This window comes from Castanea sativa, chromosome 1 (genome assembly GCF_040712315.1).
Source record: "Castanea sativa cultivar Marrone di Chiusa Pesio chromosome 1, ASM4071231v1".
Classification (NCBI taxonomy): Eukaryota; Viridiplantae; Streptophyta; class Magnoliopsida; order Fagales; family Fagaceae; genus Castanea; species Castanea sativa.
In genome coordinates, this window is record NC_134013.1 from 47,575,920 (window position 1) to 47,638,372 (window position 62,453).

Consider the following 62,453-nt stretch of genomic DNA (forward strand, 5'->3'; position numbering starts at 1 on the left):
TTTTATGATCCTGTTACTCTTTTGCATTTATTTTTGATTTCATGATTTAAAAAATAATAATAATAATCTTACCTTGAGAAGACTACAAATGTGCAATGATGTTACTAAACTAATTTTTAATATATCAAAATGTATATGTTTCTTTACTCTAATTTAGTTTACTTTTAATTTATAATATATGTATAACATTTTTTAAAACTATCTTAAATAGAATATCACAAAATTATTTGTGCATCGCACGGATAACTTACTAACGGATAACTTACTAGTTACCCAAAAGGTAGGGCTACAAACGAGCCGAGCTTTGTCGAGTAGTGAATGTTCAAGCTCGGCTCAACAGCAAAAATAGAATGTTCAAGCTTGGCTTGAGTTTGATACGAGTTTACAAATAATGTTCAAGCTTGAGTTTGTTATAAAGTATAAAAGTTTAAGCTCGGCTTGGCTTGACTTGGCTTGATTTATTGGTCAAGCCAAGCTCGAGCTCAATATCAAGCCCAAACTCAAGCTCAATATCATGTTTTTGAGTTTGAGATCCAACACAAGTATATTATCAAGCCTATATCAAGTTTATTATCTAGCCTATTTGGTTTGGATGAGTGGTCTTAACTTATAATTAATTAAAGTTTTAGAAATATATGAGTTTATTTGTCAAGCTCATATCAATTTTATTACCAAACTCATAAATAAGCCTAGGCTCAATTTGCTTTGTTACTTTTTTATCGAGCCTTAGTATTCACAAGCTTGTTCATGAACAATATTTTTTACTCGGGTTCGGCTCGTTTATTAAACAAGCCTAAAACTAAAGCTTAAGCTTGGCTTGTTTATAAACAAACAAACATGAACGAGCTTTTTATCGAACCAAACCCGAGCTGTTTATGAATGACTTGGTTCATTTACAGCCCTACCAAAATGAGTGTACTATAGAATAGTGATTTTGTTGTATATTTATACCCCATAACATTGTTGCCCTTTTACTACACCACCAGGATGCTGATCAGTTGTATTTTCGCAATAATGCAAATGTGTGACTTTTTTTTTTTTTCTCCACAAGAATTCTAGAATAATGTCCCCTCCTCCTAATTAAATTAATTTCACTACTTCAACCATGAGAGACTTTAGGTAACTAACTTCACCTCACTAAGTTTTTCAATATTACATTCTATGGTGCGTTGAAGTGAAAACATTAGCATTTTTGTTACTATTCACAAAATTGCGCAAGCCAATGGCAAACATAAGGAAGCATTACGTGTGACATGAAGTACACATCAACCAGCAAAGTGAATAGGGAGTGAGTGGATTGAAAATCTGCGAACTAAAACAGAGCAAACTTCCCTGTTTTGTGTGTTTTATGTTTGAAGAGCGCAGGTGCGACTCAACCCTTTAGGTTTAGGTAATGGTTTAAAGCCATCAAATAAAAGTCAGATGATGGTCCCTTATATAATAAACTATATTATATCTAACTTTTTTATTGTGTAAAAAAAATGTAATAATAAAATATTAAGGCCCATCGCCTAGTACCAAAAAAAGACTTCAAAGTTCACTCTATAGGCCTATATGATAGAATGCATTGTCTATTTATCTTGTAGTGTAATAAATTTAATAAATACAAATTAGTTTTTTTTTTTAAATTATATTTTTGAATGTTGTGTACTTTGTTAATACGTTTTACTCTATTTGTTGCTATTCAAGAGTGTCAAAAATTTTATATCTCAAACACATTAAAGGTGAATACTCTTTTTTACTCTATCAAAATTGTTAGGGTCATATTTTCTATCAAGTACAGAAACAGGACCTAGAACTCATATTATCAGTGTGAAACTACTGCGTTTTTACGCCTTAGGGTTTTGTAATCAAGTGCCTCTTAATCCTTATCGTTTATGAAGTAAAGAACTTTACAGCCAACAACAATCAATCAAGTTGCTGGAGTTAGTTACGTACTGAGATTTGTGCAAATGAGTTAGTCACGGATTGGAGATTTGTGCAACAAAGAAAAGAAGACTACTACAATATCAAGTCCAATTGGGCGTATTGGAGCGAAAGTTCAATTGTAGTTAGTATTTTGGGATAGGCCAGGGTAATGGTAAAATTTCTCGTACTTGTATTCGCTTGATTATTGATTAGTGGATTCTTAGGAGTGGTGACCTTAAATTCACACGGTGAGGTTTTTGCCTTACGAGAGATTTTCTCCATTTGTCAACAAATTATCGTGTCAATTTAATTTACACTGCATTTAGTTTATTTGGTGACTTGTTGGTGCCTCTATGATTTGCATGTAATTTGACCTTATTAATCAACTTGGATAATTGAATTAGTTAATCGGGGTCATGACATTTGTTCTAATATTCATGGTTTAAATTTATATTTAGAATTGAAATTTTTAAAAGAATCTTTACAAATAGATAAAAATACCCCAATTCTTATACTTAATTATATAAAAATGCTAGATTATTTTCCTAATGCCTGTTTCAATTATAGATTATTACTAACAATATATGTTACAATTGTGCTAGCAAAAATGAGTTTTCCAAATTTGAAATTGATATAATCCTATTAAAGATCAACTATGAAAAAAAAAAAAGATTAAGTGGATTAGTCATATTACCAATTGAACATGAAATTTTAGCAGAACTTGAACACATAAATATAATTATTTGTTATTTCGCATGTTAAAAAGCAGAATAGGTAGATTTTTAAATGGAATATATATATATATATATATATATATATATATATGTGTGTGTGTGTGTGTGTGTGTGTGTGTGTGTGTGTGTGTGTATTCAATTAACACTTATATATAAAAAATAAAATATCCAAAAGTTGCCTATTTAGACCCCAAAATGCATTGGGGCAAACTTGAGACATTGTCTAATTCAACATACTATATGTGTGCATTTGGCAAAAATTATTTTTGTCAATTTTTTTTATTATTCAACTTATTTTTGCTACTATTTATAGGTCCCATTTATGAATCTCACTATACTATTTTAGTTAACTTTTACCTTTATTTATAGTAAAAAAAAAAAATTCCAGCAAAATAAACGAATCCCACCGTACTTGTTAGTGTTTTTATTTTACTTCATTTCACTATATATGGTAAAGTGTAACATTAGAAAAGTCATCAACATAAAGTGATATGTTGGAATATTTTAATATTAAATAATTAAAATGAATAAATTCTATAACATAAATGTAAAGATGTGGGAGTGAATGTGAAAGATGAGGAGTTAGTGAAAATGTTTAATTTCATATTGAAAATGAGAGAGACTATTTTGTTCTTTTTAATTGTGGTAGTTAATGGGCTAACATGAATTGTCTCAAATATTGGGCCAGATACGTGCGCAAGGAGGAGGTGAAGAGTGGAGGTGTCAAATTTGGAAATGAATCAGCACCTTGGATCCTTCTACTTGACAGCCCATTCAGAGTAATTACTATCCGTTTGGACCTTTTCATTATTCAGAGATCCTCCTACTTGACAGCCCATTCAGAGTAATTACTATCCGTTTGGGCCTTTTCATTATTCAGAAAACTCCTTATCTCACCATTAATTGTGTAACTCCAGCCCATTAGAATAATATCCAACAATTAATCTTGTAACACCCACTATATCAGAATAATGAACCTAATTAATCATATTAATTTGGGTAGTAATTTCGTGAGGCCCATTGAGCCTATAAATAGACCCATTCAGACACAATCCAAGTGACTGCCATATACACACAAAAAAAATAGAGAGATTCTTGGCAAGGAAGGGTGTTCTTTCTGGTGGAGCTTTGGGCTTGAACACTTTGTGCAAAAGTTGTTCTAGTCATACGACACTTGTTGGGCTGTTGTATCCTGGGGGAGACAAGTCAGAGACAGTTTGCACCGGTTACAAAGTTTAGCCAACCAAGGGCTTGAATCTCCTTAAAGTGAGCGAGTGCCGCGCCTCAATTCAAATAGTGTTGTGTAATCTCTTTCTTTAAACTAATAAAAATTCAGAAGTATTATTCAGTTTCTCTTCGTATTATTTCCATTATCATTGTGTTTGCACCAACATGATATTACCCTTGAGTACAGAAAATAAATTGTATTTTCTCCTAATATTAATAACACACTGTTAGTCTGTGACTACTCATTTCTATGAATCAGATTCACAGATTATACGATGCTATGTCATAATCCTTACATATCCACTTAAAAGAGGTTGGTGACAGGAATTTTTAAGCCTTTGATATATGCCCCACTCGACAATTGAACACTAACAAGTAACAAGCTTATTGTATGGGTTGGTCTGGACTAGCTATACCAGCCCCTGTACTTTTTTTTAATAAAAAAAATAAAAAGAAAAGCTCATATTTATTACTTGGAATTAGTTCAAGTCATAAATGAGTGTTTCTCTCTTTTTTCCATCTAATTTTGGGAATTAAAAATATTGGGTGCTTTTAGGTCAGTAACAAATTGTTTGCTTTTGACTTTCCATTTGACATTTTTTCTTCTTGTGTTCTTGACCTCTATTTTTCACTGGGGAGAATAAATCTTTACGAGAATTTAGATCAGGCTTGGGATTCCAAGGACATAGCTAGATAGACAAGCAGGTAGCAGTGTCCTACTTTCTAGCTCATATCCGACCCTGATCTAAATCACTTTCAAAGTAATCAAGATTGATATCAAATGGTCAACCAAGATATATAAACACTCTCTTATTCCCCCAACAGGTTTTGGCTACAGTTATTAGAAGTTAAACAATATTTACATTGATGTCAAGAACTTGCCCTTTTTAAGAATATGTTGTAAAATTATTATAAAAATATTGTGGACGTAAAATTTTTCAATTAATATACTTTCTTTTTTTTCCTAGACAAAAAGCATAAAGGAGAAATCAGTCTTGAAAGCCTAATTCAGATAGGATCATAGTCTTATTTAATCCTACATTTTTATTTTTATTTATAAAAGTAAATGCTCTAGTTTGCATTCAATGTATACTTATTTTAATTTTCACCTTTTTTTTTCATTTCTTTTTCAACTTTTTGAAGTCCAAGTATACTTTAGCAAAAAATTAAATAAGCTCATGTTAAACGAACACTTGTCATTGAGAGGATAATTTAAATTGTGATTGAAAGAATACAAGCTCGGCGGGCTATGTACTCATTGTATTTTTTACATACTTGTACAGTTCCTCATACAGTATTTTATACTGTTCAATACAACAAGACATTCGGTCATTGACGGAAAGATTGTAATCTAGGCCTTCTAGAATATATGAACGGTTTATTGATAGTGATGTTGAATGTGGGATTCGATATGCTGTCCTAATCCTAAGCAAATAGAGAGTAATCGTCCCTATATATATAAACCCCATGAAACTAGCTTTGTACTTGAGTTTAGGAAAAAGATGAAATCGATCGGTGATTTTTGTCAGACAGAATGGAGAAGTTTTCAACTTCCCTCAAAGGCTTCCAGTATTTCATGCTAAGATCAGTATTAAGCTTGAGAATGCTGGAGACTTTGGGGGAGTTTGAAGGCTTAGTACTCCTTTGACGTACGTCCTTTCTCATTGATGGTGACATGAAAGAACCATAATGTTTGAAGAGGATAAAATAGGAGACGGATCTCTCTTAGTGAAGCATGACGGTACGGTATCGACGTGTGGATGGTCGACGGGTCAATACTACTAAGACACGTAGTGGACGGTTATAACATTTGACCTCCGTCAGTATTGATTAGGCTTCATGGATTCCTAACCGGAATCAACTTGCATTTCGCGATAAGTCTGATATGGCTTTGCTTGATCTCCATACAAACGTGAATAAAGGGAGTTCTTGCGTTACACGTTTGACCATAATCAAAAGATTCCTATAAGGAAAAAGAACTCTATAAAGAATGCAGAATCGAAGAAGTGTTATCCTAAAAGGAAAAAGTTTCCTAACCAAGGCATGGATGATAACCCTACATCGATATAAATATCCCAAAACTCTCATAAATCAAGGTACGCCTTATTAACTCGACTCTGACACTTTAGGGTGGTGAAAAACTCTAACTTGACCTTCAGAGGGTTTTTGGCCGGCACCACACCAATGCTCTCTGTTAGATCTTCTCTTTTCGTTTTGTAAGCGTTGTTTCGATTTGGGAGTGCTTGTAGCTTATTGGTGATTTTTTCGGCATCATCAATGTTCATAACACTTGTTATTGCTAGAGAATGGTGTGGGGATCGATGAACCACTCCAGGTCCAGGCGAATTTTGATGATATCCTAACGTATAGCTCGCCATGCAAAGCATTCTAAAGGCTTCCGAGGTAAAAAGTATGTCTATGTCCGTGCCTCTCTTTCCTTGAAATGGTTTTGTATTTTCTAAAACTTTTCTTATAGCAAAAAAAATAAAATAAAAATGATATGCTGGAATAGTTTATAGTGCTGTACGGATAAGGATCCTCCCTATGTCAAATGAATCCATATCATGAGTAACCTTAAAGATTAATGGCGAGAGTGATGACTTGGGAAAGTGAGGCATGAAATTAATTAATAAGGGCATCAATAAACAAATTTGATTCCATGCATCATTTTTAAGGCAAGAAAAAATTGCATAAGTTTACATTTTTATCATATTTTAAATTTAATTATCATTTAATTTGGAATTAACTTTGTTAATTTAAAGTTCATTCGTTCATAACCAATATTTATTTATGCAGTTAGTTCTATTGACTTGAAGGTGAATGCTTGCCAAAAAGTTTAAAAAAATAATAATAAAAAATAAATAAATATAAATATATATATATATATATATAGAGAGAGAGAGAGAGAGAGAGAGAGAGAGGGCACGGCAGCCGCAACGCCATGTTGAAGGTAGGGTGTTCAAATGAACACCATAACTTGGAGAAATTTATTTTTTAATAATATAAAATTTTAAAAATATTTTTCTTTTAACTACCCTAAAAAAATGAACACCCTAAACATTGAAACACATGCTTATAAACCAAAATCTTTAAACCTGAAATGACTGCAACAATAACGTCATTAATTAGTATGGAAAACCCAGATCTGTCCTCCATTTCTTTCTATCCTTTGCTCGTCTTCTTCAAATGCGGCCGAGCTCTTTCTTATTGTATTGTTCGTGGATGAATATGAATCGAACAAGTTTGTGTCTTGCTCAAATGGCAGTATACCGAGAGAGTATTTGAGTATAGAAGAAGAAGGGAACAAGACCATCTAAAATGGCTGAAAGCCATTTTTCAATATATGGGGAAAAAGCATGCCATGATTTTAGACTGTTTAAGTGTTTTTTTTAATGGCTTCATTTTAGTTTGGTTAATTCTAAAAGTAATGCTAAGGACACAACAAAATGTCTAAAAAATTTCACAACATTCCTAAATTAGTATACCAAAAATTTTTAATTAGAGACTAAGGTAAGTCCATGTGTAAATTGATATGTGCTAATTTAGGAATATTGTGAAATTGTTGAAACATTTTATTGTATCTCTAGCATTATTCTAATACCAACCAACATCATTTGGCTTTATTTTTAGAACTATTTAAAAAAAATTGAACCATGTATTATTATTATAGATGATGCTGAAATCGTCAGTCTAAGTGATCGTCCAGCAAGAGAGCCGACCAAGATCTTCCAAAGCCCTACAAGAACGAATGAATAAAGGAAAAAGGGTGGAACACCGGTGTGGTGCTTGTCACAGAGCCTCTGATGGTAAAGTAAGATAATTGAGGGAGAAAAGAGAGGGCTTAATATCAAAGTATCAGAGTTTCTGGATTAGAATTTCGTACCCCCTTAGGTCCTGAGGTGCTTGTACATATACACCTGCTTCCTTCTCTTAGCCGTTGGAGGTGTTTTAATGGTGGCTTCAATGTGGTATCTGTAATGCCTCCATGAGGTGTTAATGAGAGGATCTTCGCCTTTCCGACGGTAAGGAGACTTATTGCCGCTGTATAACGCCTTGCCATTATTTGTGAATTAATGACTTTTCCTTCGTCCAATGGATATGGTTACGAACGGAGATTGATGTGATGGTTCCTTCATCCATTGGCCCCTCTTCTGGACGAGGAGGTTGCCTGAGGGAGTTATGCCGGGTCCATCAGTATTATGAGCTCGTGCCTTGGGATAGAAGGTCTTGGCTCATCGTCGACCTACCTTCGTCCTTCTGTTATTGGAAGTCTAGGTATTTCTTTGTGTTGGGAGACGGTTGGGAGACCTTTTCTGACGACTTCTGGAGGGATGTCCCTAGGCTACTACGTCAATGGGAGACCCCTCAACTTGGTGCGTTCGCCTCGCATATTTTCTTTAATTTATTACTTACTTTGATCATCCCTTCTAACCTTATGTATTTTTCTGATTTGCAATTAGAGAGCGTCATGAGTTGGAGAGCAGGTTTGAAGAGCGTGTTCGAGAAGCTATCAGGTACGCGAGCACCATTAACGATTTTGACGAGCTAGTTGACCCCCAGACCTTAGCTCGTCACTGTTTGGGATCGAAGCCTTCTCACTACGTCCTTCGTGCCATTCGTCGAGAAGAAAAAAGTGAGTCATATTAGGACGAAAGTGGATCGTCTTTTCTCCCTTTTTTTTTTTTTTGAATTTCCTGTTGTTTCTCTTCTTTTTTTGCAGAGATGACGACTAAATTCAATCAGGAGTTTTATGCTCAGATCAAGGCAAAGAAGAACGAGCCCCTCTCTTGCATTGGTCAACGGAGGTTGAGGGTCTTCGAGAAGGAGAAAGAAAAAGGGGTGACGGAGCAGAGTTCGTCCACTCCTGCCTTGGACGAAGGATGGGTTGCTTCCCTGGGCCTTTCCGTTGAAGAGATTACTCCTCGTGCAAAGAAGTGCAAAACGGGGGACAAAGGTAAGGAAAAGGTAGGAGGCAGTGTTTGGGCGGACGTTGGGACAGCCCTGGCTCGGGCTAATGAAGTTATGACGCTCGAGGAACTAAAGGAAATCTCGGGCATATGTTCCCATGAGATGGTGAGCCGCCACGTCCATAAGCTTATCCAGGTAATTTTCTTTCATTTCCTTTTTCCCTCGTCCATAAGCTTGAGTTATGTCAGTTGCTCACTGTGTGATTTTGGTTACCAAGTGTTGGGGGAGACGATGCATATTACCTCCCAGTACTTGGTGAATGAAGAGAAGGCCGTGATGGCCACTTCCAAGGTGGAGGCATTGGAGGTTGAAGCTTTGGGTTTGAGGAAAGATTTAATAGCAGCGATGGGCGTCAATAACTCATCCAAGGAGAAAATCCAAGCTTTATCTGAGGAGTTGAATGCCAAGAAGCTGTTGGTGAAGCAGAGGGACGAGCAACTAGCGACGGCGAACCAGAAGATGAAGAGCTTCGTGGCCAAGGCTGTCCATGCTTTTTAGTTCACAGAGGAGTACATCGCCATTTTGTTCAAGTAGTATTTCAAGGAATTCGAGTTGCTGAGAAGATATTTGGTGTAGCACGGTCTGAAGACAGACTTGGAGGATCTGGACTTTAAAGCAATTAACAAAGAGATAGAGGCAGACGAGGTGGCGCAGGCTGCTCAGGTTGCTGCATCTACTAGCGAGGATCCTCCAGTACTTGAAAAGGGAGGAACTGATGCTCCTGAGGCCTAGTTCCTTTGTTTTATCACTTTTTTTTCTTTTTTTGGGTGCCCTGCCTGTTTTGGGGCTTTTGAACAATCTACAACTCTTTTACATACATATGTGCTTATTTCCCTTTTATGTTGCTTGTGAATACTTCTTGTTTTGCCATGACTCATGCTTCGTTGTCTTTGCTTTATTAGGGCATGCCCATTTAGGGACTTAGAAAATTTTTTACCCACTTATGAATTTTGTCATTTTAACTTGGTGGACAATCTTCCTTCGTTTTTGAAACCTCGTCGTCTTAGTTCTTAGCTGGACGACTTACACCCCTTTGAGGAATCTCATCGTCTAGGCTTTTATTGGGGCGACTTACATCCTCCTAAGGAATCTTGTCGTCTTTACTTTTATTAGGACAATGTACATCCTTTTAAGGAATCTTATCGTCTTTGCTTTTATTGGGATGATGTACATCCTTTTAAGGAATCTTATCGTCTTTCTGGTTAAAATGATGTACATCCACTTGAGGAATCTTATCATTTCAACTTGGTTGGACAGTTCGCATCTAGTCAATAGTTTAGTTCAGATGTAAGGAAAAAGATAGGCAGAATATGCAAAACACTAAATGATACGTTTATTAATCTGCTTTAATAATCATATGACATCACTAATTGGTTACAAATGGGTTGTAGTTCCTACTTGTAATACCTCTTTAAATGTTCGACATTCCAAGGACACGACAATTTGTTCCCGTCCAAGTTTTCTAGGTCATAGCTTCCTCGTCTAGAGTAGTGGACGACTCTATATGGTCCTTCCCTTGTTGGCCCTAACTTGCCTTGTGTTGGATCCTTCGTCGCAAGCATCACTCTTCATAGGATGGGGTCTCCGATGTCGAATCTTTTGAGCTTCACTTTCTAGTTGTAGTACTCGGCCATATTCTATGGGTACTTGGCCATTCTTTGAAAATCTTGGTCTCTAACTTCGTCCAAACAATCTAGGTTCAGCTTCAATTGGTTGTCATTGTTGTGCTCATCGAAGAACTCCTTCCTGAGGCTAGTAAGCCCTATTTCAATGGGGATGACTGCTTCAGTGCCATATGCGAGGTTGAAAGGTGTCTCTCCTGTTGGGGTTCTTGCTGTGGTTCTATAAGCCCATAAGATGCTTGGTAACTCTTCAAGCCATGCTCCCTTTGCCCCCACTAATCGGGCCTTGATGATTTTCAGCAATGTTTGATTCGTTACCTCAGTTTGTCCATTGGCTTGGGGATGTCTTGGGGAGGAATATTTCTTTTTAATGCCAAGGCTTGAGCAGAATGACCAGAATCCCTAGCTGTCAAACTGACGACATTATCCGAGATGATCGTCTGGGGTATCCTAAACCTGCACACAATATTTTTCCACACAAAATTTCGTACCTTTGCTTTTGTGATTGTGGCTAGCGTTTCTACCTCTACCCATTTCGTGAAGTAGTCAATAGCGAAGAGTAAGAACTTCACTTGCTTCTTTCCTTGGGGCAGAGGTCCCATGATGTCAATTCCCCATTGTGCAAATGTCCGGGGCGAAGTGATGGCCGTCATTTTCTCCCCTAGGACTTGTTGGATGTTTCCATACCTTTTGCAGCTGTCACACTTCCTGACGAAATCTGCGACATCTTGTTGCATCGTTGGCTAGAAATAGCCTTTTCTCATAATCTTCCTTACAAGAGACTTAGCCCCCATGTGGTCACCATAGACACCTTCATAAACGTCTTCCAAAATGTACTTGGCTTCTTCTTCTTCAACGTGTCTCAGGTCGGGCTGCAAGAAACCCCTTTTGTAGAGTTTGTCATTGAGCACAGTGAACCTGGCTGCTTGTTTCTTGATCTTTTTGGCTTCGTCAGGATTAAGAGGTAACCATCCATCCTTGAGATAGGATAGGATGGGATTCATCCAGCTAGTATTGATGTGCACCGGAAATGTTTGGAATTTCTCGATGTTAGGAGATTTCTGTTCCTCCAATCTCCAATTAGTCATCTTCGCCTGATCATTTGATGACGCACTCCTGGCTACTTCGTCAGCTACAACATTTTGATCCCTTGGGATTTGAGCAAACTTTACCCGATCAAACTTGCCAATTAATTGATTCGTCAACTTCAGATATCTCTGCATCCTCGACTTCTTTGCTTTAAAATCTTTGTTGACTTGCCCTATGACGAGTTGTGAATCGCTCTTTAGCAAGGCAGTTTTAGCTCCAAGTGTCAGGGCAATCTTTAGCCCTGTTAGTATGGCCTCGTACTCTGCTTCATTGTTGGTTACAGAGAAGTTAAGTTGAACTTCATATTTCAAAGTGTCCCCCTAAGGGGAGGTGATGACGACGCCTACTCCCCCTCTCTTCTGAGTGGATTACCCATCCGTATGGATCGTCCAGAAAGCTAGCTCATCCTGGCTATCTTCATGTTTAGGGGAAAAACTCTACTATGAAGTCTACCAGTGCTTGGGCTTTTATGGCTGTCCTGGGTCGATACTCTATGTCAAATTGACTAAGCTCGATGGCCCACTATACCATTCGTCCAGCAGCCTCAAGTTTATTCATCACTTTCTTAACGGGCTGATCCTTCATTACTATGATCGAGTTAGCCTGAAAGTACGGACGAAGCATTCTGGAGGCCACTATCAAGGCGAAGGTGATCTTCTCTATTCGTGGGTACTGGGCTTTAGCTCCTTGGAAGGCCTGGCTGATGTAATACATTGGGAACTGCACCCTATCTTCTTCCCTGATCAAGGCCGCACTCACCTCGGTCGCGGATACTGCTAAGCGCAGGAATAGGTCTTCACCTTCTTTGGACGGATTCAGGAGTGAAGGATTGTTCATGTAACGCTTTAGCTCCTAGAATTTCGTTTCACACTTGTCTGTCCAGACAAAAGCCTACTTCAAGGCCTTGAAGAAAAGGAAGTACTTGTCTGTTGCTTTGGAGATGAACTTGTTGAGAACTGCCACCCTTCTCGTGAGGGACTGCACTTCTTTGATCGTCTTTGAGGAAGACATCTTGAGGATGGCTTTCATCTTCTCTGGATTTGCCTTTATTCCTCTCTGTGACACCATGAAGCCAAGGAATTTCCCAGAGGAGACCCCAAAGGCGCATAGCCGAGTTTAGCTTCATATTGTATTGCCTGAGCGTGTTGAACGTCTCCTTAAAATCTTCCAAATGATTCTCCTCTTCCTTGCTCTTGACGAGTATGTCGTTCGCATATACCTCTACGTTCCTCCCAATTTGCTTGCTGAACATCTAGTTCACTAGCATTTGGTACATGGCTCCTACATTCTTCAAACTGAAGGGCATGGCCCTGTAGCAACAGAGCCCCTGGCTGGTGATGAAGGCAGTCTTCTCTTGAACTTCCTCTACCATCTGTATTTGGTTGTACTCAGAAAAGGTGTCCATAAAGGTAATAAGCTTGTGCCCGGCTGTTGAATCCACAAGCTGGTCAATCCTGGGTAGAAGGAAGCTATCCTTTAGGCAAGCGCTATTCAAATCTGTGAAGTCGACTCACATTCTCCATTTCTCGTTTGCCTATTTGACCATGACGACGTTGGTCAGCCACTCAGAATAATAGACTTCCCTGATGAAGTTAGCAGCGAGCAACTTGTCCACCTCGTCCATGGCTGCTTGTTCGTTCAGGGGCGAAAACCCTTCTTCTTTGCTGGACGGGCTTTTTCTTAGGATCCATGTTTAGGCAATGTTGAATGATCTCAGCCGGTAAGCCAGGCATATCTTCATGACTCCATGCTACCACATCCAGGTTATCCTTCAAAAAGTTGATAATTTCCTTCTTCGTCTGGAGGTTCAGACTCGTCCCTACCTGGGTCATCTTTGCTGGATCTCCTTCCACCAATTCAATCATTTCCAGCTATTCCACGATTTCTTGCGTCTTCTCTTTAATTATCCATGTATGGTTTTCCTTTGATGCCAATACTACCTGGTAGCATTCTTTCGCCAGCACTTGGTCTTCCCTTATATCCCCGATCCCTCTTTCTGTTGGGAACTTTACTTTTAAACAATACATAGAAGTGGTTGCTTTCCAACGATTGAGGGTGGGTCTTCCTATGATTACATTGTAGGACGAAGGTGAGTCCACTACCAAGAAGTTGTGTCGACTAGTTACCTAGAGGGGGTATGAACCAGCCGTGACCATCAGTGTAAATATTCCCCTCGGGTACACCTTGTCTCCGCTAAAACTGACGAAGGGGGATTCGAACGGACGAAGTCTTTTCAGATCTATCTTTAACTGCTAGAAGACCGAAAGGTAAATAATATTCGCTGAGCTCCTATTGTCTACCAGAATCCTCCTGGTATTGAATCCTTCAATCATGAGCATAATGACCAATGGGTCGTCATGGGTTGTTTCACTCATTTGGCATCTTCTTCCAAGAACAGGATATCCCTTTCCATTTGTCTTTGCTTCAGGGGTGGTATCCCATGGACACTATTTACCTGTCTCTGATGTGACTTCGTGAGGGATCTGAATGATCCTCCTATGGACGGTTCTCTTGTGATCATCTTTATTTCCCCTATTGCGCTCTGTGGACAAAGGGGCATGTGGTCTTTATCCCTCTGAGAAGCTTCATGCTTGTCATTGTTGTCGTCCCTGGACCTGCTAGAATCTCCCTTTTTTTATCAATTTCTGCAACTTTCCTTTTCGTATGAGCTCCTCTATCTACTCCTTCAAGTCTCTGCAGTCCTCTATGTAATGACTGTGATCCTTGTGGAAACGATAATATTTCTTCTTGTCACGCATGTTGGGTGACAAGTGTAATGATTGGGGCCATTTGAGGTAGTGCTCATCTTTAATCTACACCAAAATTTGATCAACAGGCATAACTAAAGGAGTGAATTTTACCATCCGAGGGGTCTTTTCATCTTTCCATCTATTCCTGTCAATGTTTTGACGATCTTTCCATTCTCTTTTTCATCCTCTTCAATCATCCTTCTTTCTTTCCTTCTCCTTGGGCTTTTCTATTCCTTCTATTGCTACTAGGGCGTCCTCAGCATTCATGCACTTCTGAGCCTTTAGGAGCATTTTTGCCATTGTCCGAGGGGGATTCTTTGCAAGTGATACCATGAACTCCCTAGACTTTAATCTAGCTTTAAAGGTCGTCAGCTGTACTTTGTCATCTGCTTCGTCCATCTCTAAGGTTTCTCCAATGAAATGCTTCACGTACAACCTCAAGGTTTCTTTTTCTCCTTGTCTAATGGTAAGCAGATGGTCTGCTAGCCTCTTTGGGCATTGTCCACCGACAAAGTGGTGTAGGAAGGAATTGCCTAGCTACTCGAAGTAATCGATGGACGACGTCAGTAACTTAGTGAACCATTCCCTCGCTACTCCTTTGAGAGTGGCGACGAAAGAACGACATAAGATCTTGTTAGGGGCTGCTGAAGACCCAAAGTCGTCTTGAAGGTGTTGAGATGATCCAAAGGATCTTTCAGTCCGTCAAACGGCTCAAGCTGTGGTAGATGAAACTTTGAGGGCATTGGGCATTCTAGGACTGCCGTAGTGAAGGGTGAATCTGTCCTCCTGACCATTTGGTCTAGGCTTCGATCTATTTTCTCCTTGATTGCATTCCTCAGCTCGTCCATCTCTTTTCTCATTTCCCTGAGAAGGTCTAAGCTCGCCCCTTCTGAAGTAATTGGTTGTCGACGATCATCCCTCCTTTGGCTGTCTCCATCATCGTCCCGATTGGTCTTTGATCGATTGTCCTCATGTTGCAGTCACAACCTCATCTCTTGGTTCTATCTGGTAAGCACCCCCACACTGGCTGTAAGTGTCTGGATTTGCAAAGCTAGTGCTGCAGGATCTTGGGAAGTGTTGGACTCCATCTGGACTTGGGAGTTGAATGGAAATACGTTCTCGAACCTAGGTGCGAAAAAGTTGTCCCCATAGATGACGCCAAACTGATGATACTAAAATCATTAGTCTAAGTGATCGTCCAACAGGAGAGTCGACCAAGATCGTCCAAAGCCCTGCAAGAACGAATGAATAAAGGAAAAAGGATGGAACACTAGTGTGGTGCCTGCCACAAAGCCTCCGATGGTAAAGTCAAATAATTGAGAGAGAAAAGAGAGGGCTTAATGGATTAGAATTCCGTACCCCCTTAGGTCCTAAGGTGCTTGTATATATACACCTGCTTCCTCTCCTAGTCGTTGGAGGTGTTTTAATGGTGGCTACAATGTAGTAGATGTAACGCCTCCGAGAGGTGTTAATGAGAGGATCTTTGCCTCTCCAACAGTAAGGAGACTTATTGCTGTTGTATAACGCATTGCCATTATTTGTGAATTAATGACTTTTCCTTCGTCCAATGGATATGGCTACAGATAGAGATTGATGTGATGGTTCCTTCATCCACTGGCCCCTCTTCTGGATGAGGAGGTTGCTTGAGGGAGTTATGCCTCGTCCATCAATTATTATTATTATTATTCTTTTACTCATTTTTTTAATAAAATTAAATCTTACAATAAACTATTCAATTTTGCAATCCAATCCATAGAACTTAAGTTTTTTAATGACCACACTGAAAAATGTTCTTAGGGCCACCACTGAAATCGGTATAGTGCTTACCACTCCAATGCATAAGCCAAAGATTTTAGCATTTTTCTTGCAAAAGGCAAGAGGAATATATTTTTGGAGATTAGGTTATGTATACCTTGTTTTTCTAATCTTCTTCTTTGGTTCGTTTTTTACGGCTACAGATGAAGAACCTTTTCCTATAATTTTGTTGTCATTGTAAAATGGTATGGAATGGTTTGTTACCTTGGCACCCAGCTTGGAATATTATCGGTCCACATCTTTATTTTCTATTTATATGGAGATCACGGTTCCTAGCTAAGTTTTTAAATAATAATAATAATTAACAAATAAATAGAAGAAGAATACCGAAGGGTTAATAATCTAGTTGAGTAGATGGCTTGACTTGACTTAGTCGAGTAAGTGATTATTGTATTAATTCATAAGTTTTTATTGTATTAACAGTTTAAAAATACTATCATTGAATTATAATTTTTTGTTGCTCTTAATATGCATGTTAGATTTCGTGTTAATAAGATGCTAATTACTATCTAATACACAAATTCATGTCTTTATATATCTTTAAAGTTATTAAAAATTATCTTAAAAAATTGAAATTTTAATAGAAGATATGAGGAGATAATGCAATCTAACGAATTGATTCATACATATAATATGGACGACATCTTTTATGGATATAATTGGTGTGTGACTCATTTTGGTGGGTATTTACAATCACTGTGCAACATATGCTCGAATTCTTGCATATTTGAACATATAAAAAACAGTCAAAACAGAATATTACACAATCTATGTTACAGATAATATTTGGTGCAATTATCTCTTACGCCAAGAGCATTGAATTTTGAAATTATCAGAGTCTCGTTGAATTTTGAAATTATCAGAGTCTCGTTGGATTTCTTTTGTATTGTGTCTCAAATCAAAATCTCCTAAATTGTCTAAAATGCTTATAAGCCCAAAAAATAAATAAATAAAGAAAGGAATGTTGAATCATCGTATGACCACGTGGAGTAAGTGTTAAAATGGAAGGAAAACACTATGTAGATGTTCGCATAGCTCAAAGTCAAATCCTAGCCAAAACCTGCGCAGCAGAAGAAGATCAACCACGACCCTTTCAGCCACCCACACGACCACTCCAGTTGTGTTTGCTTGCCAATGTGTAGGAGCCACAAAAACGGGTCCTCTACATGTATCCATAACCCAAAACCCAACGTTAAATTATAGAACCTTAGAGCAAAGGAGAGCTTGATGAAAGAATTGTGTTTATGTTGTTTATCATTATGGCAGACCAAAAGGGCATAGTCAACTTACTCATCTTTTCTTTTTTTCTTTGTTTTTACACTTGTAACCTACATTTTTAATTCTTTAGTTATTATTATCATTTGATTTTATTTTATCAGAGTTCTCAATTTGAATAAGTAATCGAATAAAATATCATTTACTTACTTTTTCGTCCACATGTTGTTCTTAATTGGGTCTAAGTTTCAAATGTTTATGGTATCTTGTTATTAATTCAATTTTAAATTCAATCTTTGTGAGTTTTTTACCATACCATTTTTTTTTCCTTCTTTTGTTACAGATAAATTTGTTGGTGAACTAACCCCAAGGCCCCTTGTGTCGAACTTGTACTCTGCCCATTAGAAAGAGGCAAAGGTATCAGCAGAGTTAAGCTTTTAGTGCTCACTTCTTTCTAACTTAATTCTGACTTTTTGGGTTTTAATTTTTAATGATAAAGAAAAGGAGGAGAGGAAATAAAATACGATGATGACATAAATATAAAGAGTGCTACGTGCTAACGCTAATAACATGGAAAGAAATGTGAGCTAGGCGTAGTGACAAAGTGTCAATTTTCGCATTCAACTTTTTCGTAAAATTCTTCTTTTTCCAAATTTTCTTATGAGATTTTTCTAAGGCTTTTAAGGTATTAAAGATAACACTTTATCATGTTAAAAACCAAGTTTTCTAAATACCTAAGAGCTCTAAAAAAATTTGTATATAAATAGAGGAACCAAAAGGGATCAGTCATTTGCTATCGAAATTGTGTGCGCCCAAGATGTAGTTATGGGGCCTAAACTCTCTTTGGGCTCACAATCTATTTGTATTGTGGGTTTTTGGGTTTCCTACTTTGGGGGTTTCGTGTTCGATCACTCCAATACCCTCGCCTCCTTCACTCTGGCTGCTCCCTTTTCGTCCTCTAGAACTCGATCTTCAGCGAGAAAATCGATGATAGGGTCCATCCAGCACTGCCCGGTGATGGTGACCTGTGTAACTTGTGTCTTCGCATTAATACTCGGTTCAGCCACTAACTCCACCTTGATCAATCGGGGCACCTCGTTGGCAATCGATGATGCTAATGTGGCTAAGGAGTCGACGTGTCGATTCTGCCCCCTGGCCACTTGTTCCACCCTAACACTTGAAAAGTTGGCCATGGTCCGTTTCACCAACCGCAAATATTCAATCATCCGGGGATCTTTGGCCTCGAAGCTCCCTTTTACTTGGTTAACTACTAGGCGGGAATCTGAGTAAACCTCTACCTCCTTAGCTCCCAAATCCGAGACGACCCTTAACCCAGCCAATAGGGCCTCATACTCGGCCTCGTTATTAGAGGCTCTAAAGCCTAATCTGAATGAATGTTCCAGCTTTATTCCCTCCGGGGTGATGACCACAATTCCCGCTCTTGCCCCTGCCACGTTAGATGCGCCGTCCACGAATACCTTCCACAGATGGACTCCTACAAGGCAAACCATCTTCGTACCCTTCGGTGAAAATTCAAAAATGAAGTCTACGAGTACTTAACCCTTTACTAAGTTCCTTGGCCTATATCTAATGTCAAAAGAGCCCATCCTGGTCCCCCACTTAGCTATCCTCCCCGTAAAGTTAGATCTCCTCAACAATGACTGCAAAGGATACTCAGTTAGGACATAGACGGTGTGAGCCTGAAAGTAGTGGGGCAGTTTTCGGGTAGAGTGCACGAGTGCCAGCACCAATTTCTCAAGTGGCAAATACCTTGTCTCGGCGTCAAAAAATGTTTTGCTTATGTAGTAAATTGGTAGCTGTACACCATAATCCTTCAGCAGCACTGCGCTCGCGGCATGCTCAAATACCGAGAGGTACATGTACAAATCTTCTCCAGGTTCCGGGGCTGTCAACATTGGCGCTCGTCCAAGATAATCCTTTAGGTCTTGGTTGGCCTTATCACATTCTTCGTCCCACTGGAACCCCTTCCACTTCCTTAAAAGCTGATAAAATGGTCGGCACCGATCAGCGAACTTGGAAATAAATCAGTTAAAGGTAGCCAACATACCAGTCAATTTCTGAACCTCTTTTGGATTGCTCGGCAGTTTTAGACGTTTCACGGCTTCAATTTGGTCGGGATTAACTTCGATTCCCCGTTTGGTGATTAAATAGCCCAGGAACTTGCCAGCCCCTACCCCGAAAGCGCACTTATCGGCATTGAGACGCAGCTGGTGTCGTCGGAGTATTTCAAACACTTCTTTAAGTTCATCAATATGTTGCTCTTCTTGCTTGCTTTTTATAACCATGTCATTGATGTATACCTCAACCGTACTTCCAATCTTATCCCTAAACATCCTTGTCATCATTCGTTGATAAGTGGCTCCCGCGTTTTTCAATCCGAACGACATCACGGTATAATGATAATTGGCATCAGGTGTTATGAATGTAGTCTTTTCCTGATCCTCGGCAGCTAGGGCAATTTGGTAACAACCCTAGAAAGCTTCCAGAAAGCTCATCCTTGGGTGCCCATACGTTGCATCTACCAATTGATCAATCTTCGGCATCGGGAACAGATCCTTTAGGCATGCTCGGTTTAAATCAGTAAAGTGGACACAGACCCTTCACTTATCGTTCTTCTTCCTTACTACCACGGTGTTTGCAAGCCATTCTGGAAAGAACGTTTCTTTTATGGCCCCGGCTTCCTTCAACTTTCCAACATCTTGTTTGACGGCTTTGACATGTTCTTTAGCCGATCTCCTCGCCCTCTGCTTCTTATGAGGGTATAAAGGATCCACATTAAGCTTGTGAACTATAAATTCGGGGTCAACCCTGGGCACCTTGTATGGACTCTAAGCGAATATGTCCACGTTTTGTACAAGAAAAAACAACAACTCCACCTTCTCTTCGTCCTTCAAGTTTGTCCCTATCAGAAAATTCCTTTCACAATCCGGCAGAATCTTCACTTTCACCAGGTCCTCGGCACAGTTGGCCCCCACTTCCTCTTGGGGTTGTAGTAATTGCTATAAGGGGATTTTCTTGGTAGACTCCCTTTGCCCGGTTTCTCGGCTGGATTCGGCCATTAAGCACTTTCTAGTTACCTGTTGATTGCCCTTTATCACTGGGATTCCATCCTCGGTGCGGAACTTGACCTTTACATGCAGGGTGGAAGGCACGGCCCCCATGTCATGAATCCATGGCCTTCTGAGGATTGTAGTGTACGGTGAAAAAGAAGCGACCACTATGAACATTACAGTTACCTCCTTACCCTCCATATTGACGGGGAGTGAAATCTACCTTTCTGGAATTAACATATGGCCGTCAAACCCCATTAATGGCGTATCATACGTGGACAAGTCTTCCTTCTTCAGCCCGAACCCCCTGTACAAGTCGGGGTACATTACATCTGAACGCTTCCCTGATCTACCATTATCCTCTTTACTATGAAACCTCTTATGCAGTTTGTGACTACCAAAGCATCGTCGTGCAGCTAAATGGTGCCCTCCATATCATCATCATTGAAAGCAATGGGATGTTTAGTGTACCTCGACTTCTTCCCAGGAGAATGCTCGCCCGCGCAACTTTCTGCCGGTACCACGACCAATATCCCCCTTGTTCTAGATGCTGGAACACCCTTTGGAACTACATGGATGACTTATATTACTCCCAAATGGGGTGGGAGAGGATTTCTGCACAACCGATCCGCCTGCCCGGCCTCTTGATTTCTCGTTGCTGCCACAAACTCTTTCAAATGCCCCGCTTTCACGAACTGTTCCAGATGGTCTTTCAATACCCTGCATTGCTCGGTGGTGTGCCCTTTATCTTTGTGGTATGTACAATACAAATTTTGGTTTCTTCTCGATGGGTAGTCCTCCATCTTGTTCGGCCACCTAAAGTACGGCTCGTTTTTTATTCGATTGACAATCTTGTGTACCGGTTCCTTGAGGGCTACATTCACTTCTCCCATTCCCGGCTCTGGCTCTTGAATCCTCAGATCTTCCCGGGGTCTGGGTTGGAAACCGATATGCCGAGGATGATTTATGACCGGGGCTTTCCCCTTGCTCTGTAACCGATCATCTTCCAATCGCTTATACTCCGCGATGCGCCTCATCAATTGCCTCATATCCTTGGGAGGCCTTCTCGTCAATGATTCCCTCAGTCCAGATTCCTCGGGTAACCCCATTCGAAAAGTGCTCGCTGCAATATTTTCATTGCCCCCACTGATCTCGTTATACAGTTCCCAGTATCGGTTAGCATAGTTGCAAAGGGTCTCCCCAACCCCTATTTTCATTGACAGTAACGCGTCCACGGGTTACGAAACTCAGCTGCAAGTCATGAATCGTACACCAAATTCCTAGATCAATTCAGAAAAAATTATGGATTGAGCCTTTCCTTAATCCGTTGAACCATCTCAAAGCAGTGGAGCCGAGGCTCGAAGGGAAGACTTTACACATCAGGGTGTCATTTTGAGCGTGCAAAGACATCATTTGAATGTAGTGGCTTACATGTTCTACCGGGCTGTCTTTCCATTGTAGGAGTTGAACAGCGGCCGTGTGAATCTGCTCCACATCGGTGCACTTTCAATATCTCTCAAGAATGGTGATCTAGTAGCTTGGCATAACACCCGGCTCATTGCATCCATGGCCACATTTTGAGGTCGTCCCTCATCTGGGGAAGTCGAATCACGGTTTGCATACTCCCGTGAACGATCGCGGTGCTGATGAGACCCTGCCGCACGGTGGTTCCCTACACTAGCCAACCTTTCTCTTCGTTCCTCATGGTCCCTTCTCCGACTTCTTCCCCTTACTTCCAACTCCAAATTGCTCACCATCCCATGTAGACGCTCGAGCTCCTGATCCCTCCACTCAAGCTCCTGGTCTCTTCTGTCGAAGTGGTTACGCCCTGAGGCATTAGATACTGTCCGGAGAGTTTGAAACAATCCCTCTCTAAGACCGGACTACTCTGCTTCCTCATGCCGCCTATCTTCATGCCTTTTTTGCCTTCTTTCTTGCCATGTAGACCACCGCGATGACCCTCCAAAGCCACTTTCGGCATAACATCCGAGCCAACTTCCAAACACTTTCCTGTGCGAGCCTTGATAGAACTACATCTACGTAGGAGATCCCCACAGACGGTGCCAATTGTGCGCGCCCAAGATGTAGCTATTGGGCCTGAACTCTCTTTGGGCTCACAATCTATTTGTAATGTGGGTTTTTAGGTTTCCTACTATAAGGGTTCCGTGTTCGGTCACTCCAATACCCTTGCCTCCTTCTCTCTTTCTAGGACCCTTTAGAATTCCTTTCTCTCTCTCTCTCTCTCTCTCTCTCTCTTGTGACTTTATTTCCTTTAATACTCTTTCGACTTTTTCCCAGTGTTTACCTCCAAAAGCCAACCCCTGTCTCGAATTATCCTCTCTTATTTATAGCCCAAGGTTAGTGGAAGAGTTATGATTATTTTCGTGGTGAGTGGGAAAAGAGGTCCAATGCTATTACCCTTAAGTGGGTGTTTAGTTGGGAATGGGAGATGGTGAGAGTGGCATTGGAGTTAGTTCCACCACTAAATGGACTACCCGGCAGCGGCACTCCCTAGGCTTTGCAGAGCTCCCGAGGGCTCATCTCCTTAGGAAATTGCCCTCCCCGACCATGTAGGATCTCCCTTTCACGGTTCACGTCAAAGCTGGCTTCATAGCAGTTCCCGGATTTTGGTTGGGTGCCGAGGACCACCTGGACCATGTTCGTGGACCCGATAGAGCATGTGTTCGTACATGATGCTTTTGGACTTAAGGCCCAACGAGTTCTGGGCCTTGTACACGTGGCATTATTGTGATGGGTTTCGTGAGTATTGGGCCTACAGAGGAATAACGTCCTGTACAAAAACTGTAGTGGGTTAAACATAGGACCCATTTCAAGCAGTGGCCTAATCGCAGGAAACAAATCCAACATGGACAATAGATACAAAGCCTGATCAAGCCTAGTCCCCTTCCTAGCCTACTTTCAAGGTCCTGTCCGAACTTCCGAGGAAAGTCCTAGCCTAGTTCAAAGGTAGTGTCCGAACTATCGAAGTAAGTACCAGACAAGATCAACTTCACCAAGAAAGATATCAGAGATTTTCAGATACTTCCACAACAACCCCCGCATAATTAAATGAAGGTCACCTGCCTAGCATCACAACATTTAATGCAGCGGAATAAGTCTGAACAGTAAAAAAGACCCCAGAATTCTCTATCCATAATGAATAACCAAAAAAAGGAAAGCCCGATAAGATTAGAAGTTATCTAGGTTGACGCTTGAACAGTAAGAAGAAGCCCTAGAAAGCTCTATTCATGATGAAAAACCAAGAAAGAAGAGTCTGATAAGACCAGAAGTTATCTAGATAGACAAGGACAAAAACATAAAAAAGTAGATGACTCATATAAAGCAAGATAGAGAGAAGAAAAGGGAGGGATATAAGAAATACTAGGTCTGAAAAACTAAGAGTTTTCTTTTTTAACACAATTGTGTGAGAATGAGATAAATTATGGATTCTTGTTCAAACTTCCCATTGCAGATTGTTATAAGCCCATAATCATAATTTATTGTATTCTTAGCCAAGTTATTAAGCTCGGTTTAATTTCTTGGTTCCACAAAAAATTTGTCGAATTTCATTCTTCCCTCAAAGCAACCAAAAGATCAGAAAATTTTTAGGGAAATTTTGAAAAAAAATAATGAGCTCATGTGAAAATAACAAGTATTTAGATACAATCTATCATATAGCGCCCGTTAGCTGCTATGAAAACTTGCATTTCTATAATGTGCGTTGCAAAAACGTGATGTTTATTTAAAACGGGCGTTTGTAAAAAAAAAAACTAAATAGTACTATGTATTTGAAATGCAATTTTTTAGTCATTAAAAACACAAGTTTAGGTGACAAAAACACTTAAACAAATGCACCTATAAAATTGTTGTGGAATAGAGTTTGAAAAAATAAATGATAATCTTAGAATAATCCTTTTAGGTCAGCAACAAATTGTTTGTTTTTGGCTTTACATTGACATTTTTTCTTCCTTTGTTTGGTGGCCTTTATTTTTCACTAGGGAATAAATCTCTACGAGAATTTAGGTCAGGCTAGCAATTCCAAGGACATAAATAGACAAGCAGGTGGCCGCGTTTTTTCCAACTCATACCCTTTCCACACATCAAAATCACTTTCAAAGCAATCAAGATTTACCACCGCACACCCTTGGTGCGATAGTCACTCCATAAGTATAAGTGCTTGTGGGGTGTGGAGAGCAAAGACTGAGGTTCAAGTCTCCAGGAGGGAGTTTCACACACATATACACTTAGATTATGCTAGAGTAGAAATTTTATCTTTTATATATATATATATATATATATATATATATATATTAAAAAGAAAAAAAAGAAAGCAATCAAGATTGATATAAAATGAATAAATTTTTTGACATTATCACTTAAAAGTATACCAGATTCTCTCAACCCTTGGGATAGGGGGATGGGTCAATCCAAGATAATGCATATTTTATACCCAAAACATGCAAGCTAGGTTATGTGCACTTTTAAAAACAATTCATTTTTAGTAATTTATTTACATAATATGAAACAAAAAATTAAAATTAATTTGTCTAAAATGCTAAAAAATATATATTACTTGAAGAAATAAAACTATGAAAAAGGACAAAAATTAATATAAAATAGATAAAGACAAAATCAGACTTAAAAATCTTAAATAAATAGAAAACAACTCTGGTTCAATACTTCTATACACTAGACCTTATATAATACGAACACATGTTCAAAACTTAGTCACATGCTCGCAATATAACTGTTCAAGTGCACTTAAGCATTGGACCCAAGCTTAACTCATTTAGATGTATACGACTTTGGTCCAATGCTTATGTGCGATGGACCAAATACAAAATGGACATGTGCCCAAAGCTGGTCATTCATTCAGATCACAATAGGTCTAATATACTAGAGTACTAGACTCAAGCTTAACTCATTTAGATGGAAATGGCTTGAGCACTAGAACACGTGTCCATATTGCAACAAGTCTAATGCACCAAAGCGCGTGATCACATGTCTGTATCATAACGAGTCCAATGCATAATCTTGGTCTGTTTAATCATGTACCTTTTTCTTTTTATTTTTCTTTTTCTTTTTTTCAAAGGGAATCGCATAAGCTTGGATTCTTCGTGATTGAGACAACTATAATTATTATAAGATTGTAATCTAGGCGACTACAACTAGACCTTTCAAAATGAACAGTATTAAGTGATAGTTATGTTTAGTGTGGGATTCGAGCAGCTTTACTAATTTAAGCAATGGAGAGTAGTAATGCTAATTATCCCTATGTAAAGCCCACATGAAGCTAGCTTTGTACTTGGGCTTGGGAACAAGATGAAATTGGTGATTTTTGTCATACGTACAGAATGGAGAAGTTTTCAACTTCCCTCAAAGGCTTCCAGTATTTCATGCTAAGATCAATATTGAGCTTGAGAACGCTGGAAACCATGAGGGACTTTGAAGGCTTAGTTCTCCTTCGTCCTTTCTCATTGATGGTGCCATGAAAGAATCATATTCAATCAAAACACTTGTTACTAGAGAATGGGGACGAAACAGTACTCCAGGCGAATGTTGCTGATATCCTCACGTATAGATTGCCATGCAAATCATCCTAAAGAGTTTTTACTAACTTCCAAGGCAAAAACTATGTCTGTGTGCTTCTCTTCCTAGAAATGGTTTGTATTTCCTAATAATGAATCTATTTCATGTGTGACCTTTAAGAATAGTAACTAGAGTGATCACTTGGGGATGAAAAGCTAGCGCGAGGCATGAAATTAATAAGGGCATCAACAAACAATTTGATTTCATGCATACGTAAACGTTTACAAAAAAAAAGGTTCTATAGCCGCGTTTTAAAAACATGGCTATAGTTGAACAGTCTTAGGCCATTTGATGAATCGGGTCAGATCTCTCTCCGGTGGCAAAGCCCCACCAATCTCAACATCTCGTCCAGATCGACGACCTTCTTCAACAACCACCACCGCTCCGCCTCACCGCCACGCGTCAACATGTATGGCGTCTCCCCTCCGTTGTCTCCTTCGGTGCGATTCTCCATCGACCACGACCGCTCGATCTCTCCCAACTGATCCACCTCTGTCTCCCCACGCGGCGACACGTCCGGCACTGTCAGCAACCCTCACCACCACCACCAGCTCGTGAAGCGCACTGCTCCTCAGAAATGAACCTGTATGTGCTCTCCTACCACTCACCCCGAAATTTCCATATACACCCCTCTACCTGGATATATAAAAATCATATATAATCTCTCTTATCAAAGCCAGAGGATTGAGATCGGAGATGGAGGATGAGGGTTGAGAGATGGAGGCTTAGAGGGTGAGGGTTGAGATCGGGCTTGAGAGGTAGAGGCTGATGTGCCATTGAAGAGGCTAGGGTTGAATTTAGACAGAGAAAGGTTCGAAGGGCTTAGATCAGTGCCTTAGGGGTTTTTTTTCTTTCCAATTTATAGTAGGGGCTGTAGCCCCGTTTTTTCAAACACAGCTTCAGGGATGCTTTAGGCTACGTTTACAAAAACACAGCTTCAAGCTGACTATGGCCGCGTTTTTAATAAACGCGACTTTAGAACAGACCTATAGCCGTGTTCTATAAACGTGGCTTCAGCCCATTCTAGAAAAACGCAGCTGTAGAACCAACAAACGTGGCTACAGACCTGGTCTTGGGCTGCGTTCAACACACGCGGCCATAAATCTAGTGTTGTGGGTGCGTTTCAGGGAAACGCAGCTCAACTAGGATCTTAGGCCGCATTTTTGCAAACGCGGCTAAAAAAAACGTGGCCTAAGACCCGCGTTTTTTGTAGTGAACGTAATTTTGCACTTATATAGCGGAGCTGTTTCTTTAATTTAAAGGTAGGAAAGAAATAATAGAAGTTTACATTTTATCATATTTAAAATTTAATTATCATTTAACTTTTGTGACTAGTAATTAACTTTGTTGATTTACAGTTCATTCGTACATAAACAATATTTAATGATGCAGTTAGTTGTACTATATTGACTCGAAGATGGATGCCTTCAAAAAGGAGAAAAACTAGAGAACATAAGTGTAGTGCTGACCACTGATGATCATGCTCCAAATGCTTAAGCCAAAGAATTTAGCCTTTTTTCTTGCAAAAGGCAAAGGCAAAGTGGAATATATTTTTGGAGATTGGGTTATGTATACCTTGTTCTCTAATCTTCTTCTTTGGTTCGTTTTTTACAGTTACAGATGATGAATCATTTCCTTTAATTTTGTTGTCATGCTAAAATGGTTTGTTACCTTTGGCATCCATCTTGGAATATTTTCCCTTTATATGGAGATCATGGTTCCTATAGCTAGTTTTTTTCTTTTTTTTTTTTATTGGATGGGGAAAAAATTATATAATATGTATATACACACTGAAGAGTTAAATAATCTACTTGACTCGGCCGAACTAATTAGGTTTATAGCTAGGTGACATGATTGGCATGGTTAAGAGAATACTGAAGGGATGTATCTATATATGCAAGTCGAATTTAAACCAATTTCTGTAAGAAGGTTTTGAAACCTTCACACAAGAACATTTCGGATCAAGGTCAAAAAGATGATTAAGGTCTGTTTCATTTATTTAGAAAAGGGATTGAAAGATTTGATTCTTTTTATTACTTTAAATCTCATCTTACATAATATACTTTTGTGTGAAGTAAAATGAATAGCTACACATATTAACTGTTCCCTTGATTTAAAGTAAATAGTTTCAAACGAGCAATTAAGGCAAAATATTTTAAAATGTCCAATTCTTAAAAAATAAAAAATAAAAACAACTTTAGAATAAAGCAAATTTACATCCGAAATTATGGAGGCCCTGCTTCTATATTGCCAATTACTAAACTACATATTGACCCCGTTATATTCCTTAAAACCGTTAGATACAGTGGAAAAATTATGAAATCAAGAGAGAGAAACTGAGCAGTTGATTATATATTTATATGGGTTAGGATTATTTGGTGTAATTATTTGCAATTTATGCTAGTTCTTAATTTTTTATTGTATTAATATTTTGAAAATCTTATCATTGAATTATATACTTTTGTTGCTCTTAATATGCATGTTAGATTTCATGTCGATAAGATGGTAATTACCATCTAATACACAAACTCATGTCTTTATATATTTTTAAAGTTAGAAAAATAAAAATAAAAATAAAAACTGAAATGTTAATAGAAGATATGAGGAGATAATGCAATCCAACGAATTGATTCGTACGAATATGGACGACATGCATCTTTGATGGTGATGGATATAATTGGTGTCTGTCTCAGTTTGGTGGGTATTTACAATCACTGTGCAACATATGCTCAAATTCTTGCATATTTGAACATATAAAAAAACAGACAAAACAGAATATTGCACAATCCATGTGCGATGAATTTTGAAACTTTTGCCATCAAAGTCTTGTTGGGTTTCTTTTTAATTTTAACTCGAACCAAAATTTCCTAAATTTTCTTAAATGCTTAGCTTCATATCAAAGATTCTGCTTTAAAATTTAGTACAGTTTCTATCGGCACAAGGTACATTAAATAATGGACAACATGCATGTCCATATAAATTGCAAATATGAGAGAGAGAGAACAAATTTATTTACATACTAACTGATGATGCCAAAATCGTCACTAGTTGAAGTCGTCCAGATATATAACTCCGGCACAACTTGCAAGATCACAAGGGTACGATCAAAAACATATTCTCACTAGCTAAAATTCCTCAATTCTCTCTCTCAAATTTTAACTTTATTATCGGAGGCTCGCTTGGCTTGTCGGTAGGCACCACACCCGTGACCTATTTGTTACCTCCCCTTGTGATTGCAAGTTGCGCCGGAGCTATCTGGACGACTTCAACTACTGACAATTTTGGCATCATCAGTTTGGCGCCGTTTGTGGGGAAGTCAACTTTCCTTTTCCTAATCCTAAGGACAGAAACGTTGCCCTACCCTTGTTGTCATCTAGATGGAGTCCAATGCACAACCAGAGTCAACTACCCTGGCATTGCAAGTCCAAGCTCTCATGGCCAGTGTAGAAGAATTAACAAAACAAAACCAGGAAATGAGGCAGCGGTTGCAATAGGAAGAAAACTGCTCACCAAGAAGAATCGAAAACAACATGAACGAAGATGAAGTACAAGACCCAGAAGGAAGCCAAGGGAAAGACAGCTCGAGGAGGACAAAGCAGTCTGACGAGGCAAGCAACGACCTCCTGAGGAGCATGAGGAAAGAGATGGACGAGCTCAAGAATGCAATGAAAGGAAAAATAGCAAAGAACTTGGATAGGATGGTGAGAAGGACAGATTCCCCATTCACACAGAAAGTCCTCGATTACCCCCTCCGGCCGATATTCCAGCTTCCGCAGCTGGACTCGAATGACGGGTTGAAGGACCCATTGGATCACACCATCACCTTTAAGATGACCTTGAGCCTGCAGGAAACCCCAAATGAAATAGTGTGTCGGTCCTTCCCGACTACCCTCAAGGAAGCAGCCCGAGTGTGGTTTAGTAAGTTGGCACAGTCTTCCATTGACAATTTTAATCAACTTAGTAGCCTATTTGTGCGTTATTTCGTAGGAGGGCAGTGTCAAAAAAGACCAGCAGATCATTTATTGACGATCAGACAAGGAGAATGAGAGTCCTTGAGATCAAACGTGAAGCAATTTAACAGGGAAGTACTAGAAGTGGACGAAGCTGAAGATTGGGTACAATTAACAATGTTCAAGGCAGGATTAAGATCCAAAAAGTTCGTTGTGGCACTCGCCAAGAGTCCTCCGGCATCAATGACAGATTTGCTCATAAAGGCTCAAAAGTCCATGAATGTAGAAGACGCTTTGACAACAATAGAGGTAGGTGGACCTCGATCATCCAAGACAAGTTCTCAAAATGACCAAAAAGGTCAGAAAAGGGAAAGGAGAAACCACCTGCCCAACAATGACAGGGGCAAACGAAGGGACGACAAGGCTCGAAAAATGGTAAACTTCACACCCCTAGTAATGCTCATTTACCAGATTTTAATGCAAATTACGGACGACTATCAACTGAGATGGCTAAAACCATTAAGCGGCTCACCCAATGCCCGGAACAAGAAAAAGTATTGTCGCTTCCACCGAGACCACGAACATTACACTGACGAGTGCAAAGACCTCAAAGAGCAAATAGAAGAGCTTATCTAGAAAGGGAAATTGCAGAAGTTTGTCAAGAAAAAAACATACGGGTGGCCAAAGTAGGAAGACTGAACCAGGTTAAAAGAGAAGCCCAAAGACGATGATAAGCCACGAGAGCGACCAAAAAGTGTCATAGGAGAGATAAGGATGATCAACGGTGGTCTGACGATGGGGGGCTCTTTCAAATTCCTTAAGAAGTTGCAGCAAAGACAGGTCAACAGTATTCATATGATACCACCAACGAAACATCGGAAAAGAGAAGCAACAAACACAATCTTCTAGGAGGAAGACGTCAGAGAAGTCGTCATGTGGTTGCTTCACCCCTAGTTATCATGCTAATGATAGAAAGGTTCAACATTAGAAGAATTTTAGTAGACAATGGAAGCTCTGATGACATCATTTATCTCTCCGCCTTCCAGCAGTTGAAAGTAGACCCGAGCATGCTTCGTTCATTCGAATCCCCCCTCATCAGCTTTAGTGGGGATAAAGTTTACCCCAAGGAAATAATGACCCTGAAAGTAATAGAAAACACATACCCCCAACAAATAACAGGGCAACTCAATTTCCTGGTGGTAGATTGTCCTTCGTCCTACAATGTCATCATTGGACAACCCACACTTAACCATTGGAAAGCTGCAACCTCTACATACTATTTAAAGGTAAAATTCCCTACAGAAAATGGAGTGGGAGTGATTAAGGGGGACCAGGTTTTGGCTCACGAGTGTTATCAAGCGATATTGGCGTAGATAGAAAACCACACATGAATAATAAAAGAAAAAAGCCCTGAGACAATGGAAACGTTGGAGACGGTGGAACTGGTAGAAGGGAAGCCTGCGAAGGTGACGAACATTGGAGCAAATCTTGGTCCAGATATGAAAAGAGGTATAGTGGAGTTCCTGAAGAGGAACCTGGACATATTTACATAGAGCCATGAGGACATACTCGGCATTTCAGAGAATGTCATTCAACACCAGCTAATCGTGGATCCAGGAAAAAAGTCTGTCCAACAAAGAAGAAGAGTCTTTATGTCCGAAAGGAACAAGGCCATCATGGATGAAGTCAACAAGCTCCTGGCTGCCAAGTTCATCCATGAAGTGTACTACTCGGAGTGGCTGGTTAACGTCGTCATGGTGAAGAAAGTAAACGGGAAATGGAGGATGTGTGTGGATTTCACAAATCTGAACCAAGCCGGCCCAAAGGACAGTTTCCCCTTGCCACGAATTGACCAGCTCGTTAATTCCACGGCGGGACACAAGCTCCTAACATTTATGGACGCGTTCTGATACAACCAGATCTGAATGTTAGAAGAAAAAGATCAAGAGAAGACGGCCTTCATCACCAATCAAGGACTCTACTATTACAGGGTCATGCCATTCGGATTGAAGAACACAGGAACTACTTACCAAAGGTTAGTGAACCAGATGTTCAGTGAGCAAATCGAGAGAAACATAGAGGTATACGTTGGCGATATGCTCGTCAAAAGCAAAGAGGTAGAAAGCCATTTGGACGACCTTGAGGAAACCTTTGAAACATTAAGACAATACCAGATGAAGTTGAACCCAGCGAAGTGTGTGTTCAAAGTCTCCTCGGGAAAGTTCCTCAGCTTTATGGTGTCACAATGAGGAATAGAAGCCAATTTAGAGAAAGTGAAAGCCATACTAGAGATGACCTCACCAAGGAACATCAAGGATGTGCAAAGGTTGAAGGGAAAAGTAGCAGCATTGAATCACTTCGTCTCAAGGGTGACGGACAAATGCCTCCCCTTCTTCAAAACTCTGAAACAGACCTTCACATGAACTGACGAATGTGAAGTAGCATTCTGATAGCTAAACATTATTTGTGCAACCCGTCATTATTATGCTCGTCAAAAGAGGGCAAGGACTTGTTCCTATATTTAGCTGTCTCCGCCACGGTAGTAAGCATAGCCCTCATTCAAGAAGAATCAAGGATCTAGCACCCTATATACTATGTAAGCTAGGACTTTTAGGGAGCGGAGGCAAAATACCCATGCATCGAGAATATCACTTTTGCTCTAATCGTTGCTTCTCGAAAGCTGCATCCTTACTTCCAAGCAAACCCAATCCTCATCATGACGGACCAACCAATCAAAAAGGAAATAAACAAACCAGATGTTGTAGGTTGAATGGTACAATAGGCAATTGAGTTGAGCCAGTTCGACATCGAATACAAACCCCGAACAGCAATAAAGGCCTAGGTACTAGCAAACTTCATCGCCGAGTTCATCATGCCTAAAGATAGCCCGATGAACATTGCAGAATCATGGATGGTACAAATTGACGATTCGTCAGCAAAAGGAAGGGGCGGAGTCGAAGTCATCATAACCTCACCTGAAGGAGACACCCTGAAGTACGGGGTCCAGCTCCAATTCCCAGCCACCAACAACGAGCAGAGTATGAAGCAATACTAACGGGGCTCAAATTAGCCAAGTCCAAGGAAGCCAAAAAGGTACTCTTAAAGAGTGACTCCAGGCTAGTGATCGGGCAAATTAAGGGGGATTATGAAGCAAAGGATGCAAAAGTACTTGAAGTTGACAAACCAGCTTACCAGAGACCAAGAACAAGTAGAATTTGTGCAAGTTCCACTAAGTTTGAACATGGAAGCGGATGAAGTGGCGAGACAAGCATTGTCAGAAGCCGAAGACAATCCACTGGGGATTAAACTGGAGGTACAAAAATTCCCCAACATTGAGGAGTTTCATACATTTGCAATACAAGGGGGCACGAGCTGGATAGCACCCATTACATCTTACTTGAAGGATGGTTGCCTGCCATCAGATCCAGACGAGGCAAGAAAGATAAAGAAGCGAGCTACCAGATTCATAATCCTCAATGACGTGCTTTACAAAAGGGGATTTTCTCTCCTTTCCTTAAGATGTGTCGAAGAGGACGAAGCGAGATATATCCTGGAAGAAGTTCGCGAAGGCATTTGCGAAGATCACTAGGGACCGATGGCTTTAATATCAAAGATCACCAGAGCAGGCTATTTCTGGCCAATAATGCAGAAAGAAGCAAAGGACTTCGCCAAGAGGTGTGACAAATTTTAGAAGTATGGGAACATCGAAAGAACGCTAGGAGAGAAGATGACGATCATAACCTCTCCATGGTCATTCGCATAATGGGGGATCGACATAGTGGGCCCCCTTCCCCAAGGTAAAAAACAGGTAAAATTTTTACTTGTAGCAATTGATTTCTTTACAAAGTCGGTAGAAGCAAAGGCTCTGGCAATGATCACAGACGCAAAGATACAAAGCTTCGTATGGAGAACACTGTTTACAGGTTTGGCATACCAAGGATGATTATATCAAACAATGGCAGGCAGTTCGACAAACAGGCGTTCTGTTCTTTCTGCTCAGGACTCAGAATCACAAACCACTTCTCATCACCAGGGCACCCCCAGACTATCGGACAAACAGAAGTAACCAATCGAACCTTGCTCAAAGCCATCAAAGTTCAACTGGAGGGGGAAAAAGGTGTATGGCCTGAAGAATTACCAAATGTCCTTTGGGCCTACAAAACCACAATCAGAACCCCAAAAGGAGAGATGTCGTTCAACCTTACCTATGGTACGGAAGCCGTAATCCCCGTCGAAGTTAGAATCTCCAGCATAAGGAGAGAGTTTTTCAACGAGGAAACCAACAATGACCAACTACAGACAAACCTAGATTGCCTGGACGAGATAAGGGATGACGTGTCCAAAAGAATGGCAAGGTACCAACAGAAGATGTCTGGATACTATGACTAGAGAGTAAAGCTCAGGAGATTCAATATAGGAGACCTCGTCCTAAGAAAAGTTACGCTTGCAACAAGGGACCCAACTCATGGAAAGTTGTGACCAACCTGGGAAGGCCCCTACAAAGTCACCCACTACTCAAGACAAGGAAGCTACCACTTGGAGTCCTTGGATGGCAGCAAGTTACCCCGTCCTTGGAATGTTGAACACCTAAAGAGGTATCATCAGTAAGAATATAATCATCTGTAATCATTGATAAAATTCTTGTTTTACTCTAAAGCAGTTCAATAAAGGAATCATTCAGAAGTTATTCAAATCATAAGCTTCCACAAAAGCACTAACTCGTGACAATGCCAAATGACATAAATCCTTCAAAGGATATAAGTCAAATGACGAGGCCAACAACATAAATCCTTCAAAGGATACAAGTCAAATGACGAGGCCAACGACATAAATCTTTCAAAGGATAAAAGTCAAATAACGAGGCCAATGGCATAAATCCTTCAAAGGATATAAATTAAATGACAAGGTCAGTAACATGACGAGGCTAGTGAAAAAAATTCTCCCATGGATACAAGTCACATGACAAGACCAATGATACAAGTCATATGGCGGACACAAGTCACATAATGAATATGACGGCCTCTCAAACTCTCTCTGCAATAGAAAAAGGTTAATGGAACAAGGCAGAAAAAGGTTAAGAGGTAAAATGAAATTTGCATAGCCAGAAAGAAACAAGATATACCATCATTTAGTTGCTTGAATAAGATAAAGTGTAATGTTCGAAATAAATAGCATAATGTTCAGAAGTAAAGCCCAAAAACAAATAGGGCACCCAAAATTTAAAGTGTTCAAAAGTAAATGCATGAGGTCCCAAACAGACAAGGCAACCAACCAAAAAAAAAAAGGGAAAGGAAAGAAAAGTTCTTTTGGCAAGAGAAATTCAAGCAGCGAAGTCATCCTGGCCACCACCAACTCCCTCGTCCACATCCTCCTTGGGAGCAACATCTTCAGCAGCAATAGTTTCGTCAACTTCCACCTCTTTGTCCAGGGCTTATCGAGGTCTTTAAGGTTCACACCAGGATTATGCTTCACTAGATTCCTCCTCAGCAACTTGAAACCTTTGAAGTACCAACTAAGCAAGACACCGTTGTACTTGTTAGTAAGCTGGAAAGTGTGCACAGCACGCTCTCCAACCGCAAAAACTTCACATTTGGCCACCTGAAGCTGTTCGTCCTTCTGCTCCAACAACATCTTCTCGGCCTTAAGATCGTCAGTCAACGCCTTGACCTGCTCCTTCATCTTGTTCCCACTATCCATCGCCACTATTAGCTCCTTCCTCAGTGTAGAGCTTTCAACCTCCAAGACGTCAACCTTAGAATTAGCCATAACTACCTTCTCCTCGTTGGTCAAATACCCAGTAGTAAGATATATTGCCTCTCCCAAGACCTAAAAAAAAAAAGAGGAAGAGTGATATGCAGAACAGGAATTGTTTAAAAAAAGGACGAAATCAAGTTCGGGCAGAAATGTACCTGGACGAGCTTATAAATATGAAGATTCACCAGCTCATGAGAGGGAATAGAACTTAAACCTTTCAACTCATCCGAAGCGACAACGATGTGGGCCCTCCCCATGGAATTGGTAACATCAGACACTGGAATCAATCTTACTCTTACCCTTATCACTAGCACGAGCCTTCTTCGGACGAGGAGTGATCTACTTGACGGAGGCAACAAGGGAAGCAACCTTAAGGTCGGATGCAATAGGAGTGGACGCGGTAGTCTCAACGACCTCCTTCGCCGCCCAGGGTCGTTTTTGGCCAATACTGGACAAAGGCTCATTCTTCCTGGCCCTCAACTTGGCGTACAGCTCCTGGTTGAACTTCGTCGTCATCTCTGCGAAAGAATGCCATGAACAAGATATCAACGATAGAGTCAAAAGGGGAAAAACGAGTGTGCCTAAACACTAACAACTTACTTTTATCTTCCCTGGCTATTGCACGCAAGACGTAAGAAGAAGGTTCAGGACCTAGGAAATGACGAGTTAAAATCCTAGGGTCGATCAAATCGTCGAAGTCGTCGATGGTCCTCGCGTAGTCCGAAGCACTCTTGATGCAAGTTTTACTACTCTTCAGCTTTGGACGAGTCTTGGCTGCAAGAAATAAAAAAATATAAGGCGTTAGAGTTAGACAGAACAAAGGCATCCTTTCAAAAAAAAAATGAAAGAAGATGCACCAAGCTTAGGTGTCCCCCACCTATGCAACAACCTAGGGATGTCTCCCCAAAGATCGTCCGAGAGGGTTTCCCAGCCATTTGCAGATACAAAGAAGTACCTAGACTTCCAATAACAAAATGACGAGGGAAGACTCGCGATAAGATGGGCCTTCCTATACCAAGGAATTAGCTCGTAGTACCCAAACGCTTCCAACTCTTTCAAACGGTATAAGTATAGAAAGTCGTCCATCCGAATCATGTCTCCCTCGGTCACTATTATTCAAATCTCCATGCAACTAATGACAATCCTGCAGGAATTCGGCGTAAGTTGCCCTGGCGCTATGCCTAGGTGGTGGAAGAGCTCCATTACGAAAGGATGGACAGGGAATCTGAGGCCACTCAGAAGGGTAGCCTCATAAAAACACACCTCCCCAGGATTGAAAGCACAAGCGTTCTCGCTTGAACGAGGGAGTCGAATCTTGGTTGCGACAGGAATTTGGAACCTATCCCTAAATTTGAAAATGGTGTCCTCATCCAAAGAACACGCCTTCTTAAGGGCGTGGAAAGCCCTCAACATAGTAGGTGAAGAAGATAAACACGTCGAAACAGCAGTATCAACCTCCACGGCTTTGTCACTAGACGACAAACCTGTGTCCAACTCATTAAACCTCACCTCCGTTGACATTTCCCGCAAAGACCTAAGCCAATCTAAGGACTTACGTAGTAAAGGGCTAAGATCGGCCAAGACCAAACCTAGAGCGCTACCCCAGGAGCGAAGGACCCAACCTCCGGACAACCACCGGCGAACCCAAGAAGCACCCCTAAACGAGCGAAAAGAAAGGAAACGGAAGGACAATGGCACCTAATCTCAGAATATTCATACATAAAAAAAAAAAAATATATATATATATATATATATAGAAGTTCCTATTTGAAGCAAAGCGAAGCAAAACCAGGTAAGGGGAGGAAAGGAAAAGTACCTTACCTAAGGGCGGCCGGAGCTCGGAGAAAGGAAGAATCAAAGAAAGGAGGAATCACAGAAGATGAAGGAAACACAGAGGTAAGAGAAATAGCAAAAGTGAAGAAAGGCAAGGGGAAAAAAAAGCATTTAAAAATCTCCCCAAATGCCTCATCAAGGAATGCGCCCACTTCCAGCCAACCAAAACACAACATGTGGCCACCAAGTGTGCCGCGCCATCACGTCGCCATAAATGCGGTAGAAACGGAATCAATAAGGGCACACTGAATATTGGGCGACCCTCCATATTCCCCGGTTCGTCAAAGGGCTTGATGACCAAGGAATAGGGGCCAACTAATGAGCCAGAAGGCATTGTTCATCCAAACACAGCTATGGTCGAGGAACGAGCCATAAATGCCACCATTATTAGCTGAGTTGTTACGATTTAGACGAAGTAAAGAGACAGCTCAGAGGCCTTCATATCCGTGCATTAAGTGTCAAAAGATTCCATATCCCTGCATTGAATGCTAAGGGCGTTACCCAGGGAAAAAACTAAACCACCATTAATGGTAGTTCCAACGGCTAGGAAAAGGAAGGCCTATATATAGCACACTCTACCAAAGGTAAAGGGTACGATCAAAAACATATTCTCATCAACTAAAATTCCTTAATTCTCTCTCTCTTATTCTAACTTTATCATCGGAGGCTCGCCGACAAGCACCACATCGGTGACCTATTTGTTACCTCCTCTTGTGATCTTGCAGGTTGCATCGGAGCTATCTAGCGACTTCAACTACTGACGATTTTGGCATCATCAGTAACCATGCATATTAAAATAAAATCACAAAATTTTCATTAAATTGAGGCTCATCTCTAGTGAAGCAAGGAAAACCCAAGGAAATAGCAGAGGTTCTTAATTAGTTTAATTCTCTTCTCCCCTCCTCTTGGGCCTCATTTACACCACGCATTCAAAAGAATAAAACACTACAATTGTGTATTACCAAGAACAAAATACAAAACTACAATTTTTTGTTATTCAAAGTATATCTTTGTACTATAGCCAAAGTTTTAGCATATAGTTATTTAGATGCTCCCAACTCAAATCTGACTAAATTGAGGCAATAAGATGCTCTTAACTCCGTCCATCCAGACTTGAATCTCCATCATCAAATTTGCTTCTCTCGTCACACTGCCACCGGCCACCCAAATTGGCCTCTCTCTCTCTCTCTCTCTCTCTCTCTCTCTCTCTCTCTCTCTCTCTCTTGAATAAGAGATATGGGATTCAATCCCCACCTACACCAAAAACTAATTGGTGTCTTAGTCTGATGACAATGAGCTATCATCAGGAGCGGACGCCATAAGTTGAAACTCTTTCCAAAAAAAAAAATTGACTCTTTTATCTTATTTATTGGTGTCTAACTTGTCTTGCTTTATTTAATTATTTGGTTGATAGTGCGTAATGCCTTTTTTGAAAGTAAAGTTGAGTTGGTTTGAAACTTTGAATGGTTAGATGCTGAAATTTAACGAAGATAATTGATTTTGTGTCTTTGTATACGTTGATCTAGAAAAACATCCTAGACACCAAACCCCCTCTACACTAATTAAAAAAATTAATTCACGAAGATGCGTATGTATGTTGTAGTTTGACATTTTTTTTGAATTACAAGTTAATATGATAGTTTTACCTCGGCCCCCCAAGCATAAATTCCTAGTTCTACCCCTAATGATGAGCAAACAAACTTGAGACACTAAACCACACAATGCATGTGCTTTTCATAACCTTATGGACTTATGGCTCCACGATAACCAAGTCATTTATGAGGGCAAACAATCAAATCCCTATGAAACCTCACTAACATCTAAGCATTGGTTGACAAATATTGCATAAACCAAAGACAGAGAAAGGAGAATAATAGACCACACAAAGCCCTACGTGGAGGACTGCCAGAATTTAATTAAAGTAGATGGAGCATAGAGAAAACAAAACAAGAACTGGCATAGACTTTGAAAACAAATCCAGAGAGGGGAAAAAGCTTTTTATGAGTGTTGATGCCTACTTTTGACAAATGGCCCAATAATAGAAGAAGCTCAACAATAGGAAGAAAGTGAGAAGAGAAAATAGTAAAGCAAGCCCAGCAAGTTGGAATAGCAGGAATAATGGCCAGTAGGCCCACAAGAATAATAAGAGGTAAAGAGAAAGTACATGGGCCAAGGAATCCCAAGAAATGAAGTAGTAAACTCATGGAAACAATAAGAGGTAAAGTGGAAGTAAATGGGCCAGAGAAGCCCAAGAAATGAATTAGTAAATTCATTGGGTTGGCTTAAAGGCCAATAAGCTCGAAAAGTAATAAAAGGTAAAGATGTGATAATAGGACCGAAGAAGCCCAGAGGATTAGCAAAAAGCTCACGGGTGTAAAAGAGGTAAAGAAGAAGTAAATGGGTCAAGGAAGCCGGAGGAATGGCATGGGCTGGCACAACAGAATGTTGGCCAATAAAGCCCAAAAAAGGTAAAGATATAGAAAGTGGACTGGCACGGCAGGAGCATCAGCCCATAAGCCCATCGGTAACTAGAAATAAAAGAGAGGTAATGATATAGCATGAACAATAAAGTGGCATGACAGGATCCCCAACCAAGAGGCCCACGAACACAAGAAAGAAGAGAACATGGGCTAGGCAGGAAGGAGAAGGCCTTCACCCGAGCAATGCCCAGTCCAAAGAAGAGATGAAAGGCAGAGAACATGAGCCCAAAAGCCCATATGTCTTTCACACCACAAGAGTTAAACACCCACCTGAACGTATAGCAGAATTAGACAAACACGGAGCAATAGCAAAGGCATAAAGGCCAGAAAAGTAACATATTCAGACGGAAGTGAAGCATACACACAGGGCCCAGGCACCACCTACTTGCCACAGGTCAAGGGTATCAGAGGGCGTGGTCTGGTGGTGAGGAGAAAGAGGGAGGCTATTTTGGAGTTTCTACTTAAACTTCTTTGGGGAGAAATGCCATGTTGGGATGGCATCTCACCCAAAAGAAGTAAGTATGAGCTGGAACCATTGGATGCATGCCATAGAGGTAGGTGAGGGAGAAGTTTAACCCTTATCTAGATAAGAGTAGAGAGAGGTAAGAGACAAGACAAGCCATTTTTGTCTGGGAATGAGGCGTGGTGCAACTAGCACAGTGAAATGGTAGTGGCTGGGCAATTGACAAGCCAGTGGCAGTCTAAGAAAGACACCCACAACAAGCCAAAAGCGGTTAAGGGGTAAAAATAGTAAATCATGTCATGGTAGACAGTATAAAAGGTAGTAGTTGTGAACAGTGGAAAGGGGGGGATCAACTATCACGGAAAGAAATAGAGGTAGAACAAGGAAGAAAAGAAGAAAGAGAAGAAAAACACAAAAATCAGACAAAAGCTTGAGTGATAGGAATAAAGGCATGCATTAATAGGCTACCCATTTCTCTCCCTCTTAACAAACCCACTCTCTAAGAAATTAAGAGTTAGAGTTCAAGCTATCGAGGTCCTTTTTCCAAAGTGCATAATCTCTATGGCAGAAGCCTTCTCTAAGGTTACTCTCATTGGGGATCGACTCCCTTTTTGGACTTGTGTTAGCTAAGAAGCTAAGCCCATTTCTTTGGCAAACGAGTTTTACTTTTTTGATTGATGAACAATTAGCTTGTTACCTTATTACTGAACTGCTTGCTATAACTTTGTTATGTGTGGTTGTATTATTATGCCATAGCCTTGTTAGAATCCTTTGTCCTTTTATTTAGGTGTTAGTATTATTTGTCAAATTTTATAGTTATTCAGTCATATTGTATTTCTTGCTGTAATGTCTGTAACAGTTGCTCCTGCCGTGGGCACGCTTTACACTTAAAACTCCTGCCAAGGCGCGTCTATACTGGGATGGCCCAACTTGTACGCAAATTGGTCTAAGGTGTGTTTCACTTAGGCCAATCCCAACTCTCCTACCTTAAAATCACAGGCCGTAATATAGCAGAAGAGATCAAAGCCCAATAACACAAAAGGCCGAACACAATGGGATACTAGCTTACTATAGCACCAAATCTATGAATGGCTAAGTGCCCAGATTTGTAGTTGCCAATGAGGCTGTTTTGAAGGCAAAAGAGTCGGGTTTTAGAAGAATCTTAATGCTGGTAAGAAGCAAGGAAATAGAACAAATTTGGAAACAGAAAAGGAAACCACCATGGAGATTCTTTGCACCAATTGAAACCTCACGAGTGCTCAGCTATTCTCCAGATCACAATTCAAGCAGTTCTTGGACTGCTTGTAAACAAAACCAGAACTCTTGCCAAACTAGCTACCAAATGTCTTAAGAATCATTTTTGGTCCAATTTTTTAATTTCTTTGTTGTAACATCCTTCTCTTGTAAAATAAAAAATAAAAAACCAGTGCATTGCCTTGTGTTCTGATGTTTAGTTTAGTGTCAAAATGAGTGTGATTCACTGACAAGAAAAGGTACCATATGTATCAAAAGTATATGTAACCACCCTCTCATATAGGTGTTGATCTCACGCTTGTGGGATCTAACCCTATGTGAGACCTTCACAACAAAGTTGTTAAAGGTTTTATACGATATGAGTTTCCCTAAAAGAATCTCCAGAGACCTGGCATTTACCCTGTCCACTGAAAGCAACGTAAATCATTACAATTGCACGTCTCCATAAGAGCTATAAGCTTAGAGACCTAACTTTAGTGTTTATCTTCCATTGCAGAGCTTTCAGGCTAGTGGCTTCGCTCTGATTTAGTTAGTGGTAGACAATTTAGGAAATGGTAGGTGTTGGCTAAGGGTTCTGGTCGTGGTATGTGGTTAAGAGGATGGCAGGATTTTGGGTGGTGCGGGTGGTAATGAATCATCTCTCCTTAGTGTGATAATATGGCAGTTGTGTATGTATTTTTGAGGTGTTGAGGGTGTGTAGCTACGATAATGGAGCTTGGCACGGATGGTGGGTGTGATAATGGAATCTAGGAGGATAGATGGATGTGATAATGGATGAAGGATAAACCTTCAGGAAGGGGGAGCGCATTAGGATCTACAAGAGCAAGGGCAAGAATTACCATGGAAGATCAAAAGATAAGGAGATATCTCTTCTATCTTGGAATATTAAGCAGAAGAAATTTTTTTTGCAAGGATCAAGTATAACAAAAAGATCATCAAAAAAAAAGTAGAGGCAAGAAAGAATATAATAGATAACTTATTCCAAACAAGATATATTTTCATAACAAGCTTCAAATAACAAAATGTAAAAATGCAATACCCTGATTATAATTTCATTTCATGATCATACTCATGAACAGACTTGCAACGAATCACACAACAGAGAATTTACATACGAATCCCCTCTGAGTAACGTTCATCACATATCTTCTCCAAAGCTTAGCTTCTCTTCCACACATATTTTAGACCGCAATTATCACATCCTCGAAAGTCTAGGTGAACTAGGACATCCTACACTCAGGGCAGCAGGGTTTCGTTGAGCATATCTAGCACCTGGTCTTTGCCTTGTCCACCCAATCTGGCAGACATAAGCATCAACTGACAAATTAATGACAACTCAGACTAGAAGAGAGTAAATATTTGTCAGAGAGAATTACTGCAGACACGTAGAAAGAGGGAAGAATATGTTGAGAAGGACTTAATTTCATGTTGATTTTTATCATTATTGTGTAATAAGAAAGCTTAGCTTCTCATTAAAATATAAAATTACCCACTGATTCAAAATGCAAAATGGTTAAGTTGGTACAGACCATCTATAATTCATAAACAAAACATTATTTCATTTATAATCATGCCTGAACATTGCAATAGATAAAAGAAACAAGGAGAAGGTAAATTTACAAATGCAGTACTCTGGCAGTCCAAGATCATGAATGAGGCACACACAATTATATATCCAAATCATCATCTGGGTCCTCATCAGAATCTGGTCTCTCATCATCTGAATCACGCAAATATATTATCTCGCCCTTGCTAGAGTTCTCATTTGTCTGCAATATTCCAGTAGAAACAGGTTCTGCTTCACTCTTGCCATCCGTAAGTGATCGCCGACCATCATAAATTTGAATGGGTTTACCAGTTCCTAAAGCAATCAAAAGTCAAGTATGAAGTCATTAAAAATAGACACATCTTCAGATCTAATTAAAGAGATTACATATGGAAAATACATCTGAAAGAGTAATATAATAATTCATTTCGAAAAAAGAAAATACACACACACACAAGCATCCCTGATTCCGTACCCTGGTGTTCAAAAGGAAGTACAACCTTAGCCCTATCAATTTGCTCCTTCTCTGACAGCTGTAAATTAAATTGCACCTGTTGAAAGAAGTAGACTCTCATGATAGACTCTCATGATACCATAGATATAAAAACCGTACCAAACCACTAGTTAAACCATGAACAAAGCATTATCTGGAATGTTTTGGGTAAAATACCAAATATGCAATGACCCATTATCAAACCGGGTAAACCGACGGATTGCAAGGGTTAATCTTTTTAACCCGCAGTTAAAAAACCAAAAAAATACCTTGTGTATTTACTAAACTACTGAAGATTGAAAAGAAAATCTAATAAAGATATAAAGTGATAAAGATTAAAGGCTAAAAGACTAAAGAGATAAAGTAAGAGTTGTGCCATGAGATGAGAGTTGAGATTAAAGACATTAAGAGATAGCAATGAGACCAAAAGAGATAAAGAGATAGTGATAAAATTACAGATGCAGGTGATAAAATGATGAACTTAGGGGGGGGCGGGGGAAAAGACAAAAAAGAAGAAGATAAAAATGGAAGAACTTCTACACTAAAAGAGTCAAAATTCATCAGACTAAAAAGTTAGAAAGCAATCCTATGGCCTACTCCAACATCTCACAAATGTGTAATCTCTAGGGTTTAATGATTAAGCTAAAACTTAATTTTGAATATCAATGAGATATGTTGTTTCAAGACTTTTGAACTATATAACTTGGTTATTGGATGATTCATATGAATAATGTGTTTTTTTTTTCTCTAACTTTATGCCATATGATGTAATTTTTTATTGTTATAATTTATTTATTTACCTAAATGGAGTATTTTTATTTTATTTTAATTGCTTTTTATAATTATAAAATATATTATTTAATTAATTAATAAACCTACAATTCAACCAATGAACCACTGGTTGAACAAATGAACCAATGAACCAATTCTAGAGCTAGGTCAACCTCCGATACGGTTTTTATAACTGCATGAAACACTAGTTTGTATAAATCTAAGAAATGTGAAACTTGCGTGGTTCTACGGACTGTTTGATATCAGATTTGTGAACATGGTGAACTGTTTGAGTCCACCAGATCTCAACCCACCATCAAAACCCCTCCCCAAACCATTGCAGGCAATGACAATGAGAAGTCTTGCACAAGTATTGACAGGTCCAGAGAAATATAATTATTTAGGTATGTTTTTCTTTGGGAGCGAATATAATGTTTTGCTAATCTTTATTTTTCAGAACTCTGCATAATAATGAACTAAGAAAAATTTGGGAGGCTCAACCCAGGAGAGTGGAGGTTACAAAAGTAAAAACCGACAGAGAGAGGATAAATGTTTGCCTGTTAGTAAATCATTAAGAGCAATGTGTTTAGTTTTGGGTTCCTCATTGTTGGTTACCTAGTTGGGTAGCAGACTGGCCAGAGGTGTGTTGGAGATGGTGGAAAAGATGAAAAATCATGCACCAGCACACCATGTGGACTAGTACTTGGTCAGTGATTCTTAAACCAGTCAAGACTTAGCAGGAAACAAATTGACCTAATGTCAAAAATTCATTATCTATATTATGGTCACATTTTAATATGCATGGTGCTAAACCTTTACTGATTTTTCTGTTTCTGTCATTTTTCCTGAGAAAATTGTGAAGGATATGCTGAGAGATTGGGTTGTGATCATGCTAAAGAGAGGGGTCAAAGGAGCGATAGGAATAAAATTAATTGTCATGATGGTCACACATTTCTAAGATGATGATGATGATCACAACAACTTACTTTATGTGCACATACTGTGTTAACGAGGTTTCCCCTCTATTCCAATAAAAAATTATTACATATAAAAACTGATACTAACAAAATCTTACAAATTATACTCAAACAGTGAAACTGAGAATTTCAAAGGAAAACATGATTTCCCAAACAAGAATGGAGGACAATGTCATTTCCCACTTATGAATGAAGCATCAATTAAAACTTAGGTTGGGTGCTTTGTGTGTGTGTCTAAGGGAGAGAGAGAGAGAGAGATGTCAAATAAAACTCTCAACAAGCTCAAGCTACTCAACTGACCTTTGGCAAAAGGCTTCGATTGACTATTTCATCTTCGGATGAAATGGATCTAAAGTTGATGGCTGATTGCTCAACATGAAATTCTTCAGACTGGATATGAAGTTTTTACGTTAAGACACAGTCAGTTCACCACTTTGTAAGTATAAAAACTTCCAAAGAGAGAGAAAGCAGGAGAGATCACCATCACTCGAACACGTCCATTTCTGCGCTTAAACCGGACATGAAACCTCCCTTTCCAATAATTATGTTCGAGTAAAGGGAGGCTCTCCCAATTACATCTACGCCCATTTGCAGATTGATTTAGCGGTTCTATACTGCCCACCATTGAGGACATATACTCAAGAACAGCAGTAACCCTGTCTTCATGAAGGTCTGAATGTGACAACCAAAAGATGCTCGAAACTCTATCTGAAACCATAGTACAGTAGTGAAACTACGTGCATCTAAAAGCTGAAGTGCATCAAAAAAGACTTATTTTGTCCTTTGATTTTGTAACAGAGAATAATAGAACAGCAATAAATGCCAGTGATGCAACAAAATTACGGCTGCAACAGATCACTAGATTTTAATGAGAACTGAAAATCGTAATCAATCAAGAGGGAATAGAACATGTGTATACCATTGCTTCGAAGGTTACTTAAAAGGCCTGCAACTGATGATATAGATGCATGTCTTAAGATTTCATTAACCTGGTAAGATTTGAGAAGAATTCATCACAAACACACTCACATATGCAGAGCAAGAATATTACCAGAAGTTTTATAGAAAAATCTTAAATGTTACTGGCATAGACAAGCAAGTAAAACCACAAAAATAATTTCCAAAATTTATGGTGACGATATAGCACAAATGAATTTACATTGAAAATATTCTTCCCCACAAAATTTTTTAAGCAAAATAAAAAAATTAAGTAAACTGATTTACTATATAACAATATTATATTAAGATTAATCCTATAATTCTAAAGAACTATAAATATTTTTATTTTGATCTTTCTTATTATTGCACCAAATATAATGCCTTTTACTTTATTACTTTGCCCTCTTTACTTTAATTTGAATTCATTAGATTCAGTTGTAGGTTCATTTCATATAATATCTCCAATAGCAGAAAAAGAGTTTCACACGCTCTAATCATGTGAAACTTATACATTTTGTCTATATATATTAAATAAAAGCCCCGCCCAAATAATTAGGACAAGAAAGACTGTACCTTGTCCCTGTTTTAAATTCCCAAATTTTTGCAACAATGACAAAACTAAAACTGAAATACCCCTTTCCAAGGATGAATATAAAATAATATGGGCACTTGTATGAATTGAATACAAACCTTGAAAAGTCAATGAGTAATTTTTCTTTTTGAATTTATTTTTTTTAAGAAATTTTAGCAAAAATGCCAACTTGGGGGACTTTTATAAGTTCAATTATTCTAAACTTGTTCAAAAAAAAGGCTGAAAGTAAATATAATGTGAAGATGGTTATGGAGTTAAATGATTGCACTCCAACCTAATTATTTTTGTATTAAAAAGCAATAAGCATACCTTATAAATGACTACATAAAATTAAATAGAATTTGAAGTTGAAGACATTGCATGACAAAAGATATTCAGACAAAAATTTCTTAGAGAATTGTATATTATATAAAATTTCACTCAAATATTGTGTATTTTCCATATTTCCTAACCTGAAAGTGGATTATCCAGGTTACATTCGGTATATACTTTATTGTCCAAATGTTTCAAATACTAAGACAGCATAATTATGAACCTCAAATTTTACACTAAAACAGAATACAAAATTTGCTTTTATGTCCTAGAATTCCTTTTACTGCACTTCCATTTTCCATTAAGATAATGAACAATAAACTTGAGGAGGAGAACTAATGTATATTAATAAAGAGATTTTTAGGGATTCCACAAGCCATCCATGCATCCCCCCCCCCCCCCTCGGCTTGTCTAAAATGAGACACCAATGTAACTTTTATCAGCTGTACTAGACAAAATACTGTAAGTGCACATGATGGCTGGTTTTAGCATAAATACAATAAAGGAAGAGCACAATTCGAACTAGTTTTTGCATAAACACAAGACATAAAAGCTCCCATACAGCTATAGACTATTTGGAAAAGCCTTTTCCTCATGATGCACATCTTTGGAACTTCAGAGTAAGTTTCCACGCACCAACTCAGAAAAGGACAGGACTCCTCAAAAAGCTCCTAATGTGTCTTTACTTTTTTTAGCAAAACCTGTTCCTCGTGATGTTCGATGGAAGATCAATGACACTTGAGGAAGTTTCCATGCACCAACACAGAAAAGGACAGGATGCCCCAAATAGAAAAGAACAGGAACCCAAATTTCTTGTTTTGGTCCATGTTTGGAACTTTTCCACACATTACCCAAATAGATAGAATTGTAACCCAGGTTTCATAATATAATTCAAAATTCTAGATGACATAAACATGCAAAAGAACATGGAAAAAATAGCAAAGCCTACTTGTCACACTCACACTACAACCAACTGGCTGGCTAGAACTTCAACTAAACCTCACAGTAATTGCATCAGCCATTCAATTTGCACATACTAAACTTTCGCAATTTACGGGATCCAAAATTACCGAGTCTATGGCAACACAAAAACGAACTTTGCCTTGTCCAACTATGCCTGCAACCAAAAACCACCACCCACAAATCAATGTTACAAAACAAAATCACTAACAACCTAAAGAATAAAAAACACCCTTTTCCTTTTATTGACTAATGTTCAAAACTAAGACCCACTACCCCACCCCTTCACCATTTAGCCAACAGGCCAACAAAATACACTCTACATTCCAAACTTCCTAGTAGGTGTGATTTCTTCTTACAGCTCAACAACGAAACAGTGAAAAGAAATATGCATTCGACCAATACCTTTCCCCAGCTCGATAATTGAAGAGTACAGCTTGTCCATATCCTTCACATTCCTACACAAACTAGCTCCAGTCGAAGCTTCGTTAGAGAGACTCCCACCATTTTCAGACGCCAAAAGGGCATCCTTCCAACCAAGAGGATCCGTATAACAATCCAAAATCTCAATCCTGCAACAATGTTTGAGTTCCCACACATTCATAATAACAACAAAATTATATAAATATATATTCAGTAAGAGCCACACACCCAGTAACACAAAACTATATTCACACATAAATAATGTAGCTCCAATTCTACAACTATTCTCAGTAAAAATTTTGGGATAAATTTGAAAATTAAAAAATATATATATATTTATTTATAAAAACAAACAAGGGCTTTACCATTTTTGGGAAGAAGCGACATCGATGCCTTTCCTATTCAACAAATCCAAGTAAAACGACGGGCTTCGAGAGAAAGCGACAAGCACGAGACCACTGCGATCACATTGGAACCGATTTTAATTTTATTTTTATTTTTTCAAAAAGAGAGAAAGAGAGAGAAATACGAAGGCGTTTATGAACTTTGAAACACGCAGTAGTAACTGACCGTGATTGGGATTTTGCGGCCAAAATGTTGGAAGAAAGCTGGGTGAGGAGGTGAGTGAAGACGTGGAAACCGAAAGGTGAGGCAATGGAGTCCTTGATGGTTAGAGCCGGTGCGTGTTCTCCTTGCAACGCACCGTCTCGGAGTGCTCTGCAAATCGATTCCGCCATTGAAGCCTTTTGTGAAGAGTGTAATAAAACCCTAAAACCCTAGTTTGTTTGTTTGTTTGTGGAAGAACAGAAGAAGAGTAAGATTTGGGGATTTTTGCAAATATGCCCCCAAAACTTCTGTTTTCCCACACATACCTCAGTTTTTGTGTTTATTTAGTGCTAGAATAATCGGCAATGCCAATTGTTTTCTTTTCTTTTCTTTTTTTTAATATTTGATTGTGGTCTGCCTAGACCAGAGTACAACTACAAAAGAGCCTAACTTTTGTAGTTGTAAACTAGAATTATAAACAGTAAACATTAGACACACACAACTAATGCGGGATAAACAACCTTTTTTTTTAGTAAATAATAATACTTATTAGAACATACACAACACACCAATCTGTCTTATCAAAGATTGTAAAAATACTAAAAGCCAAATTTTACCACCAACACACAAAATGTTAGGATGTGTACTCTTAAATCCTATTGTATGATGCTATGTATGACATTATGTTATGATTAATAAAGTTGTTTTATTATAAATTAAAATAATGGTAACATGAATATTGAGACATTATCATATAGTTCATTAGATACATAGTATGTGATTTAATCACAGAAGATATAAATCACAAATTCTGTAAACTCAGAATTTCAGTTCGTAGTCGGTGATGAAATTGGGCATTTCATCTGCGAAGACTATAACATATCAACTAAGATGATTTGTCTTGATCATGGAAATTGAGATTTCTAGTTGGTATGTTAATATGTTTTAAAAGTTAAAACATATTGAATTGAACCGCTGTGAGATTTATTATTCTCCTAACAACTATCAAATGAATAATAAACTCACGACTTCTATTTACATGAACTCTTAATCCTGAGAGAATAATAGACTTGATCATGAAGTATATGTTACTTTGATATGTCAAGAGTGAGGTCTAAAGTCACGATCAAAATCTCAGTATGTTGGACAACCACATTTAGTGTTGATAGAACATATATTATCAAGATAGAATTGATAGTCTCTTAACAGAAATATAAAATATTCCCTTCAGATAAGTTTAATGGGTTTGGTTATTCAAAGTGTTAAGCCTAACCACTTTAATAAGGAGTTACTAAAGTATATATTTATGGAATTAAATTTCATAAATAAATGATGAATAACTCAAAAGATTAAACCGGGTACTCAAGGAATTAGGATGTAGTAATCTTCAAAATGACAGTCTATATTCATGATTTTGTATTACTACGAATATTTTATGAAGGGTTGCATGTACAAAAAAGTCTTGGGATATAATTTATAAATAAGGCTTAGAGTACAACTATATTTATATAGTGATATTAAATATAGTTAATGGTAACTTTGAACTTGTCAAGAGTTGACAGAAGAGCCCAATGCCCATTGGAGCTAGTGTCTTATTGGTCCCTTTTGGTCCCACTCCAAGCCACACATTTAAGCCCAATTGAAAATGTCCAAAAGGCCAACTCAATTAGATAATCAATTAGATATATAGGGAGAAACGTACAAAATTTTTATTAAGGAACAACACTCTTGTGAAATGATGTATGTGTGAGTGTAAACCACTCTCTCAAATTCTCTCTTGGAAACTGATTGAAAGACCACACTTCTTGGGCGTTAATAGAATTGGAGTGAAGATTAAAAGTATTCCCAAGTGCTTCTGATCTTTATTTTGAAATTCACCACACCAAGGTATACTCTCTTGTTCTTAAATTCTGAAACTTACATAGTACATGTTATCAATTGCAAATAAAGTAGATCCGTTAAATTTCCGCTGCGTATGTTTTGTATGTGATACAAACATATATTTATCTTACACAAAAATACTCACTCCATCAAAGATTTAAAATGCCAAAAATTTTGACACACAGCTACAGTGAGTTGTCATCTATAACAGCTCAATAGCTGAATTGTAAAACCAAAAATCAATTTTTTTAATCCCCATAGCCACAAAGTCCTCTCTCTCTTTTCTCTTTTTCTGGTCTTCTCTCTCTTTTCTCTTTTTCTGGTTTTCTTTCAACCCACGTCGACAATCTCCCTTCCCTTCTCCGCATCCCTTCCCTCAACTCACACCACCAAAAATTGAAGATCATTTTCCCTTTGACCGAACCCAAAAACCCACGCTGCCAATAATCCATGCTTTGCCCTTTTCCTTCTGACCGAACCCAAAAAGCCCAAGCTCTTCTCTTCTCCCTCTGCAGTGCTAGGTGTGGCTAGGCTACGATGGCTGGGGTTCTGATTTGTGTTTTGATATCTGTGGGTTTTGATGGATTTCAGCGAGTTTTGATTTCAGTGGTTTTTGAATTCAGTGGCTGGGTTGATTAGGGTGGCTGAGAGGTAGGTGTGGGTTGATTGATTCAGTGGTGGGATTCTGATTTGCAAGTTGTGGGAGGCGGTGATGGTGGTTTTGGGTGATTATATATACTTTTTTTTGGATGTGGTGGGTTGCAATTTGTTGTGAATATGGAGGTTGGGGGTGTGATAGTGGCTAAACATGGCTGAGGCGTGGTTGTTGTGGCTGAGGTTGTGGTTGTTGTGGCTAGAGAAAGGATGAAAGGGAAAAGTGGGTTGAGGCAGAGAGAGGATGAGAGGGAAAAGTGGGTTGGTGTACAATGGTTGGTGTGCCGTGGGTTGGTGTGTCGTGGGTGGTGTTGTAAGTTGAGACCGATGGGTTGTGTCGTGGGTGGTGCCGTAGATTTGTGGTTGCTTTGTGCAGGTTTGGGGTAGTTGGGTGATGAGGATAAAAAAGAATAAAAAAGAATAAATAAATAATATTTTAATGAATTGATAAAAAAAAATAGAAGTTTTGATGTTAGGTGTATTGAAAAGCGGTGTTAAATGCTATAAAATTGGTTTTTTAGATGTTAAATGCTAAAAATTTTACAATCTTTGATAATAATTCTCTAATTTATGCATAATTAATGAAAAGTTATGAGCTCTTATTAGCTTATATAATTAGTAGTGAATAGAAAATGTCCACCACTCATATTCCAACATTACTGTCGAGTTGACAATGAACTATCAACTATTTATATATAATTATCTTAAAATTTTCACTAAAATTTTCATGTGTGCACAAATTTATAATTAATTGATTATTAAGGACGAGAAAAATCATGTTATTTATTGAACTATAAATTACCAGGGCATGTTTAGTGTAAAGATTGCGACATGAATGATAATTATTATTATTGTAAATAAAAGATATTGTAATGAAATAACTAAACATATTTATAGTTCAGTTGTAAGTTTTAATATTATGATAAAACTTTATATCTATATTTAGAAAAATCTTACTTATACAATTATATACACCTACTAAGGAATTGTTAGGGAGATAAACACAATAGAGGGCTTCATTAAATAATTAATATAACATATAGTGACACACTTTAACTCAAAAGTCCTAAGCCCAATAGGTATACGTTCAATTATGTTCTATTAACTACTCATTATTCTCATCATTATTCAATGTGAGACTTCACTCACACATGTATACCCAACATGAATAACTAGTATAAATCTTTTAGAAATGAATAGTTATTTCTCATTTTAAAGAATAAGTAAATATAAGAAATTATTATTCCCTATAATAAAACATAATCAAACTACATAATAGCGAAACTGTAGGAATAATTATTATATGACCATTAATGTTGAGTAGTAAGTGTTCAAACTTGGCACCACTGCGCACCCTTGGTATGGTGATCACTTCACAAGTATAAATGCTTGTGGAGTGTGGGGGGGCAAAGGTCGGGGTTCAAGTCTTCAAGAGGGAGCTTCACACACATATACACTTAGATTAGGCTATAGTAGAAATTCTATCTTGTATATAAAAAAAAAATAAAAAAGTGTTCAAACTTGGTTCAATAATGAAAGTAAAATGTTCGAACTTGACTCGAGCTCATACCAAGCCTATAAATAATGTTCAAGTTCGAACTCATTAAAAAGTTTAAAAATTTGAGTTCAACTTAGCTCTACTTAATTCATTAGTCAAGCTAAATTCAAGCTCAATATCAAGATTTTGAACTTGAAATCCAAAATAAGTACATTATCAAGTCTATATTAATTAAACTAGTTATCAAGTTTATTTAGTTTGGACTAGTGGTCCCAACTTCTAATTACTTAAAAGTATTAATAAGACATGAGTTTAATTGTCAATCTCATATCAAACTAATACCAAACTCATAAACTAGACTAGGTTAAACTTGTTTTTTATCAACCCCTAATGCTCATAAGCCTATTTATGAACAATATTTTCTACTTGATCTTGGCTTATATATTAAACAAATCAAAAACTAAGGTTCAAGTTGGCCTTATTTATAAACAGACAAACCTGAACAAATTTTTTGTTCAGCCAAGCTGAAACTGTTTATAAGCAACTTAGTTTACTTATTATTTTTAATTATTACATTAGAGTATCTATAAGTACAATCCACCGAACATGTTCTAAGCATATTTTTTCTAAAATGTTTTTAAAAAACTTGGGACCAGAGAGGAATGCGATTCTCCCTATTTGTGGTCCACCATTCAGTTTGGGTGACTATACTCCCGAATCAAGAATATCTTGATGCTATTTATCTCTCTTTTCGAGGTTGGGATCTTAGAATTTGGAATAAACTTTATCGTAAGATGAAGATCTGTTTCACATGTAAAAACAAATATTAAACAGAAAGGGGTTGCAATGTATTGCTGGCGAGCATCATTGTATAATATTTTCTTCCCATGCGTGTGTAATATTAAGATCAATTTTTTTAAGGACAAAATTTAGCTACAAAATTAGTTGCAGCCTTAGATTACAAACTTATTTAATATCTTTTTATTGGAGGTGAATTTTGACAAATCCACTATTGGATTACATCTTCTTCTTATATCCTTCATACTTGCAAATTTTCAAGAAAATTAAAAATCAATAGTTATGTCATCAATAAATTTTTTAAATTGCAAGTTTTTGTAATTTAAATTTATGCACAAAATATAAGCATATAGATCATATAGTAAATAATATTCAATTAACACAAAATTTAACATGTGCATTAAGAGCATAAAGAACATGTAATTCAACGGTTAGATTTTCAAAATATCTTGTAATATTTATTTTATTAAGTGAGTTTGTAGCCTTAAATTACAACCAATTTTGTAACTAAATTTTGTCATTTCTTTAATATTTGATGCTTAGAGTGTAACAATTGCAGGCTTCAAAATTGAATTCTTGGCGTTGTAATTATGCTACCAAACCCACCATGAAAGATAAACAAAATCCCTAGCTATCATAATTAGAGCCATTATGACTTTATGATAAGATTCAAATCATTAGAGAAATTGAAAGCCTCTTATTAGGAGAAACTAGTTTGTAACCCTATGCATATGCATGAATATACTTTAAAGATATATATTAAGATGCATAATATAATTTTTACATATATAATTTAAATATTATTGATAGTTATTCTTATATTTTTTTTAACTCTTTTGAAAATCTTGTAAGAATGTTATTAGATAGAAAATGTAAATTGTTCATTTTTAAATATTTTATGTTCATTAATTCTAGACTCTTTGGTTTTTATACACGATAACTCACTTCAATGAATACTTATGATATAGTCTCACATTTAATTCCAAAATTAAGAAATATAATTCTCTCTAAAAATAAATAATTTAGGACACATGACGCAAAATTAGACTTCAATTGTAGAATTTAATTGAATTTTCTCTAAACTTTACACACACACACACACACACACACACACACACACACACACATATATGACTTATAAATTTGAATTGTTTTTAGTTGTACAAAAAAAATGCTCATAAATTAATATAAAATCATCCAAACTCTCTCTTCCTCTAATTTTATATATAGTGATAGATATATGATTACATTTTTTATGATTTATTTATATTGAATTCCTCGTTTTCAACACTAAATTAACCCATTTGGCATAAAAATTAAAAAAATTCGATTAAATGGGACATATATATATGACTTATAAACTTGAATTGTTTTTAATTTAATAGAAAAAGGCTCATAATATAAATTCATTCAAAAATTATGATTTTTATGGTTGGCTTATTTTGGACTCATCATTTTTTACACTAAAATAACTCATTTGACACAAAAATTAAAAAAACATAGATTAAATGGGACACATGTTGCAAAATTAAACTCTAATTGAAATTTAATTTTTACATTGAATTAACTCACTTGGCTCAAAAATTTAAAAACTTATATTAAATAGAACATGTGGCACAAAATTAGACTCTAATTGAATTCCAATTTGAAATCTAATTTAATTTTCTCTCAATTTTATCTATTATTATTATTATTATTATTATTATTATAGAGAGAGAGAGAGAGAGAGAGAGAGAGATTAAAAGGTCCTCATGGTGGATAAGTGATGTAGTCTACCATTTCATTAAAAAAACTCCCACCTATTTAAAATTGCTCAATCAGAAAAAAATTTTAAACAAAAACTAGAGAAATTATAGAGTCCTCTAGTAGACCACATCACTTGTCCATTATTCCATTAAAAGACACTCACTTGTTTAAACTTGCTGAATCAATAATCCCTTTTTGTTTAAAATTTTTTTCTGATTCAGCAATTATAAATAAATACATTTTTTTTAGTAGAATGGTAGACAAGTGATATGGTCGGCCGAATAATTTCTCCTTTCCTTAGAGGACAAAAACAAAAGTGCATTTGCATTGATTGATTGTGGTTTTCATGTTGTGCATACGTGCTTTTTTTTTGGCTAGGTAAGTGTGGGGGATTGAACCCCCGAGCAACAGGTCACTTAGGATCCGGTGCTTCAAATTATAGCCATAAAAAATCCACATGAGAATCTTCCAAGTTTCAAGTGTGAATGGAAAAGTACACGGGAAACCATGTGATGGATTTGGATCCGATGCAATACTTAGGGTATTGCATCGGGTGCAATTGCTATCAATAGTTGAGATTGATAATTGCAAAAAACAACTTTCAATTTCAACCATTGATTAAAAAAGGTTAAGAAAAAAGTTAATAAAAGTAAAAAAGTAAAAGTTTAAAAAGTAAAATGTAAAAAAAAATTGTGAAAGAGGGGAAGGTGAATTGCACCCGGTGCAATACCTGATCCTAATCCCCACGTGATAATCTCCAATCTCTGTGATTTTTGTTTTGTTTTGTTATAAAGCTATTCAAATCACAAGTCAAACCTTTTATCAATCAAAATCAAAACTTTACCATTCTATTAAAGATGATGTGTAGTGTTGCGTTGGCCTGTTGGATGGCAGGCTTCAAAGTTGAATTCTTGGCGTTGTAATTATGCTACCAGACCCACCATGAAGGATAAACAAAATCCCTAGATATCATATTCGAGCCATTATGACTTTATGATAAGATTCAAATCATTAGAGAAATTGAGAGCCTCTCATTAGGAGAAATTATAAAGACTTTATGGTGGCTGGATATAGTCCATCATTCTATTAAAAAAATTTCACTTATTTAAAATTACTTAATTAAAAACTTTTTTAAAATAAAAACTAGAGAAATTATTGAGTCTTTTGGTAGACCACGTCACTTGTCCACCATTCCATTAAAAGACTCTCATTTGTTTAAAATTCCTGAATCAAAAATCAGTTTTAAAAAAAAATTTAACTCAATAATTTTAAATAAATAAATTTTTTTTAATAAAATAGTGAACAAATAATATGGTTGGCCGAATAATTTCTCCTCGGCAAGTGGGAAAGGAAGGCCAAGACAAAAGTGGGTCCCACGTTTTTTTTTTTTTTTTGCATATATCTTTGTACATATCTTACTTTAATCATCTCTTCCTTGGAACCATTCTTCATCAATGTCCGCATCTGGATCATGGTTATGGTAATAAGGATCATCGAAGTCGAAAGGACTGGGCATTTCCCAATGGTGTTGATGGGGCCATTGCTGTCGGCAAACTTCTGGGTCCGCTGGCACAGTATCTGGAAGGATTCCTTGATTGAGGGATTCTGCCATTGTGAGTGAATAGTGACAGGATATCCAAGATACGTCCGTGTGTCTGTGAATAGTTCCGTCGGCATTTGTTACCCAATGTACTTCTGGAGGGTGGACAATTCCTTCTACTTGAACATTATTCTTGGAGTTCAACTTTGCTACTAGACATGCTGAATTGATCTTGTGACCAAACCGAGGGTGATCTGTTTTGTGATACTTGAACCATTGACCATTATGAGCATCATTTTTCAAAATTTCATGCCAAAATTTGTTAAAATATTTATTTTCATGAGGAAAAGTGTATGAGTAGAACCGTGGCTCAAAATGAATGCACAAGTGGTACTCATTGAGTAAGTACCACATGTAAAGGTAATGTGCAACATTCCAATATGTTATCCAAAATGCAAATGGGGTTTTCCATGGTTGCTCAATATCTGGGAAAATGGCAAGGAAATGGCTTTGGTGTTGTTTAAGGTAATCATGGAGGACTCGAATGATTCTTTTGGATCTGGCTTAGAGGGTCAGGGTTTTTATTTGGTCTTTTATGTCTGGGGGAAGGGTTTCTATCATGTTCATGATATCATCAGAGGATGAAGAAGGGCCTGAGGATGAGGATGGATCTGTTATTGGATATACACATAAGGGTGGAGGAATTATTGTGGTATGGAGGACTGAAGGCTTTCTGGAAAGGTAATCAGTGATAAGGTTATCTGTACCTTTGATGTGTTTGACTTGGAAGGACCATTGTGAAAACCAATTTGACCATCTGAGTAACTGGGGATAGGAGAGCATTTTTCTTTTGAACTGGAGCATTTTTGGGAAGGAAGACATATCCATTTCTACAAGAAAATTGTGACCGAGGAGGTGAAACTGGAACTTTTCAATACCATGTTTGACTGCCAGAATTTTTTTGAAAGTGGAATGACAATGGAGTTCTGAAGGCTTGAATGCACCGCTTTTGTATCCGCAAATGTTTCTTTTTCCATCAATTTCTTCAAAGAGAGCTGCTGCCCAATACTCATCACTTGCATCTGTTTGTAGAATTCTTTTTCCTGTTCCTGGAATCTGTAAAGAATGAAGCTTTTCTGCCAATTTCTTCAATTGTTGAACTGCTTCTGTATGGAACCGAATTCCATCTTTGCCGAGGAGATTTTTTCAACAACTTGGACAAACAATCTCTGTGTCTGGAAATTTTTGGAATGAAATCTGACATGTAGTTAACAATTCCAAGAAACTGTTGGATCTGTTTGGTGCTGGTGAGTGTATCTGGAAATTCACTGAGAGACCCCGCTATGTGAGGCTGCAGAGTGTACTTTCCATCTGAAATGTTTACTCCCAAGAAATCAATAGAGGATACTCCTATGACCATCTTCTTTTCTGAAAGCATTATTCCCTGAGCTTTTACTAAATTGTAGAATTCAGTAAGTAATTTTTCATGGGATTCTGCATCTTTTGAGAATAGGAGGATATCATCTACATAGATCAATGCATTTGACAACAGTGGTTGAAACAGAGTTACCATTGCTTTTTGGAACTGGGATGGAGTATTTTTTAGGCCAAAAGGCATTACTGTCCATTGATAATGGTGGTATGGAATGCAAAATGTTGTCTTGTATCTTTCTTCTGGATGGATTCATAATTGCCAAAATCCTACTTTGAGATCAAACTTTGAAAATACTTTGGCATTGGAAAGATGCTGAAAAAGAGCATTTTTGTTCGGCAGTGGAAACTTGTCATCAGCAAGGTAATGATTAAGATCTTGGTAATTGATTACCAATCTGAGCTTTCCTCAAGCTTGTTCTGCATGCTTGTTAACCTAGAAGGCTTCACATGCCCATGGAGAAGTTGTGGGTTCAATGAGGTTTTTTGAAAGAAGGGTAGCTAACTCCTGCTTAGCTAGGGATAAGTGTTCTGGATTTATACCTCTATGACTGGCTTTTGTAAGGTTAACATCTTCATTCTTTTTTAAGGGAAGGGTTATGAAAAAAGGCTGGGTTTTTCCATAGTGGTTTTGGATTTTTGAGGAGGAATTTTGAGTGGGTGGCTGCACAGCATTCATTGATAATCTGGGCTTTCAAGGAGTCAAAAGGGTTTATTGAGAACAAATGTGGTACCTAGGTCCATGTGAGAAGGTGTTGTTTATGCAAGAGGCCTTTTGAGGACCATCTGAGGCTGGGTATCTGGTGAAGGAGGTCAAATCCTATGAGGAGGTCTCTACCTGTGAGGGGGGATCCAAGAACTTGGTGTTTAATGGTAAGGGTTGGGAATATTCTAATTTGAATGGGTTTACTTTTCTGGGTGATTAGGAATGTTTCTCCATTGGCTGCTCTGAACATCTGATGATGAGGTAACCAAAAATCTTCTGGTAAAATTTTAGGATGAAAGATTGTTGCTGCTGCTTCTGTATCAAACAAAGCTATCACTGGGATGGGTCTGGAATAGGTATCAAGGAGGATGTGAACTTGGGCTATTGGTGTGGGGCCAATTATTGGGGCTATAAGAGGCTGAGATGTGTATAAGGTTTGGATTTCTGGATCTGAATCATCTGTAATGCTTGACTCTGATTCATCTTCTGAGGTTGAATAAGCCATGACTGCCAAGGCTTGGGGAGAATAATCATCATCAAGGGAAAAGAGTGATTCAACGTCTGAAAATGGAGTATCATCTGCATGAATCTGAGCTTGCTCCAAAAGCTTTGCTGCTTTTTCTTTTTTTGGACAATTTTTTGCAAAATGACCGGGCTTTCTACATACAAAACAAACTTTTGAAGTTTTGCCTTTGAACTGCTTTCTTCTAAGAAACTTCTATTTCTTTTTTCTGAAAAACTTCTTCTTTGGATGAGAATGTTTCTTCTTCCAAGAGTACTTCTTGTAATGATCTCTTCTTTTTGTTGGATAAGAACAGGTTTTGTCATAACACTTGATCTGCAAATCTTTCCTTTTGTAATTGTCTTTAAGCTTGTTGTGGATCTTGTCAATCTCTGAAAGAAACTTTCTTTGATTGCAAAGTTTTTCCAAAGCAATAAGGACATGCTGATAAATCTCACCTAAAGAGGCTTGCTGCAGGGTGATTTTTTGAAGATTCATCATACGAAGAGTCTCATCACCAAGTGGTTCTGGGAATGAGTTCAAGAAAGTGTGCTTGGAATTCACATCATCCATGCCATTAAAGGCGTAGTATCTGCTGGACATTCTGTCAAAATGTTTTTCCAAATCTTTTCTTTCAAAAGAACAGCATTTCATCAGTAGGAATTCATCTCTGGCTACTTCAGTATAATGGGCTAATGAACCAAGAAATTCATTATGGAGGATCGTGAAAAAATCCTCGAGTGTGTTACTTTGGGCTGCTTGTCTTTGCCTGTATTCTCCAAGGTTAATCCACCATTGTCTTAGTCTGCCTGTGAGTCTTGCTACAAATTTGGCAATAATCTGGGCAACTGTATTGTTTGGGGCTTGAAGTTCTGCTGTACACCATAAATACATGTTGAAAATCTCATCATGCCATTTTGAAGGAGGACTGTTATCAAGAGTGAACAAGTGCTTTGAATCTGTGGTTGATGAGTAGGTTAATCTTGTGTAGTGATCAGGGATGACAGGTGGTGTAGGAAATATTGGTGGTGGAGGTGGAGGTTGTTTAGGGCGAAGGACATCATCTTCTTCTTCTACTTTTGGCTCAGTCATGAAGACTTCATCTAGGTCAAGGCCAGACAAGTCTAAATCTTTGTCATCAATGATCGGAAGAACAAAGGGTTCTGTTGGTTCTTGAAGAGTTAAAGTTCTGAGAAATGATGATATCGGGTTTGGAGGATCAGAATTTATGGCCAACATGTTCATATTTGGGGGTCTGGAGGAAGCACCAATAGTTAGATCTGGTGGTTGGTATAAGGGTTCTTTGTCTTTTTTGATGGGAGGAGGTTCCTTTTGTGGTTCTGGTCTGGGTTGAGATTCTAGTTGAGGTGGTGGTGTTGGGTTTGTTGTGCTGGAAAAAATTCCACATTGTTTGAAAGGATTTTGGGCTGGATGTGTCATGTTTAGTGGTTGGAGGTTTTGGTATGGGGAAACTGGGGAAAATGGTGAGGGTACTAGTATGGACAGATCTTTATACAGTGATTGACGAGGTTGGTATGACATGTAGACTTGCATTGGAAGTGCTTGGGTAGTTGCCTTTTGTGAGTTTTCTAAAGACTGGAGTTGCATCAACAACTGCTTTTTTTCTTTTTCTTTTTGCCCGATGAGTGGAAAGGAGACATACAAATCTTTTACTGTGGAGGCAATTGTTTCCAATTCTTGTTCAACTGACTGTATTTTCTTCTTCAAATCTTTAATGAGAGAATTTGAGGATGAGAAGGTATGACTTACTGCTTCAGTCAACTTTTGTTGATTGTCAAGAATCTTCGAAAGGACTTGGTTCTGTGCTACAGCATTTTCTGCTTGCCAATTGAAAGCTGCTTCAGTTGAGGAAACTTGTTTTTGGTTCCATCTGGATTGGTTCCAACATGGTTTTTGATCTTCCAAACATGTTTAACATTGGCTTGTGGGTGGTCAAAACTTTCTAAAGGAGGAAAATTTTGTGAGTATGAGGGTGATGCATGGTCAAACATATAACAAGATAAGGGCTTTTGTGTATGGGTTTGACTGGGCGTTTTAGGTTGACATTTTTGTACTTGGGGAAGGACTTTCTGGTAATATGGGATTAAAGGTGGTTTCTGGTTTTGTTGGTTTGGATGATGACTTTCTTTGCATGGGGAAAGGGATGGAGGTTTTTGTTTTCTAGATCTGGGATAAAGGACATAGTAGTCAAACTTTCCTGAAGGTTCTCCAAGGAGATCAACTTCTGGGTCACCTGCTTCATGTCTTTCTTTAAGAAGCTGCTGTGAAGACTTTTTCTTTCTTCTTTTCTGATCTTCTTCAAATACTTCTTCTTCTCTGCATTCTTCACAATCACAAACATCCCACCATATGTGTCCAGTGGATGATTTTCCTTCATAGACAGGTTTTCCATCTT

The 62,453-nt window shown here is 38.2% G+C and overlaps 5 protein-coding genes across 5 annotated transcripts; 1 reads left to right on the forward strand and 4 right to left on the reverse strand.

Moving 5' to 3' along the window:
* Positions 1 to 10,474: 10,474 nt before the first annotated feature.
* Positions 10,475 to 11,196, reverse strand: LOC142628535 (uncharacterized). Its single transcript, XM_075802616.1, has 2 exons — positions 10,778 to 11,196; positions 10,475 to 10,679 (listed from the first exon to the last, which is right to left on the reverse strand). Exons 1-2 carry the CDS (start codon positions 11,194 to 11,196, stop codon positions 10,475 to 10,477), a joined length of 624 nt encoding a protein of 207 aa, XP_075658731.1.
* A 6-nt stretch (positions 11,197 to 11,202) lies between these two features.
* LOC142628541 (uncharacterized) lies at positions 11,203 to 11,924 on the reverse strand. The gene is made up of 2 exons (XM_075802621.1): positions 11,921 to 11,924; positions 11,203 to 11,810 (listed from the first exon to the last, which is right to left on the reverse strand). Exons 1-2 carry the CDS (start codon positions 11,922 to 11,924, stop codon positions 11,203 to 11,205), a joined length of 612 nt encoding a protein of 203 aa, XP_075658736.1.
* Positions 11,925 to 20,980: 9,056 nt separating this feature from the next.
* Positions 20,981 to 21,616, reverse strand: LOC142628557 (uncharacterized). Its single transcript, XM_075802633.1, has one exon. It carries the CDS (start codon positions 21,614 to 21,616, stop codon positions 20,981 to 20,983), a length of 636 nt encoding a protein of 211 aa, XP_075658748.1.
* Positions 21,617 to 29,518: 7,902 nt separating this feature from the next.
* Positions 29,519 to 30,574, forward strand: LOC142628565 (uncharacterized). The gene is made up of 2 exons (XM_075802639.1): positions 29,519 to 29,901; positions 30,070 to 30,574. Exons 1-2 carry the CDS (start codon positions 29,519 to 29,521, stop codon positions 30,572 to 30,574), a joined length of 888 nt encoding a protein of 295 aa, XP_075658754.1.
* A 12,540-nt stretch (positions 30,575 to 43,114) lies between these two features.
* LOC142637645 (elongator complex protein 5) lies at positions 43,115 to 49,541 on the reverse strand. The gene is made up of 9 exons (XM_075811779.1): positions 49,306 to 49,541; positions 49,101 to 49,193; positions 48,718 to 48,884; positions 48,423 to 48,469; positions 46,429 to 46,498; positions 45,991 to 46,217; positions 45,810 to 45,899; positions 43,744 to 43,819; positions 43,115 to 43,583 (listed from the first exon to the last, which is right to left on the reverse strand). Exons 1-9 carry the CDS (start codon positions 49,470 to 49,472, stop codon positions 43,390 to 43,392), a joined length of 1,131 nt encoding a protein of 376 aa, XP_075667894.1. The 5' UTR covers positions 49,473 to 49,541; the 3' UTR covers positions 43,115 to 43,389.
* Positions 49,542 to 62,453: the final 12,912 nt, after the last annotated feature.

Excerpts from the sequence above, each read along its gene's own strand:
- LOC142628557 (XM_075802633.1), bottom strand. The coding sequence starts at position 21,616 with ATGAAAATAGGGGTTGGGGAGACCCTTTGCAACTATGCTAACCGATAC.
- LOC142637645 (XM_075811779.1), bottom strand. The coding sequence starts at position 49,472 with ATGGCGGAATCGATTTGCAGAGCACTCCGAGACGGTGCGTTGCAAGGA. Across the intron at positions 46,218-46,428 it reads AAGTAACCTTCGAAGCAATG|ATAGAGTTTCGAGCATCTTT; the intron begins GTATACACATGT and ends CTATGGTTTCAG. Across the intron at positions 43,584-43,743 it reads ACTTCCTTTTGAACACCAGG|GAACTGGTAAACCCATTCAA; the intron begins GTACGGAATCAG and ends TGATTGCTTTAG.
- LOC142628535 (XM_075802616.1), bottom strand. The coding sequence starts at position 11,196 with ATGCAACAAGATGTCGCAGATTTCGTCAGGAAGTGTGACAGCTGCAAA. Across the intron at positions 10,680-10,777 it reads AAGCCAATGGACAAACTGAG|AACCACAGCAAGAACCCCAA; the intron begins GTAACGAATCAA and ends ATGGGCTTATAG.
- LOC142628565 (XM_075802639.1), top strand. The coding sequence starts at position 29,519 with ATGAACGAAGATGAAGTACAAGACCCAGAAGGAAGCCAAGGGAAAGAC. Across the intron at positions 29,902-30,069 it reads AAGGAAGCAGCCCGAGTGTG|GGAAGTACTAGAAGTGGACG; the intron begins GTTTAGTAAGTT and ends GCAATTTAACAG.